This window comes from Amblyomma mixtum, chromosome 1 (assembly GCF_055824585.1).
Source record: "Amblyomma mixtum isolate Tamu chromosome 1, ASM5582458v1, whole genome shotgun sequence".
Lineage (NCBI taxonomy): Eukaryota > Metazoa > Arthropoda > Arachnida > Ixodida > Ixodidae > Amblyomma > Amblyomma mixtum.
This window is the reverse complement of record NC_143012.1, coordinates 7,203,100-7,259,418: the sequence shown is the minus strand read 5'-3', so window position 1 is coordinate 7,259,418 and position 56,319 is coordinate 7,203,100. Positions and strand designations below refer to the sequence as shown.

The window sequence follows — 56,319 nt, the reverse complement described above, 5'->3', positions numbered from 1 at the left end:
GCGTTCCCCATATTTAGTGATTGAAATCTATCCCGGACCTTGGCTTGAACACCCCGCCCTTGAAAGGAGCGCGCTAGAAGACTCCTTGCTCCCTTTTTTCTCCCTTACAAGGCAATTCATGTTTACAGCGTACACCGTTAAGTCCCAGGTTCAAATATGCAGGCGCGTCTACGCTGCGTGGGCCTAGAAGACCTTATTATTGTCTTGCAGTTCGTCGTGCTGTTGGTTGCACAAACGCTGTACGTGGAAAAGCATGTGGAAAATTGTGGAAGAATGTGGAAAAGCACATTCAGCGAATACGTCCACCTTTTTTTCCCGACATTCCAGGCAGAATAACTGTGTCAAGTCTACTTATTTATAGAAAACAGGATATGTTCATCAACTACTGTTGCCGTTTCCTGATGGCAACAAGCGTTGAATAGTTAAATTGTGAGCTTGAATTCGACATTGCGCTTAGCCCCATTGTGCACTGCTGATAAAGAAAGAAGGCCCAGCATAGTGCGTTAAGAATTATGCATTTAAACGTGTATCACATTACATAGATATCGGGATGTTGCGCTGTATATACTATGTAGGCGGTCCCTCGATTCGTTTTGCTCTGCAGTTTGAAGCCGCATTATTAAAAAGAAAGACGAATATATGTACATTTGGTATCTCTGCCGCGGAATACGCCATTTGACTGTGTATTTCTTGCATATTATTTTTCATTATTTGAAACGTGTACGGAATTACAGTGCGCGCGATTTACAGCCCATAACTTGTTCATGACTTTCATACGTTACTGCCCATAATCAAACGGAACGCTGATGCAAAATAAAGGCGAGTGGAGTTTGTTTGTAAGCAGTCATTCTTTAGTCCCGAACAGTCCCGAACAGCGCGAATACGACAAGGACAAATAGATGGAAACACAAGGCGCTGACTCGCAGCTAACATTTACTGAAAAGAACAACTAAAATGAGAAAACTTATGCAGATATGCGCGGCACGGGGTCTAAGTAACTGTTATCATTTGTACATCTATCACAAAACATAATAGCAAAACACCTTGAAAACTTGCGGGAACAAAAACGTATTTTCTCTAGTATGGGGGAAACGTGTGTCGATGACTTCAAATTCTTTTGTGCAGATTGACAGCAGCCTGGCTGACGCAATCTTTTTTATACTTCGCAATAAAGTACGCCTCTGACAGTTCTCTTGTTCCACTTGACAGTTCCAGTTGACAGTACCACGGCAACTGAAAAAAAAAAGAATTATATCCTGAGATCATGTGCTGTTAACAAGGGAACAGTCAGAGGCATACTTCGTTTTGAAGAATCCCAAAAAATACGTCAGCCGTGCTTTCGCCTATTTGCTAAATTAAGAATTTGAAGTCAATGGCAGAATAATTTTGGTATACCAGAGCACATGTTTTTGAGAGCGCGTTCCTAGCTGTTTTTGAAGGTTTTTTTGCTTTTTTAGATCGTGTGTAGATGTTGGAATGAAAACGCGCATTTGTTCTTCGAGCCACGCATGTCTGCATACGTGAAAGCTTTCTTATTTTAAGCGGTCTTTTCAATAGACGTTTGTTACGAGTGAACGCCTTATTTGTGCACCTCTGATTGCTTTTCCTCGTCATCAATGCGCTGTTTAAGTCTCAAAGAAGCATAGCTAATTTTGGTGGCATATTTTCTTCTCTACAATGATGCGGAAGACACTACGCATGAATCACCACGCGGTATTCACCTACGACCGCTAAATAATTTATAATCGTATTTTTTCTGTCATACTGCTTCAATTTCGGCTTGAACAGCCGAACGATGGCTTTGACGTCAAAGAGTGGTTTTGTGACACATGAGGCATGGAAAAACGTCGATATAATTGCTGTCTTATCGTTATAATTCACTATAGTGCTGAAGGCAGTTTTCCTCAGAGCCACAATGAGAATGAATGTGGAAGCAGTGATTATATTGCAGTTTTTCATGCCCAAGTGACATAAAAACCACTCTTTGACGTCACAGTCCACATTCAGCTATTGAAACCGAAGGCGAAACAACACGAGAAAGAATTTCGATTATAAATTATTTAGCGGGCGTACGAGGATACCAGGTGGTAATTCATGTATAATAATGGCTCACGCATCAGCAACAAAACACGCACCCAAACGTTAGGTTTTTTTCCTCCTTTAAGAATACCAGCGCAAAGCATTCGTACTCCAGGTTTAGGCGGTCGTATATGTTCCTTTCCTTTCCGTTGTCAATATACCATTGACATCGTCCCAGTTTATCCCATGGCCACTTTCCTTCGCATGCTCGGCGACTGCGATCGTTGTCAATTTTTCTTTTCTCACGTTGTTCTGGTGTTGTTTCAGGCGTTTCGCGAAATCTTTTGCTTCGGCTGTGTACAGTTATGCACAATCGTTGCCAGGGATTTCCTGAACGACGCCAGGAAACTTAGAACGAGAATATCGGTCCTTCACTTTAGCTCAGCCAGTAGCATACTCGTTGAAAGATGCGTAATATGGGCGCAGCCTTGCGAAAAATACTCGTCAGCGCGTCGATGACTCCTGGTACATACTGGACAGGGAGTCTTTTCGGTTTTGTTGCGCTACAACTTACACTTTCTTCAGAAGAAGGCAGCTTCGGCGGTGCCATTCGCATTTGAGTGTTTTGGTATGTTGAAACACTCATCATGATGGGCGATGGAGTTTCAGAACCATCGGAAAAATGGCAGAGAGGCCTTGCAGAATAAATATTCAGGTTTTCATTTTACTACGCGAGAAAAACAAAGAATATTTGGCAATGAATATAGAAGTGCTCTTTTCGGATAGGGATTGTAAAGCATTGTATTCCTCACATTAGCAGCCAGTGCCTTAACATTGTTGGTATAGTGTTACAAAGGGTGTTGCTTTCTTATTGACGCATTTGAACCTTAAACCCTCACGCTCTCTTTCTCTCTCTCTCCGGCAAAAATTGAGCCCGGCATAAAGGCTGCATTCTGGATGTAGCGATTAGTCCTGTCAAATTTTTTTTTTTTTTACTGGAAGAAAGAAATTGATTTCATGGCCTAATGCGTGGCTACTCAGGTGTCACGACAAAAGCCCAAAGAAGGAAAAGGCAAGCCTTGTTTGGAAGCTTGAGCCGTAAGTTTGGACGGTCATTGCACCCTGTCATGCAATGCTTGAGGCCTTTCGCTCACCTTCGTCAACATCCCTTTTTGTCGACGTTGACGTTGAAATAAATTGGATCGATTGAAAATATAGTTGCCCATTTCATTTTTCTTTTTGCTGGGGGAGACAGCAGCATCTTTAATCGGGAGCGTTCTAACAGAGAATTGGGTTCTTATTCGCACAAAACCAATGCAGGTGCAAAAAAAAAAGCTGGTTTATTTTATTTTACTGTAGCGGATGCATGCGAGGCCCAGAGCGACACCTGCCAAAACTGAGGGCAGATTCTTGAACCAAAGATTTTTCGCATGTTGCCCTCGCTCCCACAACTAATTTGCGTCCATTCGCTTGTTTTGCTTTGCTTTATGGGGTTTAACGTCCCAAAGTGACTCAGGCTATGAGAGACGCCGTAGTGAAGGGCTCCAGAAATTTCGACCACCTGAGGTTCTTTAACGTGCACTGACATCGCACAGTACACGGGCCTCTAGAATTTTGCCTCCATCGAAATTCGACCGCCGCGGCAGGGATCGAACCCGCGTCAGGGATCGAACCCGCGTCTTCCGGGTCAGTAGCCGAACACCATAACCACTGGTCCACCGCGGCGGACTGTCTATTCGTGACTTCGTTATTCCTCTTTGGGCGCCGATTAAAGGTGTTCAGCTGTTTTGAACACGTCAGTAACGCGTGGACGTAGTTGATCATCACTCGTGATCAACACATGCGAATGTGTACTCTTTGCTGTGAAAATCTTGCTAGAAAAAAAGGAGATAACGGTGTATCCTACTGGAGACTATCGAGGTCTGCGCTGAAAGAAATAATTTATTGAGAATCATCTTTTGTGCTTATTAATGCGATAGCATTAGAAGCCTCATGGGGCCATCCAATGCTATAATGCTTTAATGTGACGGCGCAATTTGGCCCCACGACGCAATTTGGCCCCACGGGGGCCAAATTGCGTCGTCGTTCATAAAATTTGCCCATTGCCTGGTTTAACTGACTTCACCAGACGAAAACATTCCCATTGGCTGGAGGCAAGTGACGTCATCACACAGGAGCATTCTAATTGGCTGTAGAAAACTGACGCTACCAGAACGGGAGCAATGTCACTTCCAGTAAAGGCCTCAACAGCTGCTAATGCTATTACAATGCCAGCACATAAGTCTTAGGTGCCCGTGTGAATTTTTTAGGTTGTCGTAATCGCGGTCTGCTTTGTACAGACACTCGGGCCTGTGAAGTTCGTTTTCTGCCATTGAAAGATGTTCACAGCGTATTTTTATTGTTCATTAGTTGTATTTATTTATATATTTTAACGGAGTCCACCAGCACTTATAGATGTTCCCCAGCACAACAACACCAGCACAGCACTATCCTGAGCCGTCAGCGTTCTTCAGGAGATGTGGCAGAGGGCACTTGCTTTATAATCCCCTTCCACGCGCCCGTTTCGCATTCGTTGTCGTTACAATATTAAATTAAACAGCTTTTTGCCGCAGGAACCTTTCATTATAATCTTGTAAAGTTTTTTTAAAAATATGTGAGTTTGTGCATTAATGTGTTTTGGCTGCTGACTCTTGTTCGGGTTTCTCCTCTTTAGTTGCTTTTAGCCATGCATGATTTCTTGAGGTTCCGTGCCTATCTGATTTTGTGAGCCAATATAGATGGGAGCTGTGGGAAACGGACGTTTACTTCGAAAAGCAGGTAACTAGGACGCCCCCTCCCCCCTGCCGGAAGTGCATCTCGTGCCCTGGAATGTGGGACATGGATAGTTTTTGCCACCTTTCGGTCGCTTCCCCGGGATGGCAGTGCATTTCAGTGGGCGGCCTTCATTGAAATTGCTTTCTCCAAGACAGGAAATTTCATTCGCTCAGTTCCAACGAAATGTGAGAAGGCATATCGCGTTCTCGTTTCAGGTGTCATATTGCATAAACACTGTGTTATCTTGGGAGTTAAGAGCAATTTTATCGCGTTCTGCTATGCGGTGAAGCACAGTGGTGCATTGAGAATAAGTGATTCAGATGTGCTCTCAAAAACTGCCTGATAGAGAGTCACAGCATTCCGATGGTAAATCGAATGAATTTCATCAAATTATTCTACTGGCTCCACTCGAGATATCACTCGAAAGTGTTGTAGCCTAGAGAAATACAAATGTGGGTTTATGGGAAGATACGCGGCAACAAGCGCCTTACGCGCCTTGAAAACATTACGAAAGGCATTTATACCTAAACAACAATAATTCCCGGCAGGATTCGATCCAAAAAGAGCGTATGAAACAACTTGGAGTATAAAACTTGGTTTTATACCAAGTATAAAACAACTTGGTATGATTTTCTACGGAACCTACCTGACCCAGGAAATTAGGCAAGAACGGGCGCTAGTTTGTTGTTCAATGTGCAGGGAACCGCTCTTTAATGGTTATTACAAGACGGAAACGTAAACGAAGGAATGATTAGACAGACTTAGCGTGTGCTCAGAACTGATTTCACCGCTCGGAACAGAATGCGTTTTTATACAGAAACGTAGACGTGATAGCGAGATATAAGGTCGCAACGCGAACCAAAAACCCTACAGGCAAAACATCAAAAGTGCTTCCTTCTTCTGATGTCAGCACGATATCTCTAGAAATGCCCAAAAGGATTCAGTGCTTAGACAATTTTATTTTCTCGGCAGTCCTAATCTCGAACGCTTTGGTAAGTCCCCTTTCAGTTATTGCCTTTTCATGAGCTGGGATGCTTGTGGCACCATTCTAGCTCAAGCAAAGACAAAAAAAATTCAGGGGGCACTTTGACTGTCTAAAGTGCGTAGAGGCGAAAGCGTTTTTCGGATCACTTTGACTGCTTCTGTGGCACTGGTGGCGTCACATGTAATTGAGTGCTAATTACTAAGTGATGACACATCACTAATCAATGGTTAATTACTGATTAATGCCTGAATACTAATTAAATGCTAATTAATTACGGTTATGCTTCGCCTTTAGGAGTGGAACGCCACAGCGTGTTGTAGCCCTGCCAGGGAGTCCACGGAACACCACCACCCGTTCCGCGCGATGAATGTAACGGTTTTTGAGGAAAGGAAATGGGGCAGTAATTCTCTGTCATCTCGGTGGACACCTGAACCCACCGTAGAGGAAGGGAGGAAGTGGGAGTGAAAGAAAGACAAAGATGGCCGGTAATGAAGAAAATGAAAATTGTATTTGAGGAAAGGAAATGAGGCAGTAACTGTCTCACATATCTCGGTGGACACCCGTCAAAATTCAGGGGGGGGGGGGGGGGGTGCACTTCTTTGACCTAAAGTGCGGTCACTGATGTGTGGTTAAGATGTTAAGCTTCGCCTCTAAGAGTGGAACGCGGCAGCGTCTTGCAACGCTGCCAGGGAGTCCATAGAACCCCATCGCCCATTTCGCTCGTCGGTAAATTGGTTTTTGAGGAAAGGAAATGTATCTGTCTCTCATATCTCGGTGGACACCTACACCTCGCCGGAAGGGAAGGGAGGAGGATGGCAGTGAGCGAAGACACCGTATTCACAAGACGCGCCTTTGTTCATTCCAAACCGTCGAGCTGGCATGGCGGAGTGCCAAAAGACGGAGGCAATACGGTTGGTTGGTTGGTTTATGGGGTTTAACGTCCCAAAGCGACTAAGGCTATGAGAGACGCCGTATTGGAGGGCTCCGGAAATTTCGACCACCTGGGGTTCTTTAACGTGCACTGACATCGCACAGTACACGGGCCTCGAATTTCTCCTCCAAAGAAATTCAGGCGCCGCGGCCGGGATCGAACCCGCGTCTTTCGGGCCAGCAGCCGAGCACCATAGCCACTGAGCCACCGCGGCGGCTACAATACGTTTATTTTATAGGCTTCATTGAAAATTGTACACAGCACTGGGGCAATTTCGTGCTTAAATTCTTTATAAAATGCCGCACTTAATCCATCTGGTCCTGGTGGTCCCATACAGTGCTCATACCTAAAACGGATGATATAGAGAAATTACAATTGGTTACAGCGTATCGACCCATAGCACTCACTAATGTGGACTACAAAATTTTTATGAAGGTATTGGCGTGTAGACTGCAGACACTGATATCGGATATTGTTGGACCCCACCAGACATGTGGAATCAAAGGGCGCTCAATTTTTTCCAACATTCACAAAGCGCGCAGTGTGCTTGAAAGCTGTGACGACATCAATGGGCGAGTAGCGATGCTTCAGATTGATCTCGAAAAGGCATTTGATTGTGTTTCCCATGAAATTTTGTTTACCGTTTTAGACCATGTGAACGTCGGTTCAGTTATCCGTAAGGGTGTAGCCCTGGCGTATCGAAACTGCACGACGAGACTAATTGTTAACAAGACTCTGGGGGCCCCCATTAGCGTGCAGCGTTTGGTGCGTCAGGGCTGCCCCCTCAGCCCTCTCTTGTTTTGTATTTACATCGAAACGCTGTGCATGAAAATCATAGAAAACAAGAGTATTAATGGCTTTGGGTTACAAGCAGCTGAAGTTAAGCTGCTGGCCTATGCAGATGACGTTGCAGTAATTACGGTTGATCAGGGGAGCATAAGTGAAGCTGTCAGGTGTGTACGCGCGTTCAGCGAAGTCACAGGTAGCGGGGTTAACTGGTCCAAGTGCCTTGGGCTCTGGCATGGATGGTGGCCATCCCACCCGGACCATTTCGCCAACGTACCGTGGGCGACGACCCCGGGCAAGTATTTGGGCGTTCCGCTCGATGGTTATCGCGATAGCGAGGAGTATTGGAAAGAGCAAACTAAAGACGCACGTGACCGAGCTGGGAAATGGAAAGGCACCAGCCTTTCAATTTTCGCCAGAGCTACAGTCTGCAATCTTTTTTTATTAGCAAACTCTGGTATGTGATGCAAGTTTTGCATTGCTCGCGTGTGAACGTTCAGAAGCTACACAGGATTTTTGCAGTTTTCATATGGGCGTCCGAATGGGAACGTTGTAGCAGAACGAACCTGTTCCGGCGAGTAAAAGACGGGGGGCTAGGGCTAGGGCACCTCTTTTTAAGGCAGCTGGTGAACCGTTTTTTGTTTTTTCGCGACGTCACAGACCCGTTCTTGCGCACCGTGTGCCAAGTGAAGCTGCGACGATTGCTGCCGGAGTTTGTGGTATCCACAGAAGAGCTCTCTGGTGGAACTTTTGGTTACTTCAAAGAGATTGTAGCAAGCGTTCGGTTTCTTTCGGCACGTTTTTCCACCGATTATTTGTGGAAAAGTAAAAGGAAAAAGTTGTACAATGATCTTTGTGATATTGTTTTCCCAGAGCCCATGTACAGGGCCTTGTACAGTGGAGGCCCGGGAGGGGATGTTTTAAAAAGGGTGAAGAAAATGCAGGTGCCACCAGGAGTAAAGACTTTCTTTTTTAAGTTACACACCGGGACGTTACCAGTGAAAAAGTTTCTAGAGGGAAAGGATTTCTTTTTACCGTGGGGATCGAACTGCTTAATTTGTAAACATCCTGCAACAATAGACCATGTTTTTTTGCATTGCTGGGAAGGGGTTTATTTTTGGGACGTGTTACAAAGGACCATAAAGAAAGAGATACCACTTGACGCGCACGGAATTCGCTATTTAAGCACTGATAATGAGGATGGGGCACCTTTTGATCTCATAATGCTCTTGGGCCTCCACTGTATATGGCGCTCCAGAATGGCAGGCTACCATTGTGACAAAGACGCACGACCGGCCCGAATTTATTTTCGGGAAAGCATGGACTGGTTTCTTGCAATCCAAAAAGCAGCTGCGGAGCCTCCCGAGTGGCTCTCAAGACTAGAGCCGTTGTGTATGTTGCGGGAATTTTAAGCTGACGAAGCCAGTCTCGTGCTGGCTGACCACGACAGTGCCGTATGTATATAACGTTATGTGTATTTTTGTTGTGCAATGTCATGAGCCAAAGGCAGGCAATAAAGAAAAAAAAAGCTGGCATGGCGGAGTGGATAGCATGCTCGTCTCGCACTCCGAAGACCGGGGTTCGATTCCCGAGCTCGACCAATTTCTTACTCGGTTTTATTTATATATATGGCCTGACTAGCAAAGTTAATTAGGTTAATTGGGTAATTAAGGAATTAACTAAGCTGAGTTTCACTTACTTGGAGCATCACTATATGATCCCTTCAATTGGTTGCATGGTTACTAGCCAAAGTACAATTGGCCCCGTTTGAAATTGGGGCACTGCGACGTCACGACCGTTTCGACCAACTGAAAAGCGTGACATTTCTGTCAACAACTGCTGCTTACAACGATGAGACATTAAAGGCTTTCGCCTTAAAATTGGAATGATTGTATTCTTTGTACTTCTTTGCATTGTACTTCCTTACGAGCGGACCGAACAAAGCAGCTTTGCTGGCCAATGCACTAGAGTGGTACGACATCGCCGCCGCTGAACACCCCGCATGCATGCTTTTGCATTCACAGCAGGTATGTAGTCTTATGTGCCCCGTAATTTTTTACACTTTTTTGTCGCTTAAAATCTATTTGCGCAAGGTACCTTGGCAAGGCTATGATTTAATCAGAAGTTAACGATAAGCTCTTAACTGTCTGATAAAATTTACGCTCAAGAATAAATTTTTTTAAATCAGTTGCTCATTTCATAGGAAATTTTTTAAACACCATACCGCCACTGGAAAACAAACCACCGGAATGGGCCGCGAGCAGCATTTTATCTTTTGCTTCAAAACTGTGCGAATGCGCGGAACCATTGAAACGTTTGCATCTGGATTACCCAGAACAAAATTCTCGGATTGTAATAATTGAAAGTGCAAGCACCTCTAGCGGCAAGTTTTGCTGACCCAGCATCTGGGGCCTTCAAAATATCTGGGCTGAAATAAAAAATCCGTGTCTTCTTGCTACTTTTTGGTTTCGGTTTTGTGCGGTTTAACGTCCCGAAGAAACTGAGGCTATTAGGGACGCCGTATTGGAGGGCTCCGGGTAATTAAGACAACCTGGGGTTCTCTAACATGCGCTGACATCTCACAGTGTGCGGATCTCTAGAATTTTGCCTCCATCGAAATGCAACGGCCGCTGCCGGGATTGAGGCAACTTCTTTAGCAGATGAGCACCGTAACCACTGATCCAAAGAGGTGGCACTGCATCTGAAAAATCTTACATAGTCTATAGCAAAACTGCATTCCCTATTTGCGGATTGTGCAAGCGTGCTCCTATAAAGCCGCATTCCACGACGCTAACGTAGCGCGTCTGTTCGTACGAGGACGCAAAGGCAATAACACGGCAATCAAGGCGAAAAGCTGGGCTATTTGGTGTGTCATTGTTACCTAAAAGACTAGCGCATAAAACTAGCGCTCGTCCTGTCTCCTTCTCTATCTTTGTCCTAGTTTTATGTGCTAGTCTTTTAATTAACAATAACACGGCACGTACCGACTTGGTACTGTCCCCCTTTAAAGGGGAGTGTGAAGGAGTGATTGCCATTCCTGTCATGTCGGGAGAAGTTAGGTGACAAGAGCGTACGCTTTCTCATTACAAGACTATACTTTTTCCCATTATCTCCCCCGAAGGTCCGTCGAGCAATGCATAAAACACGGCTTGTTCGACAGGTGCACCGGAACTTAACGGACTGAATCTTCCGTAAGCGAAATGTGGGGACGCTCCAGGGAGCCATAGCTTGGAGTGAGAGGTATACAGATGCCACTGAACTGGCGTCCAATTTTCGGGCTGCCGCCAGTTTTTGGAATAGACAGGCAGCTAAACAGACAAATGCAGGCTGGTAGATAAACCAAAAGATGCATGGATAGATGGACAGATGAAATTTCACAGTCTGTCTTGTGGTAGAGAGGGGATGGAAGCTTGAAATACCTTGCAAAAAAAGCATACCGCATTCTAGGACTACTCAGGTGATGGCAGTCGTGCTTGACTCTTGGAGCCTTCGTCATCAGCCACTTTCCTTAGTTTTTCACAGCGGGTGACAGTGGTGACAGCGCGGTCGGCTATCTTTGCCGCTTTTGGTATGTTGCAACCCTCATGACCAGCGCCAGCCCCCGAAAAACAGGAGGTGGATTCAGCATGCGCTACATATCGCGGTCGTGGTAGACTGCACTTCAGCTTACTTTAAAAAGTTTTCAACGCGCCAGCGTTAAGGGCCCCGTTGCCCAGAAAATCAGGTGTAGGCTTTGGCGTCGGCGTTGTGAGCGAAAAATCACCAACACGACTCTGGCAGGTGGTCCCCAGAGAGCAACCCAGGAGGGAGGTGGGCCTCCTAGGTCACGTGACCTTTCGGCGTCGTCACAACCTGCTCACCGGATAGTGAGAAAACTGCCCACGATGGCAGGTGGCAGTTAAATTAATTAGTGGTCGCTCGGGAAGAGCAACCTGGGCCGCACAAGGCCCACCGCAGGGAGCACATGCCATCGCAGGGCAGTGGCGCATCACTTAACCACTGCACCACAGCGCTGGGAGTGGTATGAGGACTCTCAGGGATCAATGAACGTATAGTAGGGAATGACATCCGGCACAAACGGGAATTAACCCATTACGCTATCGCGTTATACCCTTAAGGCGGAGCGAAAGTACCTCCTCCAATTTTGTCAGCCCAGCGCGAGAGGCTGCGGAGGTGGTCGATGGTCTAATGCAACGGGAAGCAAAGCTGATCTGTTAGCATGGCCGCCGGTTCGAATTCCGATCGGTACTGAAGAATATTTTCTGCTGGATGCCATTCGAACGGAAAGTTCCAGAATATATCGGATCAGTCCCCCCCCCCCCATGTTCGGCGTCAGGTTCGTCCTTATATACGGCTTCAGGGTTTGACTACGATTGCTTTAACTTGCTCAGAATTGGAGTTAACAACTGAGTAGATTTATGGGTGGGTAGATGAGTTGATATTTACGAACACATAAATGAACGAATAGAATGAGTGTTGTGTACATAAATAGCAGAGATAGATAAGCGATTGGTTAAACATTTTCGGGATAGGTTATTTGTCGCTCCCTTTCTGTCGTGTCGGGCTCAGCTGTAATATTGTTAATAAATATAACTCTTAATATGGCCTCTCTTCTATTCATTAAAGTCTCTTTCTCCCTCCTCTTCTTAATATGGCTTTTGGCGCAGAGCACTGAAATGTTTTTCTTCTCTGCCACTCTAATTTATTCTCGCTATTGCATCCAACGTTGTCTTACATCTCAGCCTTGCAAAATTACATATGCTATGCCGGTGAAATGATACCACACGCACTTGTGGTTGTCACAAAATTCGGCGCATTTTAGAAACAAACAAAGAAAAACCGCCGCGCGCACGGCGTCTCGCCGGCGCGATTCCAACGGGAGAGAGGGAAAGCCCCCGCCGAGCGCGTGCCTCTCTCCACCGCCACGGCGTGGAGAGAGCATGCGCATGCATGCTCTCTCATGCGCATGCAGAGCATGCGAGTCGTTTCGACTGTTAACCGGGGGAAGAGGGGGAGGCCTTGCGTGCGCTAAGACATGTCCCCCCTCCTCTGCACTCGGACGTCGGCGACGCCGCCACGACGGCGCCACGCTAGAACACGCTGGAACCTTCGCGAAACGACTCCTGACTTTAACCAATGAGGACGCGCGGCCGGCGAGAGAACGGAAGGGAGGCAGCACTGCCAATGCTGCGTGTATGTGCGCGCCTACTTCGGCGCGTACAACAAACAGACATGAGAGCGAGCCTATAAAAGAAGGACGTTGACCGCTGTCAAGTCCGTCCGGACCGCCGTTTAAGCTTCATCGAAGCGCGCCCGTTCGACTCCCGGGAAAACACCACTCGGCCAGCATCGGACCAACGAGGCAACGGTCGCCAGACTGCGGGACGGCGTCGTCGTGGAACTCTGGTCGTCGGACTGCCGCAGTGCCCGGTGAACAAATTGTGTTTTGTTTGTTTACCTCTCTCTCTTGAGTTAGTGCACTTTAGGTGCAATATTGCCTTTGTATTTTACTCTTTTCGAGTTTAACTTTGCACGAGTTGCATTGTTCTAATAATCACTTTGTATATGTTTGTACTAGTGATTGTGAAATCCTCTGTATCGTCTCTTTGCTATATAAACCTTGTTTTGTTTTGTAAACCTTTGGCTCCGACCCATTCTCTGGCTTGCGACCAGCGAAAGCTGGGCACCGAACGCCCAAAAACCTCTTGTCACTTGGAGGCTGGTCTCCGCTGAGTTTGCCACGCTGAGTCGAGGGCATCTCCTTCGAGTCCGAGACCGCTACCCCCACACGCTCTAAGGGTGTCTGGGAGCTTCCCACTAAAAGTGCGCGAAGTCTGGGTGACAGTGGTGCCCTTCTAGATTGGGAGCGGGAGGGTCTTATATTTCGTTAGAGCAAGTTATTTTACCCAAAACCTGTCTGCTCGACCCAAATGTTGTCATTTAAAACCACGGACTCCAACAGCTGCACAGCCCATCGGTAACTACTCCGCTTTTCCCGAGCACTTCTGCATTACCCAGAAACCAAAAACACAAATTACCTGTCGGTCGAAATCCTAGTCTTCCTCCAAAAGCTTGGTTGAAGTGAACGCCATCATGCTGACGCCCTTGCCCGAGCCCTACTACTCGCTGCTCCTTGTTTATATCGGCCGTTTTTTTTACAGGTCTAGCTTTCTTGGGCATTAGCAACTAGAGCCATGTGTCGCCCGCCACTAGTGACCTACACGCAACTCAAAGGCAATATTTTCATTTTTAATGAGTGGTGTAAGATGGTCAGCGAAGATGTTGATTTTGATGCTCTACTCTACCTACACGCTACAGAATCTGACTTAAAAAGTGCGTATAAAACGCTCATTTTATAAAAAAAGGTGAACATTACCTTGAGTACTCAATTTCATTTGGTTTAAGCCACAAAGCCTTGCATACTGTTAGACGGTCTTTGATGGCTTACTGATTTCTTCGTTTTCGATTTCCTTCTTTCATGAGCGTAAAATTCGCCTGTTCTGCATCTTGTCCCGTCATGCTCCATGTATATGTTTGCCTGTGAGTGTACACATGCTGTTGCTTTGCCTTTTCATTTGATTTTATTTTTAAGTTTTCCTACTGGGCCTCGCGCATCTCTCAAGCTACCCTCGTAGCTTTTAGTCGGAGGCCCATTTCCTGTATTTCTCTGGAAAGAAAAAACATTTACTTAAATTCCTGCTCCCGCATGGACCAGTTTTGAATACCTTAGGAAATCAATAAGGTGCTCCAAATATTCAAAATTCCCGTGGTAATTTTTTTGTCGGTGGCAGCTGCCATGTAGTGGCGGTTGTGTAAACTAGAAAAGTTGGTAGGGATTTCCCGGGTTTTTGATTTATTACCACGCGCGCATTATGCATCGCTACTGGCATCCGCGTTCTTGCAGGCCTCAATCTAAAGCACTAGCTACCCAAATAGAATCATGGGCAGGCGGACCCTGAGTCTGGCAATTCTTTTTACCTCTTTATTCTCCTCAGAATCTATCACCTTTTTCATAATTTTTGACGGGTCGTTAACAGAGATTCTTCACGCTTAAATCCGCGGCAGTTTTGACGTTAGAATAACAGAGCTGAAGATGGCAGAGAGAATGCAAGAATATGGGTTTTTTGATAACGTCTGTCGCAGCTCCATGCGCCTTTCAAGCTCACGTGTGCCATCTCGCCACCCTTCCCTTCTGTCGTATTTCTTTATCACAGCTTTGCAGGCCAACCGCGTAATCCTTTTCAGCAGCCATAATTGCGTGGAAAAGATTTTCAAGTTCATCCTCCCCATCCTAACGCCGTTCCTACGCCACACCCTCTTTCCCCTCACCTGGGCTTTCTCCTCGATGTGAAGGCCCTATTTAAGCCCAGTCAATGATGATCGCTTAGCCCAGACGATGATAAGCCCTACTGTGTAAACGTTGGCTAAGCTCTCTGAGGCTTCCCCCTCCCTTGTCCACGAATGCTGAAAAGGGCTATCAGAAACCGTAAATGGCGCACTTGAGAACAGTGAGCATTATACTAGGCTACAATTTTTTTCGTGTCTTTCTTGAAAGAAACGAGGGATGCCCTGCACAAGCTCGGGAAGGTGGCCGCTCACCCTCGTGCTGATATTGAGGTCCTTTACAGTAGCAATTAGGAAACTTAGAATCAAAGTACGTCCATGAACAGTGGCCAACTTCCAAAGGAAAACAGACAGAACACCAGTAATGTTGCTTTAGTTTCGGTTCCAAAGAGTGTCACAGCCTTTTTTTTTTGTCGCTGTCTCAGGTTACACCTGACAGTCATATCACCTCTACGGCTGCTTACTGTTGAGTTTCTCTCTTCTGATGGCATCAACAGGCTGTGTGCGCAACTTAGCCGTAGCCGTATTTACCCCTTATAAGATAAGAACATCATTGCATACATGTCTTTTGCAAGAACGTAAATGCATTATTCGAATAAGGCGAAATTCTAGAGGCCCGTGTGCTGTGCGATGTCAGTGCACGTTGAAGAACCCCAGGTGGTCGAAATTTCCGGAGCCCTTCACTACGGCGTCCCTCACAGTCTGAGTTGCTTTGGGAGGTTAAACCCCAATAAACCAACCAACCGACCAGCATTATTAATTTATTCGCCGGAAAATCGTTTGTCTTACACTTGCATTGTTCGCAGCTAAAAGAAACGGTCCTTACGCTCACGACGCAATATTCACAGTGGCAAGATCTTGACCCACATCTCTATGTTTTTGTTTCGTAGCGTTCATAAACCTTGCAGCACATACTGTGGTCCAGTACTAGGTCTGGCTAGCACCCTCAGCAATAGCATCCCGAGTGCATCCTGTGCTGCTTCGCTGTGTCGAGTTGATAGCACGTAACCACGCATCTATCATCACGGGCAACCACACCTCTGGCACATAGGCTCACAAGTTAAGAAACTGTAGTCCTTGGAATGGATGAAGAAATCAGCTTGAACCCGGTCAAACTCGCTGCCTCCATTATGGCGTTGTTGTCGCTTTTATGTGGTCGCAGCGCTTGAAGTTCGACGGTCGTCAGTTTCTGGCCCCGTGGATCAGGTGCGACGTGTTCGATCGGCTGCAAAATATTGAATGAATATTCAGGTGTATACCAGATGCACCGAGTGCAGCTGCTGTAAAAATGCATTCCCTTCCGATTTCCTATAGGAGCCTCCCTATTCTATCAAGGCTATCTTGGTCTTCTTCGCCAGCTATCTCTTGTAAACTCACTTGGATAGCACGAATGGCCTAGCATCTTACCTCCGAGACTACGTATGTTCTGCACAGTAGACTTAACCTTCAAATCAAATCAAAAATTTGTTTTCAACATTGATACAATGTTGATGGCTTCCGTGACAAAAAGCTGTGAGGACAGCTTGACTAGGTCAGGGAACCATTTTGGCAGCAGCGACTTCATATACACTTCAATAATTCAAATACAAATGAAATGTGCAACAGAATACATACATTGTCCTACTTACTGAGTACAATAGTTAAAATGCAAGTGAATATTGTAATGGAATACACGGACTTCATTCATCAACTTAACTACGCCACAAAAGAACAATATGCCCTGCAATAAAACTACGCAACAAACGAATAAAAATTAGTACCATAAAGCGTTTTACACGTGAGATCCCGATGAGAAGGCAAACACACACACTCACTCTGTATGCCCAATTTCACAATTACCACTCAAAATCATAAAACAGTCTTAGAAAATTGTCCAGAAACAAACATGCTGCGCAATGCGGTGCGCGTTAGGGCAATGGAACCAGAAAATTGTGTTTTAATCTTGTTTAATAGAAATGGTACGTTGTACGTTAATGTTTGCAGAAGATAATTAGTGCGTTCCTCAGACGCTCAAACCTCAAACCTCAGACGTTCCTCAAACCATTCCTCAGACGCTCTGGTTCGATATGTGCGAGTTTGCAAAGTGTGATTACAACACATTGTTGTAATCACAGAGACTTGGTTGCACGAAGGAATTGATGATGAAGATGTTTTCCCTCCCCTTTACCGGGTGTTCCGTCGGGACAGATCTACCAGAGGAGGTGGTGTTGCCGTACTCGTAAAACATGGCATCGACACTTCTTTCCTAACTCAAATTGAAAACCATGAAAGCCTCGCGTTAAAACTTTCTTGTTGGGGACGGTCCTTTCTAGTAATTGCAGTTTACAGAGCTCCCGATTCCCCCCCCCCCCCCCCCGCAGTTTCTACGTGAACTGTCTGATTTCATGAATGATTTTCATCATGACAGAATCTTATTAATTGGTGATTTAAACCTTCCATCAATTAACTGGGACAAGCCCTTTCTTAATCCCGATCATGCTGCTCATGAAGAGCACATATTTAATATTATGTTGAGACATGACTTGCAGCAAGTAGTGAGGCAGCCAACACGTGTACATGGTTGTACTTCTTCTGTACTTGACCTGATCTTTGTAAGCCGATCTATTAGTGACTACCATGTTTCAATTGAGCAGGGAATTTCCGATCATGATTTGGTCCATTGTTCTTTCCCAGTCCATATTGTTTGCAAAAAGCCTGTGGCCAGTCTGCTATGTAAAGGACTTCTCGCGTGCGAAAGATGAGAGCGTGTTGGATTATTTAGATTTTTGCCTCAGCAGTTTCCGAGGCAGTAATGCTGATGAGCTATGGAATAAATTTAAAACACTATGCACTCACTGCCTTGAAAACTTTGTCCCTAATAAAATAATAAAATCACGCAAAGCCTCTCCCTGGATCACACGTGAAGTCCTGCAATTGAAAAGAAAAGTGAAACGTTTGAAACGTGGAGGCGCCAGTCGTTCCATTATTCAGTCTTTTCAACTATCCCTTAATGCAGCTGTGAGGACCGCTAAACGCCATTACTTTGAATACAGACTGCCTAATTTCATTCGAACTTCACCTGAAAAATTTTGGAATCACTTATGTCAAAAGAAAAAAACCTATTGACCGAATAATGCACGACGGCAAGCCTCTCACAGATAAAAACGATATTGCTGCGCAATTTAACCGCTACTTCCACAGTGTCTTTGCTAGTGCAAGTGGTGAACACGGTCCTTTTGAAACGCCCTGTACTATGCCTTTTGTTACGATATCAAGACCTGGCATTGTTGAATTGCTCCTAAACCTGAAAACTAAAGCGTCGCCAGGCCCTGATAAAATTCCGAACGCTTTCTTGCGCCGGTATGCCGAAAAGCTTTCCGAGTTTCTTGTTGTTATTTTTCGCGCATCTTTGTCATCAGCTGTGATTCCTTCAGAGTGGAAAACTGCACGTGTTGTTCCTGTTCTAAAGAAAGGGGACGCATCACTGATATCAAATTATCGTCCCATCTCTCTCACTTCAACCTGTTGCAAATTACTAGAACACATAATAGCCAAGTTCATCATCGGTTTTCTTGACGATAACAATATCCTTTCTAACGTCCAACACGGGTTTAGGAAGGGATATTCTACTGTAACTCAACTAACATCGGTTGTTCATAGTTTCGCATCTGTACTTGATAAAACCGGCCAGGCTGATATTATTTTCATGGATTTTAGTAAAGCATTTGACCTCGTCTCCCATTCTAAATTAATTGACAAGCTTAAACAAGTTGGTCTTCCTAACTTTATAGTTAACTGGGTTTCAGCTTACTTATCTAACCGACAGCAGTTTGTTAGTATTGACGACCATTATTCACACAGCCTGCCTGTCTCTTCTGGTGTTCCCCAAGGAAGTGTCCTCGGTCCCCTGTTATTTTTAATATATGTGAATGACATTGTAAAAGTAGTTACTCATCCCGTTCAAATCCGGCTGTTTGCAGATGACTGTGTTTTGTTTAATGTAATTACATGTCGTGAAGACCAACTATTACTCAATTTAAACCTAAACAATATTCTGGATTGGTGCAACCAGTGGGACATGAAACTTAACGCTCAGAAAATCGTATTTATGAGATTAACCAAGAAAAAAAACAGCCTTTTATACCCTTACGCTCTTCCATAATTTCCACTTTCGGAGGTAACTGAATATAAATATCTTGGCGTGACGATAACTAATAATCTAAGCTGGAACAAACACATAAGTAACGTATGTGCATCAGGGTTTCGTAAACTTTGTGTCCTCAAGCACAAACTGAAGAATGCTCCTGCGGACTTGAAATTTTTAGCCTATTCATCATTAATCAGACCCAAGTTAGAATACGCTTGCATTGTCTGGGACCCATTTACTAAAACTAACATTCAAGCGCTTGAAATGATCCAGCGCAAGGCCATTCGATTCATCTTTTCAAAATACCGTTCAACCGACTCACCTACTGTCATAATGCGAGCAAACCGAATTCAAACATTGCAGGTAAGACGTAAAATTCTCAGATTAAAATTTCTTTTCCTTCTCAAACATAACAAGTTGTCAATGTGCCCGTATCCCTACGTCAAGCCATTTTCCGCTCCACGACCAACAAGACATCGCCACTCTGATTCACTAACTCCATTCACCGCCAGAACTAACCTATTTAACTCTTTCGCTACCGCAGAAAAATGGACGATTTGGAGAGTACGGAAAGAAAAATTTTTTTTCACAAGAACTAATACACCCAGTACATATTGCAATGCATGAAATTGTAGCTTATTAGTTACACTTCTGAATGAAACAAACAGAAGAGTTGTGTGTGCGAAAGTAAATGAACATTTATTTGTGAAATTTGCTAAAAACACAAAAAAAGTATATAGCAAAAACAAAAATTACCGACTGCACTAAGCCAGAACTTGATTAGAGGAAAACTGGAATATACAAACTGTTGCACATGTTTATAGCTGTCATTATTCACAGGTTCAGCTATGAGAAAAATTTACTGCACTTTCCATGGCCTGTCAAGTCAAGGGTCATGACTGTGGTGCCACTGTGAAGAGCAATCAGGGGTGAAGATGTGAAGCAGAGGTAGACTGACAGGTGCTTCACATAAGGTTTTATCTTTGTTCCTCCCTTGTTCTCTGATAGCCGAGCTTGCAGTTTCTTCTTTTTTTAACTTTTTTCGGTTGGTGTTGGATGGATTCTATGGGAGGATTGGGGGCGTGGACTTCATTTCCCTCATCATACCCCAAGATTTCTTGAATTAGCTGCTCCCTGAAAGCCAGCTGATAAAATTTGGCATTTTAGGCAAGCTCTAAAACATCAGAATCAATGAAATAAGTTTTAGCGATGTTGTTCGAAAGCCAGGACACTTTCCAAGTCTTGCCAATAGATGCTGCCGCCACTGAATCATCCAGGTCCGTTACGTGCAAAAAACAAACAAACAAAAAAGCGAAAAGCCAACTTTGAGAAACGATTTTTGATGGCAGATGGCCAGAATAGATTATTCTGGTATTTCAGGAGAAATAAAGTCGTGGCAGGTGAACAATTCCAATGTATATGATGATTTCAATGAACATCAGCATCTCCAACAGATTCACGCCTTCCCATGAGCCGTCACGCCGAACTTGCTGAAAATCTTCGTCCACGCATACTTATTAGTGTTTCCGCACACGGTCTTCATCATTTCCGCCGTGAAGAGCATCAAAAAAAAAAGTCGAGAAGTCGAGCTAATCTCCGAGCGCCGCTCCGCAGCGATGTGCCGATATGGACACCTAGCTGTCGTCTTGGTTGAAAAACGCGGCGCAACCTTGAGCATTTGGCAAACTGCCTTCGCCATACGTTGTCAAGACCCTGAAGCACACAAATAAACCACTCTCATCAATTACAAACCGTATGAACCGCAGAAAACCCACAGCGAACGAAAACAGAACTTACATGCAAGTACGCGCTGCCGTTCCAGGCTCCCGAGGCGAAGTCTCGCTGTCGAAACCGAAATCAAACGTTTGTACATTGTTGCCCGACTAATAACCGTTGCTTTCGTCGCAAAAAACGAAACCGAAACCGGCCGACGTACTCGGTGTCAGCTTTCGTTTTCGAGGAGCGCGCGGCGACGCGGACGCCATTTTCTCCGGCTGACGCCGCTGCGGCCGTTCAAAGTTTTATTTTTCACGGCGCCCCCTCATGTCAAAACACTAAAACCAAGGCTGCAATCGAAAGAGCAGTTGTTGAGCTCGCTAGCTAGATGGCGGAGCACGTACACGGCTCTCCAAAATGAGCTTTTTTGCGCGGGCGACTTGAATCGATCATATGCGATCGATAGCCTATGGCGCGGTAGCGAAAGAGTTAAATACTCATTCTTCCCCCGCACCGTAACTGAATGGAATGCTTTACCTTTAACAGCACTATGTGACATTGACTCCATTGAAGAAATAGAAGATTGACGCCATCTAACTTATTTGCTTTGTGTTTCGAATTTTCTTTCAGTGTTTTATTTTGTATATTCATTTTGCACTGTATTGCCCCTCCTGCTAGGGCCCAGAAGGGCCTGCAATATTCTGTAAATAAATAAAATAAATAAAAGAGTACACAGCTCCTTCAGGAACTGCTGGTAAGATACACTTGAGAAGTACAGCAGGTATAGTAGACGGTAATCGTAAATCTGTTGTATACTGACCAACTTGAACTGAGTAAAGAGGTCATGAGTGTGGTGAAAGTATGAAACATTAGCAATGCGACGAACAGCTTTCTTTTCGAGCCTATGTAGTATAGTTATGTTTTTTTTAGTAGTCGTGGCCCAAATTAACGTGCAGTAGTTAATGTGGGACCGAAAGACGGAGTGAAAAACTTGAAGTTTAATGTTAGTTGGAAAAATATCTCGAGATCGACGTATTAAGCCAACAGCGGAAGAGAGTTTCTTCGCCAGTTGCTTTATATGCGCATCCCAAGTCATACGGTGCGATTGTACCACTCCTAAAACCTTGTGCTCTTTGACTATATCGATTGTAGAGCTGCCCAAGCGGAGCCCGCCAATCAAACTTACTGGTTTGTTTTTTGAAGCAAACAGAATGGCTTTTGATTTTTTAGAATTTATTCTTAAACAGTTTTTGCTCGACCAATCAAGCAATTTGCAGAGAGTTTCATTAGCGGTATGCAGTAGGTGAAAACTATTATCTGATGTGAAAAACAAGCTGGTATCATCAGCGTACAAAACAAACTTGACATGCTTATCAATACGAACCACATCGTTCACATAGATATTAAACAAAAACGGTCCCAAAACGCTGCCTTGAGGGACGCCGCATGGTATTTCTTTAAAGGACGACAGACTGCCATCGATAACTACAGACTGCATGCGTGTTGCAAGGTATGACTTTAAGAGTGAGTGGGGTACGCCCCGAATGCCATAGTGATACAGTTTATTAAGGAGAACAGTATGGTTGAGGCAGTCGAAAGCTTTGCTATAATCTACAAACACCCCAAGCGTTAGTTTATTTGCATCCATGTTTTTGAGTATCAATTCCTTTTGAATCAAAAGGGCAGACTCGGTAGAGCACCCTTTTCTGAACCCATGCTGACATTCAGAAAGAAGTTTATGCTTGGTAAAAAAGGGGTCGAGACGAGACAGAATAACTTTTTCAAGACCTTTTGAAAACACTGGGAGAACTGACACTGGTCGGTAGTTGGCAGCATCATTTTTGTCGCCGCCTTTATATATAACTGAAACTTTTGCGCGTTTCATGTTTAGTGGAAAAAAACCCGTCTCCAAAGCAAGGTTATAAATGTTTACGAGGGCTGGACAAATGACGTCGAGGACGTATTTGACCGGTCGGACCTGGATATTATCTATGTCAAGGCTCTTACTGTTCTTTAGTGACGTAAATATGTTGTAAACCTCAGCTGTATTAGTTGGCACCATAAAAACAGTGTTCAAGAGGTTGTCGTCAAGGGCGCAAGACGTTACAGAAGGAGCAGCATTGTTAGTCATGGCAGTTATGTAGTGGGTGTTGAAATGCTCTGCTAGAGCACCTTAAGTAAGCAGTTGACCCTCGACAGTCATCTGAAACTGATTAGGCGCAGCTGTACGCAGGCCGAGTGCGTCGTTCACAATCTTCCAGATCCGATCAGGACGAGATGTCGAGGCATCCTGAATCAGCTGCTGAAAGTACTGCACTTTGGCTTTCCTTAGTTCTGATGTGATTCGATTGCGTAGTTTCTTAAACTCTGCAAATATGGAAGGCTCACGCGTTTTTAAGAACAGAGCGAAAAGCTTATTTTTATCTTCAATCATTTTTACCTGCTCGATGCCGATCCAAGGTTTTCTTATCGATCGACGCTGCCTAACAGATTTCAGTTTGAAGCATGCCTTGTAATGGGCAGAAAAAATAGTCATAAAAGTGTCGTATGCTTTATCTGCAGTACTTTCTGCAAAAACCTCAGACCAGTCAGTGCTAATAATTTTGTTCCTAAAATCATCGAGACTGGTGTCATTTATAGATTGAAAAATGAACTTTGAACGAGAAGGTTTGCGACGCACAGCGACGTCTGAATAAGCCATAAAAACAGGACAATGATCACTCAGGCTGCAATTGACGGTTCCGGCTGCGGTTACTGGTGTGTTGCTGTTCGTAATCAATAGGTCCAAAACCGATGAAGTTGTTGATGTGACACGCGTTGGTGTTTTAATGACGTTTTGAAACCCACAGGCTGCAAGTTTGTTGTTCAGTTCAGTAGAAGAGGTATTACCTGCAGTAACATTAATATTAAAATCTCCACCAAGAACTAGCCGCAATCGTTCGAAGGATGCATATTCGAGTAGGTTATCCACAAAGTCCATGAATCTTTTAACATCGCCTGAAGGAGGTCGGTATACGACAGCGAAAAGAGTGCTCTCTTGTTGCAAAAAAAGTGCTTCATAATGTTTGGTGATATCGGTAAACTGGGACACCTTCTCACTTGATAAACTGTCAGAAATGTACATGCCAACGCCGCCACCACGCTTGTCGGTTCGATTGATAAAAAAATTATTATAACCAGGTAACAAAGGCGCACAGTTGCTCGTTGTGCAGCAAGTTTCAGTTAGCATGATAACATTAAATCGGAAAGAAAACTGATCAATGAAAAGAGCAAATTCATCGTGTTTTTTTGCCAGAGAACGGATGTTAAGGTGAATAAAGGATACTGTGCTTTTTGCAGATGAGCACAGTTTAGCTGTTCTAGGTTCAACAAACTGCTGATATAAGACATCAGAAAGACTGAACATTTTATGGTAGCTGCAATTCGCACCGCTTCATTAACAAAACCATTCAGGAGATCTTAGTAAGGTCGTCCACAGACTCAATGTGAACAACATCGCTACCCTCAGCTTTCCGTGCCAATATTTTGCCATTGCGTGTCCACACTAACCGCCATTCACATGCTTTCTTACGTGCAATGGCCGATGACAGCAGCTTTTTTAGGCTTGGACACAAGTGTTCGTTGACGAACACTGGAGGGCTGCTTGCAGAGCTATCTGTACCGTCAGCACGGCTGTCAAACAATCCTAGACTTTCGTTCTGGTTAACATCCCTGCCTTACCTCTTCCTCTTTATCTCCCTCTGTAGCAGACGTAACGAAATACGATTTCAGGGTTTGCGTCTTTCAGAATTTAGGGAGTCAAATTTGAGCGATATGTGTTAGATCAAAATCGGGTACGGTCATCCAAGAAAATTTTCAAAAATCAGGTTTCTTCGGGTAATTTCTTTTGTAGCGAAATATAATTTGTACAACAGGAGCTTTTTTTTCTTTATACAGAACAATAGGGCTACCCTGTTTGCTCAATATCTCACAACCAATAAGGAAATGAAAGGCTGTACTGAAAAGCTGGTTACCAAATCAGATATCTCTTCTTCACTCATTTATTACAATTAATTAGTCGCGTATGTTACCACCTGCTTGTCAGCATTTCCGCATCGATGCAAGGCCAGCCTGTCTTTTTACAGAACAAAAACATTCATTCGACGTCACGGCGACTATTTTAAACCCAGAAGAGCCTCGGAGAACTTCGTGGTTAGCGTGGGTTGCGTTTGATACATGATGCCAATAAGTCGTCTTCTCAGTGCCCGTGTTTTCACGCCTCGCTTCTAAAATACACACTTTGGACTAAAACGCATTATGAATAGCAAGCGAGGTTTAAGTTAAGTTATGAATACCTAAAACGGCTTACGCAATCAGTTGGTTGAGAACAGCTCTTTAGGAATACGCGTGAGATCTCCGCTATTATTCATGAGGTATCTTCAGTTTTGTGCGCTGGAAAACTAATTTCTTTGGAAGGTGCATTCTCGAGCAAAAATCGGGTTTAATTCAAGTTCTAAGAAATCGTTTCGGATGCAAGATCCGGAATAAGCCAGGTTTTACCCGAAAACGAAGGGCCACGTATAGTCTACACGTGGCTATTTCTAGACTGCATACAGTGTACACTTTTAAACGGCATGGTGGTGTTCACAGTTATGCTGATGAACTCTGGAGGGGAGGCACGAAATGTGTGCGAAAATCTGGCGTGCTTGTACTAGAATGCATTACGGCCATGCACAGCTTTCCTGGATGGATGAATGGAAGAGCATCCTCCTTTTAAACGGGGTGGTGCCAGTTGACACCATGCTGAACTTATTTTTCTTTTACAGCTAAAAAGCGATTTAACGAAGTGAAGAACCGCCTATAATTATTTCGTTAAATCGGAAGGTTCATAAAATCGAAAAAGGCATCTTTGGCCCTTAAAATCTGAAGTCGTAATGAAACAGCACCCAAAATCTACCGCAGAGGCATATTTGTCGCTCGCCGTCGCCTGTGCGTAAGAAAAGTCCGGAAAGGAGGTCCGAATCACTTGGCGTGAAAGCGCCATCCGGTATAACGGATTCGAAGCGAAGGTGGGAAGCACCTCAGAGTGCAGAGTCCGTTGTTCAGTGCAGCGGCACAGCCTGCAGTCCCGTCGAAACAGAGCTACGACCGCCACTAGGCGTCTAGACGTTGTGACTGCTGGCACGCTACCAACATGCTGCAAGACATGGTGGGCACAGTGATTCAGAAACATTCTCTGTTATTCGTTTCTTCCCGAAAAAACTTAGTAAGGTAGTGTTTGGTGGTCAAGATTGTTTCGTTATTCCGGGTTCACGAGAACATTAAACCCCACGGGCACTGACCGGGGAATCAAAATTTGTTCGTTAGATCGAAAACTTCGTAAAATCGGGTTTCGTTAGATGGATTTGAACTGTATTTGTTTAACGGTGTTATAAATCGGTACGCTGCCGCGGTGGCGCATTGGTTATAGCGTTCGGCTGCTGACCCGAAAAACGTGGGTTCGACCTCGGCCGCACCGGTAGAATTTCGATGGAGGCGAAATGCTGGAGGCCCGTGTACTGTGCGATGGAAGTGCACGTTAAAGAACCCCAGGTGGTCGAAATTTTCGGAGCCCTTCACTACGGCGTCCCTCATACCCTGAGTCACTTTGGGACGCTACACCCCCATAAACCATAAATCATAAATCGGTCTATAAATTCGCCATCTGCTTTAAATGTATCTTTGATCCTACACTTCTAACCTTATGTCACCTCTCTGCTTTTCAGCCACCAATCTTCCAATTGGTTTTCGCTAACTTCCAGCGCAAATTCATTCACATGACCATTGCTATCTTTAAACACTCGATATGCCTAAACCCCTAAGCCCTGGAGATTCAACGAAAAGCGCCATCTGTTGGCCTCAGTAGCGGACACTGAGTAACCCAATAGGGATATTATAAATTAATATTTTTCGGAACACTGGAGAGTCCCGAGAAATTGTGCGCGAACATAATGGCTGTCATGTCCGACTCTTCCTCGTCGCTGCAATATCTGGCCTATAAAATGCTAAAATATACGATGTGAGCAGTGCAAGAAACGAAATTGCACTCGTGGTTTATAGAGCAGACCGGTTTCTTCCTCTCGTTGACGGCTTTGCACATGCGCATCAGCTTTTCGGGGGCAGTGATCATGACGTCCACACCGTACTTCCCTCCAACTTTCCTCAGCCGGTGCGATAACTGGTGCACGTAAGGTATGGCCATACGCCTGAGCCTTTTGCAGCTTTCTCCGGCTGCCACGTCAGGGCGACCACCTGCCCTTATTTCTTCCGCCATAGCCGTGACTGTATCTTTAGGGAAACCGGCCTTCTGCAACCGGTGCACTTTGCAAAATTGCGTTTGCAAACTCACCTCAATTTTATGCTGGCATGACCTCTCGAGAGCACCAAGCAGGCAACTTTTTGCAATGCCCCGTTTGATCAATTTTGAATGGGCCGAATTATACGCTAAAATTTCCTTTTTTTGTGCGTGGCTGGTACGACCAACAGGTGTGCCCAGTGGCAAAGAACAAACATAGCTCGAGGAACTGGAGGCGCCCGTTCATCGGAACTTCATGCGTGAACCTCAACTTGCCAGAACAATCACCAAAAATCTCTAAAACGCTTTATACAACTTGTGATTTGTCGGTCTCGTTATCAACATTCACAAACAATAAAGTCATCCACGTACTTAAAACACTTCACAAGTTCTTCCATAAACCAAGGAAAGAATATCTCATTGGTCAACGGGTAAATTCCAGGAGATTTAAGTGTGCTATACCTTTTAGGGTAAGATGCACCGATTTCAAAAAGGACCACGTGCTGTGTGCTGTTAGTGGACGTTAAAAGACAAGAAATGATCGAAATTAATAAGCAACCCTATACTACGACTTCTCGGATCGCTCTTGTGTCGCTTTAGGACGTCCAACCTCATACCCGATTTACCGCCAGCGCCATTTACCTTACCTGACATTAGCCTCACGGAGAACGTTACGCAAAGTAAGCGCTTGTGTTTTCTCTTCCCTCTTCTACTGAATTTGTGTTTCGCGCTTCTTCGAAGATGAATGCCTTACCTTCGCTGTATGGCGTAGAAGACCGATTCGCCGCCAAAACTTGAAAACCGAAGGGCTGGACAGGCGAAGAGCAGCTTCAACGTTGCCTTTTGATGAGCCTGGAGGACAAATTATATTTACGCATGCAGAGTTTATAGGGTGAGGGCAGCTAGTGAGGGCAATCAGCGATGGCCTTGTGGTAGAGCATCCACCTCGCATTCGGGAGGTGCTGGGTTCGATCCCTGCAGTGCAGCCGGGTATCCACAGGCTTTCTATAGTGGGAACAAGATTTCTCCTGGCCTTGTAATCGGCTTTTCTGTGGTGAAATGCTTGGAAAAAGGGTGTTGGAGGAAACCCTTGCGTTGACAAGTCACTCGTTCTGCCGTCAAACAACTTAAATCCGCGTCGTGCGGTAGAGCAGTCACTTTTGCTACAGCGGTGTATCGATTTTAGCGAGGGTCTATCCATTTTTGTTACCAGCACCCTAGCGAAGTTTTCTGAATGTGATTTCACAATTCCACAAATGCGAAACTCCTGGTTCTTTAAGCCGAGAGTTGTTGCGCTAGTCCTCAATTTCTTTTAAACGAGCTGCTTGGGCTCCTATCAAGTAATGAACCGTACGTTCTGTTTCAATTAACGTTGCGATTGCTAAGCAACTGAGCAGCGATTATAGGCGTCGATTGAATCAATACTGATAATAAGATAAAGTGTGGTGAAAGCCTTTCTAGTCGAGACAGACCGTGACACAAGTGAAGCCGCATGCACTGACCTCTGAAAAACTATTTAAACGAAGACGATGTTGCTGTTCTTCTACGGGAGGCTTCTTTACAGCCAGTGTACACGTTATTTCAAATGTTTCTCACTTCGAAAGCCTCTCTTGTCCTGAATTAAGAACATTGTTTCGAAATAATTTGAATTTCTTGGCTGCGGCCGGCATCTTTAATATTATATTCGTAAATACTAGCTCCGGGTTGCTATATGGAGTGTATTGTGTGCTGCACACAGCTATTTGCTTTCAATTCGTACTCGAACGTTCGGAATGACCTATAAAAAAGAATTGAAAAGGAATATAGTCCAATGCGGAGTTCAAAGGCGCTGTCTATGAGGCCAGCCAAAAAAAAAAAAAAAACAGCAAGGTTCTAACTGCGACTACCATACACCTGCTTAGAAATGTAAACACTATATGTTTGCATCTCGATGAATTGAGCGACGTGTGACCATAATAAATTGTATAGCTTTGTATGTTTGTACATGCATCTGTTCTATACCAATGCTAGGTTCTGAGGATGCAGCACTTAAAGATGCGTACAATTGGGGGGGGGGGGGGGGGGGGTCATCACAAATAACTGACAAAAAGTAAAGTAAACGCTGAATAGCGAGGGAGGATTCAGAGTGAACATAGAGTTGGCAGACTTGGTGGAATTGGATCGCCGCAGTTTGCGCAAGGCTGCAGCAATTTGAGGTCAGGGGAGGAGGCCTGCGTTTTACAGTGCTCCAAAACTTAGCGATCGTTGGCGATGAAAGTATTTAACCTGGCCTTCATGTACGGCTAAGACTGCGCCAGCATTTTTTAGGGCGCCGGTACAACGGCTCCTTCTATCATGAAAGCGAAGATGTTGGAACACGTACCGAAAGACACACTGAATGCGAGGCCCAACAGCACAGTTAGGCAGGCTGAGAAGAGACTGCACCAATAGGGTGAGATCCAGTACAGGAGGAGCCCCTGGGACCTGCGCAATCGAGCAGTGATGCGGAGCAGTCTGTCGGGAGCCGCATAAAGCTGCTTTGTCAATCAATCAATCAATCAATCAATCAATCAATCAATCAATCAATCAATCAATCAATCAATCAATCAATCAATCAATCAATCAATCAATCAATCAATCAATCAATCAATCAATCAATCAATCAATCAATCAATCAATCAATCAATCAATCAATCAATCAATCAGTCAGTCAATCAATCAATCAATCAATCAATCGATCGATCGATCGATCGATCGATCGATCGACCGACCGACCGACCGACCGACCGACCGACCGACCGACCGATCAGTAAGAGAGACCGACAGACCTGGTGGTCGATCTTTTGATTGGACAGTACTGTAACCGTTCGATCTATCCGTCTGCATCAGCCTTAATCAGTGCAGTGCATGAAGGTGAGACCTTTTTATGATCAGCAAAACAGCTAAACGGGCGAGTTGGTGGTACATATTGAAAGGCAAACAGCGAAAAGACGAAGATCGCAGCAGAAGAAACAGAAGACGAGAGCTGTTTTATGACTTGCTGTGATTTCCCCATGTAACGAACTCCATGCAATGAACTGTAATTCCTCTCCTGTTAACATAATTCCTTATCTCCCCTTCTCCACATGATTGTAGTGAATCAGGCATATGTTATGTAGTGATTCAGGCATATAGATTCATCCGCTCCTATTTCCAATGTTGTAAATCCTGAGATAAGGTAATTTAAATGAAGGCAATACGAATTTAAAGCCTTATTAAATACTGTCGATAAAGGGGTGCCGACAGTTGCCTCAGCGCGAAAAGTAGCCTCACTTTTCAAAATTTCCCTGCAGTTCCTCAGGCGTGAGTGTTATGTTTGCAGGACACCTATCCAGACCGTAAGTCATTCTTGCTGGTCCAATGCGTGAGAAGAATCTGCCCGTTGTCTGCCATATCTGGAGAAGAAATACCCCAAGGGCTGCCACGGCAGTACCCTGAAAAAACAAAATAATATAGCGGTTGTAACCAGTTGCAGTGAGACAATTTCTTTTCATGATAATGGGCTGAAGGCGTTCTTGGGTCTCTGAGAGCACTGTTGTGAAGAGCTTAAGAGAAGCTGTACGATTTAACTTCCTCAGTAATACTGAGACCACATCGAATCTTCTAAACAGACAAACGTTTGGAGAAAAAAAGTTTTTCACTTCATTGTGCGAAAATGACGTAGCATGCGAAAGATGCACCCAGGCACAGGAATGGCTCATGAAGACGGTCCGAAAATGTTGAGAATGTGAAGCAGTTTGAGTAAAAGCTATCTTTTAGCACTATTAGACATCATAATATTTCAGGGCTGAAGAAATTACAACTACAGCAGTTCTAATTTGTCACTTGTAGAACGACATTTGATTTTTTTTATAGACAGGAGAGGTTAAAAGAGCAGCGTTGGTCAAATGTTTAGTGGAATCGCCCACGGCGGAGTAGGTTTTAAAGCAGAAATTTGGGCTTGTTGGAAATCATTCACAATCATATTTGCTATCACTTGTTTTGACACGGGGACAGAGTAACATACTCGCAGGACAGATGCTAGTCTAGAACTGCCGTTTATTGAACAAAGACATGGCTTATCAATCTTCTCAGGGTGTAAAAAATCACACGCGCAGTTGTAGACTAACGTCTGTTCTGTGCGTATTCGTTACTCTGTCCTCGTGTCGAAACAAGCGCTAGTAAATATGATTGTGGATAATTGTAATAAGAGATTTGTAATAAGGGAGTAATAAGGGCGCTTTCCTTCGTAGCCGTATGGCTGCGCTTGTGTGGATGCCAATGAGTAACTACTCCCTTATTACAAATCTACTCCACCCTGGGGGATTCCCCTAAAAATCTGACCAACACTGTTCCCACTTCGAGTTATTGATCAATTCGCTCTCGCCCTACCATTAGCTTGCCGTCCAGGTTAGCTCAGTTGGTAGAGCGACTACTCCATGAAGCGGTGGTCCCGGGTTCAAACCCCGGACCACGACGAATTTTTCTTTTAAATGCGAAGTTTGTGAGAAAGTTGTATAGATTTCCTTTGTAAACCTATGGCTGCGCTTGGGTGGATGCCAATGAGTAATTACTCCCTGATTACAAGAATAGCGTCTGTACTGAGCGCTCAAACATAGCGACTGTCAAGTTCACTGCCTGAAATGGTTTAGTCGTTGTAAGATATTGGAGCATTGTTTTTTAGTGGTTGAGTCCTGACGATCTCTTCGTTGGGGGAAGCAAATATTTATCTGTCTGTAAATCTGCTTTTTGATCGTAGATTAAATATAGGAATTTTAACTTTGCTATACCTCGTCGTGCTTGGAATGGCTCCAGTCCAAGCCGCTACAGCGTGTTAGAAACCGATGACGCAGCCCTGTAATTACACAAGGTAAATCCGGCAGCAGGTCGCTGTATCCGCTACAGCCTGGCAACAACTTTAGCATAGCACGAATCCAAGGCGATTGCCGCGTACTCAAGGACCGGGCGAACGAAGGTGTGGTAAGCCCCAATCCTAAAGCTAGAAGGGAACCCGTTATAACTACAGCGCGACACAAGACAACACAACACAACAGCGCTGTGCGGGAGAACCTTTGAGTCTTCTGAGCCGGAAGCATAACCTTTTGTAAGCCTTCATGCCCGGGCTCTTAATGTACAGTTCCCAATTAATTTAACTGCGTATCTTCAAGCCCGAATGTTTCAGTGGCATAGATCTGCTGTTTGTGTGAGCGACGTCAGTGCAGGCTAAAAAACCCTAGGTGGTCGAAATTTCTGGAGCTCTTCAGTGCGGCGTCCCTCATAGCCTGAGTCGTTTAGGGATGTTAAACCCCCATAAACCATATTTATGTGAACGTTAATATTGTCACGTAGCAGTTGGCTTATCTTGGTATCTTAATTAAAATTAAGATCATTATTTTTGGTTGTTATGGCCATGAATAGAGTTTTAGTAAAATTAATTTCCATTCCTTTACGCTCGGACCAGTCAACAAGTTTACAACGGCTTTCAGGTACATTCTCGCGACTCGAGGCAAGAAAAGCATAGTGCCGATGACCAGTGTCCGTCAGCATTGTTTTTGGTCATTTATAACAGCATAAAGAAAGCTCGACTGCCAAAAAGCTGAGTGGCGCTTCCGTAATCCCGGGTTCGCTGAAAGAATCGTTCGCAACATCACCAGTAAATCCAGTTTATCAAACATACACCTGTGTTTACACACCTTCTCTGTGTGCCAGATTGGTCCAGGAACACGGAATAAAGATTTGGTCCTCAGATCGCACGTCGATAGCTTTTCAACGTACACTAAACGTACACTAAAATACTTCATGATATACACGCATGCCTAGATCGTAACATTCCCACGGATTCAATATTTCTGGATTTCGAAAAAGCATTTGATAAAGTCCCACACACGCGCCTAATTCTTAAACTGTCACGCCTAAACCTTCATCCCCTAGTTCTGGATTGGATTCGAGCCTTCCTTACTGATCGTTATCAATTCGTTCATGCTAACTCACACTCGTCATCCCTCTCCCCTGTCTTGTCTGGCGTCCCTCAGGGGACCGTTTTAGGCCCTCTTCTGTTCCTTATCTACATAAATGATTTACCCTCTAACATCAGATCTAATGTCCGACTCTTTGCGGATGATTGCGTCATCTACCGCCCAATACATAATTCCTCCGACGCCACCATTCTTCAAGAAGATCTCGCACGCGTCGAAGAATGGTGTAGTACTTGGCTCATGTCCCTAAATAGCAGTAAAACGTCACTTATTTCTTTCCATCGCCGGCGCAACCACCGTGAAAATACTTATACAATTCTCAACAACCCTATTTCGTCCGTTGACTCATACAAGTATCTTGGTATCCATTTAAGTAAAGATTTAACCTGGTCGCATCATATTCACCACATCACCAATTCAGCTAATCAAGTTCTAGGGTATTTGCGCCGTAACCTATCATTAGCTCCCCCTCCCATTAAGCTTCTTGCTTACATAACTTTCATACGTCCTAAACTTGATTACGCATGTGCTGCATATGATCCCCACTATATTAACCTAATCACCACGCTCGAAGCAGTCCAAAACCGCGCCGCCAGATTCATTTGCTCAGACTACTCTCATTATACTAGCGTTACAGCACTAAAATCTCAGCTTAATCTCCCAACACTGGCCTGTCGGCGTAAAATCACCCGTCTTTCGCTGTATCATAAATTTTATCACACTTCCGATCATGAAACTGCCCCGATAACACGCGCTCATCGCTTTTCTCGTCATAGTCACCCTAACGCCGTCTACCCTGAACGGGCCCGCACCGAAACATATAAAATGTCATTTTTTCTTCGAACAGCCAATGACTGGAATGACCTTCCATCCGAAGTGGCGACCATCATCAATCGTGTTCTATTCAAAACCGCCATTGAAGACCATCTGTGTTCGTATTAACTTTTTTGTTTGCCCACCCCTCATGTAATGTCCCCTGTGGACCCTTGAGGAAACAATAAATCATAAATCATTTCGACAACTGTCATCGTCATCGCTCGGATACAAAATCATAACGAGCGGTTGGCACCATTTACCTTCGCGTTTGCCCATGGAAAGAAGAACGCGAGTATGATGATTCCGGCGAAGGGACCAGCTGCTCCGGAGTTGAGGGCAATAAAAAACTGAAAAGAGGAGAACAAAAGGGGAGGGGGTAAAATAGGCATGAAACAGATACAAATACACGTTTGCTGTACGAGGAATGAATGCGATGATTTTGTAGTGATTATAATGCAAGAGAAAACGGGCCTTTTTTGCATGGGCCTTAAGAGTCCATTAAAGTATAATTCTAACAAGTCTAGCTTTCTTCGACATAACTTTTAATCATGAGAAAACTGTAGAAAATTTTAAGGTACACTATGAAAATACTGATGGGGATGGTCTAGGAAGATCTTGCTTTTGAAGTTTGTCCTGTGCTGGCAGTTAATAGTTAAGACTGGCATAGAAAACCAGTGGGGTGCGTTTCTGACAATAAATAGCAGAAAACTACAAGCGTCCCCAAGAAGGATCTGCAGATATAGTTATTGTTATGGTGCAGTCTCACGATACGCGAAAAAATTGCCTTCATAAACTACTTACAGTTAGAAGAATGAGCTTGTTGAACATTTCTGGGTACGATAAACTAAGTGTTGAAGATGAAAACTGCTGGACAACCCACTTCATCTCAGCCATTTCTTCTAAGCCCGTTGGACTACTACTGCTAACTTTCGAAATTTTGGTTTATTCACAGTACCAGGCTTTCGACGCTGCAGCTATCAAAACATTTGCTAAAAATGTATTAGTTTGAGTGTAATTAACATTAAAGTCCAACTTATCGCAGCGATACGGCCACAAAAGAAAGGCTATAGACTATTCTCAGAAAGTTGGCAGTTGGACAATTCGTTCTAATCCGGGGCCAGGCATTTTTGTCAAAATTTACAGTGTAAATGTATATTGCTTAGTCTTTAATAGTGATGCAGGATCCATTATTATGCAGTTAAATCTACTTGCAGAAACATACAACTCGAGAATAAAGCGGCAACTGCCCCTCGAAGGAAGCCCTCCAGCCGATGGCGTCGACTGACTGTCGTAACGTCACTGTTAATCGCCTTGTACCTGGCAGCCACCTGTGAAGCCACACTAGCAGGCAAGGGGATTAACCTTTAGGTCACAGCAATGGGTCGGCGCATTTGGCTGGGGGGCCTCCTTGAGGGGCATTTACCCCTTCTATTAATTGTACTATATTATTTCCTCCAAAGTATGATCGAAACATTAGCATTGCGCTACTATAAAGATAGCACAAATAAATCCTGCATGAAAGTTCTTTAAGCTCATAAATATATGATTGTTACTTGCGGGCGTTAGTCCAGAGTATTATTATTTTTCAGTTTTGGAACCCTGGCGTTGTACCTACAGTGTTTCTCACCGCCATATGCCCAAAAGCGTGTGTGACACACACAGCAATACGCGCACTGGTTCAGGGTGTATGCGTTTCCGCCCAGAGATATGTATATCCATCTAACTAGATGTGGCGGTGGCGGCTAGCGCTGATTTGATTTTCATGATCGAAAGGGCTTTAAAAAAAAATTGGCGGCGGCTTAGCTTTCGTTAAGCCTGGTAGGTTGCGAAAGCAGATGTTTTACACTGCATATGCAGCGCCTCAAGTGGGAAGAGCGCGGCGCGCCGAGCCCAGCGGCCGCCGTTACCTGACGAGCCGAGTTGGTAGCCTGTCTATCACTCCTGGTATGACGTCACGTTATAACGTCACTAGCGCCTCTAGCGGGAGGAGCGCTGCGCGCCGTGGCAAGCGGCCGCCGTTACCCGACGAACCGAGTTGGTAGCCCGTCTCTCGCTCCTATAATGACGACACGCTGTGACGTCACTAGGCACGGTATGACGTCAGCGGTCATTCTAAAGGCGAAACGTGGCAAGTGGCCGCCGCTGCGCGAAAAACCATTCTTGGGAGTAGTATTGCTTTCGCAATAATATAGTCTGAAGAACGGGAACCAGTGTCTGCCGATGCTGTGGCAAACACACTAATGAATGTTCTCGAATAGTAATGATAAAGGTGCAAACATGCAAAATCTATGAGATTATTGGGAATGGTAAAAACTCAGTGCGAAACTGGTGAGTGGTTATAAACGAATAGATTCGCAATTTACGGTGCTCATTTGTGTGCCGAAGAGGTGAAATTTCCTTCTTCAGCCTGAACCTTGAGGTCTAGTCTCAGGAGCATCTCTCGTCGCCACACAAGCGTCTCGTCTCTCCTAGGTGTCTCCGCTCTAACTGAAAGCTCGAAAGCAAGGCATCAGAGTCTGACGTCATAAAACATCGTTTACTAAAACTAACACATTGAGATATATGTTTTCACCCTTGCAGCAGATCCGATGTATGGAACCAAGAGGCCAAGTAGCACCGTGACAATGCCACTGGCAGTTGCTGCGAAAGAAAGAGGAAATCGATAGCATAATTTGCTAATATGAAACGAAGCAAGACCAAACAATTATTGCAGTGGCAGGTGTCCTAAAGGTAGTTTCTTAGTGGGTCCCCAAAATCTTACCGTTGTTCTCGAAATCCGTTGCTCGGGATGAATAACGCTGAAAATTGCATTTGATTAAAAAATAATATGAGACGCTTCTGTCGTCTTAACTACCCAGCTTCGCACGTCTTTTCTGCATTTACTACACCAGTCCTCCAGCTGTGTTTTACTGAGTCTCAAGCTGATTGTGGTGTCGCGAGTTACGCTTCCCGTCTTGGGTTTTACGTTAGAAAGAAACTGCTCTGGTCAATACAAGGTCTAAGCAGGAGCGCAATACACGTACAAAACACCACGTTTGCATAGTTCCAGAATGTCAATGATTAAAACCTCTAGTCTGCCCATATTTATGGTCTCTTGGGTTTACTCATCACTTCGGGCTGCAGTGAAGAACGAGGGACATGGGGACGAGGGATGGCCATCTCGCCAGAAGGTGCACCAGACTTCGGGGCGGTTGAGCAATTCAGAAGCGGGTCACAAAGAAGCTTTAGTTAAGTACAGCTAAGGAATAAAGATAAGCTCAGCTACAAGACAAGGCAAAATGTCAGGCCAAATGATAACTGTTACAAGACAGTAATCTGTTCGAAAGAATCCCAGGTGTTTGAAATTATCTTAGGCCCTCCAATACGGCGTCCCTCATAGCCTGAGTGGGTTTGGAACGTTAATCCTCGTAAAACCGTAGCGCACCTGGTCGCAAGGTGCCAGAACTGCTGGAACTTTTTTTAGAGTACCTCCATCCTTCTGGTGTTACCACTCGGAATGGAAGGAAAATACGTGGTTTCCGTAGATTACTTCACAACTAAAGAGTACTTTTCTGATATCTCTACATCTCTTCCCTGTGCGCTCGGAACACCTTTATTTGAATTATTAGGCTTGTAGGCTGTCTCAGATGACAGAGTCAGTTTTCGTGATATCCCAAATTAGAAACACGGACAAAAAAAGAATTGCAATATAGTTGAAATGTTATATTGTGCAACTACGCGCGGTCGGGACGACCGAAAAATGCTTTTGGAAGGATTCCGCTAACGTGAAATTCATACAGAAGTTTGTGCTCGCTGTGCTGGTGACGCTGAGTGGGGATAGCCGTACTGTGCCCAAGCCCGGGGGTGGTTGGAAAAGGGGTGCGTAACCTTGAAATTTATGAAATGAACAGGAAAAACCTCGCAAGGCTTCCAGGTTGCGTGAGGTACCAAGCAGGCAATCGTTCGACAAAGTAACTGAGTTGTAGCGCAAGGGGTCAACCAGAGCAACGTCCCGGCGAAAAATCGTGCACAACTTGCATTGTAAGTCGTTGAATTTGCTCAGAAAGGCATGCCAATTCATAACGCCAACAAAGCGTTCGTTTGGCGAGAATCGCGAATAAGGTATTACGAGGCAATTTCTAGTGCCCTATCCCCATGCCATAAAAAAGCATGCCGAAAGCTTACCAAGAGCCACCATCACAGGGCCAGATTTCTCCTCGGAAATATGAATGTACGGTGACACGATGTCCACATACAAAACTGCAGCGTGTGAGTTCACAATAGAGGACACTGTGCTGGAATACGAACATTGTAAAGATTTCAGGGCTCACGCTAATTTCATTCAACTGTCGCACAAAGAATTTAACAGTCACTTAATGCAATCCAGTGCCACACTTCAACAACATAAGCGGGGTCTAAAATGTGAGCCTTGAAAAAACAGAATGCGCTAAGGGCTATGAGGAAAAACAATTATTCCACATGCATCGCTGGTATATTTGAGCTAGCTGTCTAAAATAGGAGTTAGCCATGCATTGAAATGAGGTGCAATTTAGAAAAAAAACTACCAAGTGACCTTCTTGTTGAGAGTAGTTTTATCCAAACGCTCTCGAGCACGCTGTACATAGGTACAGTCAGGATGGTTCCAGCTTATCGATGTCCTGTAGTGACCATTGTAACCATTATGCATATATGGGGTAAAATCAACCATTGAAGCAGAGCGCTGTAATCTGCTCCTTGCCGGCGGCCCTATCGAAGAATTGTTCCACGAGCATGCGGAATTCAATTTTCTTCATGTGATCGTAACTAGCCTTCGTACCAGTAATATTTACGCAGCTACACAGCAATGCGAACCAGGATGAGTATGAAAGCTCCGTAGAGGTACATGAAGGGGAAATGGGCACTGCGTGCTCGTGAAAGTGGGTATCAAGGCCAATATAATCGCCGTGATGGCAGCTACCTGTCGCTTTTAGCGAAGACACATGGTGATCTTGTGAACAACTTTTACTCAATTTTGGCTTTATGGCTATGAATTATTGCTTGCTGTTGTTTTATGTGCTAGTTTGTACTCAAATGAACAGCTGAGCTAAAAATCTTGCGCTGTGTGCGAGCGCTCTAGAAAAACGAAGAGTTGCCAGGAGCGCTTAGTTACAAGCACGGTTTGCTTTTCAACCCACAACAATAGATTCTTTAAGCTTGCATCTGATATTACCTTTATCAGGCTACTTGCGTTAACACTATTTCTCAGTAGTTAGGTGAGCAACTGTAATCAACTTTACTTTTCACGGGGCCACCCTTATAAAAAGAGCTGAATATTTTTTATTTTTTCGGGTTCTGCTAGACATTTCGTGCTTTCGCTTTTACATACGTTCCACTAGCAGCTTTAGGTTTTGTTGAGACATCTTGGAATTACATAAAGAGTTCTGTCAAAATGAGTCAAAGGCCGGCGCTTACCTTATTGACGCACTGACGAGTCCAGCCAAGAATAATCCTCGGAATCCGTGGGCGGCACTGGCGCTTTTGTTGATGTAGTAGGGTACAATCTACGAAATGAATGGCAAGACATTCAGTCAGTGCTTAAATGTGAAGTGAAGCTTAGAATACCATTATGGTCAACGGAAGGTATTCATGCAAGCGACGTTTGCACGGTGGCTCTCAGACTTCTTGCCTGTATGATGGGAGGAGTGAAGTTGATAGGCATACGCAACCAGAGCAATGTTCATGTTTCGTTTGCCCTGCGCCAACATCTCCTTTAGAAGACTTGCTTATCGACGTGGTTGGAATATATTTGTGCCCTAATGTTGTCATTAGTGTATCGAAAACTGTTCGACACAACGCACATCCGGATTTATTCAAGTGACTTGCGAGCTAATCCTCGAGAATACTGCGCGTTGCATATTCAGGAATATGCAGTGCAATGCGCAATTCAATACGCAATGCAATAAAAAACTCAGCAATTTTGTAAGTGTTTTTTTTTCAATAGCACGGGGATAACTTCGAATTATTTGATGAAAGGTTGTGTCCAAATGCCTGCTGGAAAAACAATTTATCCGGCACTGCTTCAGACGTTAAAGGCTAAGGCACCTTAAAAATTATTTTTGATTCTTTTCGGCACAGGTTCTCGATTGTGCCTTTTTTTTTTCAAATCTTTCAGCGTCCCACGAAAATACAACAGTTCGTGTCCTCACCAGCCTGCGTATCGTCTCGCTGCGACTAAATTCATAAAGCACCCGTCCTGAGAAGCCACCCTATTTGATTTTCTGCGCCTTTACTTCCGAAAATATCACACGCTTGGAACTCCAATTCTGAAACATCAGCAAGTGTTGTAACCACAGGTGATTTTGTTCCTTTGTATTTGATGAAATTGACTTCGCTGTAGTTGTATAAGCCATTAATTACCTGGTACATTTGTGAACTGCTTTAAGAGTTGTACCCGCGCTCCTATATAGCTTTTTCCTTCAAGGTATGCTTAATTAAAGAAATAGCTTTAGCACGCAATAATATATGCTGTTTTACATTGAAGGCTGAAGGTATCCGAAGGGTAAATAACTACAAATAAAGTAGGACATTTAGCGACAAAATTGCGCAACTGAAAAAGTTTGATACCTGATCGTAGCGAGTTATAGAGCCTGAAAGAACAGGATCACAATCCCTGAACCAGTAGATCATAGAGAACGCTGCCAGACCATGGAGAAGGTAGCAGAACACCAAGAGACTTATTCCACCAAACCCAACGCTGTAAACAAACAAAAAACAAAAACAAAGACCATTAATAACAGTACAGTCAACTTATTTTGTCTCACGGACGCACCACATGGGCCTCAGAGAAGGATTCATAAGTGAGCTTGGAAAACGAATTGAGCATTGGCACCCAATTTAGTCAGTGAATTTGAGAGGTCGGCTTCCTCTTCAGTCTTTGAGCGTTGCAATCTCACAATTCAGCGTTAGTGTATTGCAGCCCTATAGAGCAGAAACGTAGAGGCTAACGAAAAGGGTTCAGCTTAAGTTAAGGACACCGCAGCGAGCTATGGAAAGAAAAATGATAAAAGTAGCGTTAAGAGACAGGTAGAAGGCACAGTGGGCCAGGGATCAAAAACGAGTTAATGACATCCTAGTCGAAATCAAGAATAAGAAATGGGCTTGGGCAGGGCATGTAATGCGAAGGCAAGATAACCGCTGGTCCACACATAGCGAGCGGCACAAATTTCTTATATCGACTTACAGTCTAGCCTGTGTGAGTGATCTTGCTGCCAGGAATCTCTGCGTGATCACTTGATCCAATCCGAGTCGCATAAGCTGAACTGGAAAGGCTCCGATAGAGCCAGCCCAGACGGTCTCGTCAGTCGTGAGGTCGAATTCCGTTCTACGAAAAAATAAAAAAGAACACAAATCTTGAGTATCTGGTCGTCTTCCTCGCTTGCAATTAGGATCGGGCAAGGCATTCGAATCGCGTAAATGCACCTTAAGTCGGTTCTGCCAGTTTTTTCGCGTCTTCTAACATCGGCCATCTCCCTTAGTATTCATAACGCCACAGCATTCCAAAGCATTCAGCAGCACTAACTGTGAAATCTATGGCGTGCAAACACAAGAACAACTGGATTGAACTGAGGCTGTCTTTTGTAAGTGTTCATTTGCCTATTCATTCATTTGCGCTTTTGTCATTTGCAGCTGCCGTATGTGACGTCACCGCTGATAAAGAGCGATAAACACCTGTCGCAGGCTTCAGTATCAAAAGCAAGGCCCACCAGTGGTAAGCAGGTGAAAGAACGGAACAGGAAAGGGATGCTTGCAAAATATAGCCTGTGTTTTTTTGCGCGAGAGAGGAGCGCGTATCGACGAACGTGTCACCTAAAAAAACAAAAGAGAAAAAATTTTGCTCTTTGACTTGTAAAACTACATATATCTACAATATAATGTGGTGCGTGGGCTTGTTACTCCAGTTTTTTTATTCCTTGCTGCATACCTTCGCTCCCAAGCTGTTGTAGGCGGCACCGTATTAAATGGCGAAATCGCACGCAGACTCAGGTTTGCGGCGGCGAAGTTAGCCCTGTTACTTTATCAGTAAAACCGGAGACATTGAAACACACAGCAGTTAGGTCGATCTTATCCCACGCTATCTGCTCGCTCGTCGCTCCCAGTCGAGCTCTGCGAAATGAGCACGTGACACCTCTACCACTGTGCGACTTGTAGGCGTGGCTTGCGCGTTCTGGTTTCGCGGTTTCGGCTTCGCCGCCGAGCGGCCCAAATATAACCGTCAACAGTTCATGTATGGCCATGGATACCCCTCTTCCTTGAACCTTGTTACTTCTGGTGCGCCACAGATACAGTGCTCGGCCCTCCGTTTTTCCGAATTTACATCAATGACCTACCTACTGGTGTCAATTCTAATATGCGAATTATAAGCTGACGACTGCGTAATTCATCGACATGTCACTAACAGCGACGATGCCTCACTACTGCAAGCTGACCTGACCTACATTGAATCTTGGTGCAGCAAATGTCTCATGTCCCTAAACACGCATACGACGTCACTAATTACATTTCAGCATAGACTGTTCTTTCTTTCACCTAAATACTTTATCTATGGCTACGAAATTTCCGCAGTTGACTTTTATAAATGCCGTGGCGTCGCCATTTTCTATTTCCTTAATTGTTCTTCTCCCGTCTCTAACATAACCAGATACGCCAACCGCCTGCCTTGTTTTTACGCCGTAACTTGCGACTAGCACCTTCTTCAGTAAAGCTGCTGACATACTTAAAGCTCGCTCGTTCCAAACTGCAATACGCTTGCAGAGTTTGGGACTCTCAATTAGTCAACTCTTTCGCGCTCCTTCCATCCAGAATCGTGCAGTAGGGTTCATTCATTCCGACTACTCCTTTCATTCTAGGGTCACTAATCTGAAGTCTAAATCTTATCTTCTATCCCTCGTTTCACGTCGTGAAAAGGCCATACATTTTACCACTCACCACTTGGAAACTGCCTCACCATGCCTGCTCAACGCGTTTCTCATTGTTTTACTCACAGTAAAGCAGACTATTCGCCATAAGTACAGCCTTTGTCAAAAGTTTTCACCTTCTTCCCATATGCACAGTTTATCTTTACAAACATTAGAACATAGGCGCACACGTGAACGCATCATTATGCTGCACAAGATCGTTCACACATCATCTGGCATTCAGGCACCCTTCACATTTGTGTCATCAAGCGCACGTGCAACCCGACGGAACCACCCATTAAACATTGTTCCCTTCAAACCACATATAGATTGTTTTAAATTTTCTTTTTTCCCTCTAACCGTTGAAATTTGGAATGGATTGGACGGCTCACTTCGTTCATTGCCAATTGAAGAGTTTGTTGTTCAGTTGCCTGACAATTTGACCCGTTGATCTGTTTTTAATATTTCTGTGTTATCTATTTCTATGCCACCCATGTTATTTGTTTTTACTCATGTATTCACCCACTCCTGCTATGTCTCTCCTCAGAGACAGCAGTATTTATAAATAAATAAATAAAGTTTAGAGCCCAGGGGGTTTGCTTCTGGGGCACACAGCTTTGCTCGTAATGCGTCCTCAGCGCCCCATATCTCCTGAAGGTACGAAGATTTTTCGTTCTGCTCCCTCCGATGCGTAGGACTTATATTAGTGCTACAGGAGCGCCACAATAGTGCTTAGAAGCAAACCCCCTGGGCTCTACACTTTTGACAAAGGCTGTACATACCACTGTGCATCTAAACGCTTTCTTCGCCTAGCCAGCAAACGAGTGAGTGGACAGCAGAGCAGTTCATCACGCACACTTCAAGGCATTATTTGAAAAACTCATGAAAGAACAACTGTAATAGCCCACACAACGGCAGAATTTGAGGAATAAATAAATAAATAAATAAATAAATAAATAAATAAATAAATAAATAAATAAATAAATAAATATAGCGCCAGACGCTCTAGCAGCGGACTTTAGCTACCGTGGGCAGAACAACACGCCAGGCGGCGAAGTGCACCGCCGTGCGGCCTAACTGTTTGGTGCGATGACGTGGTTAAGGACGATTCGCCCTGCTGGCATTCTCTTGATTGCCAGGAGAAACTGTCGGCCTCTGTAAGTGGACTCTTTCGGTTTCTTTTTAGGGCTCTAAAGGCGGAAAACTTTGACAACTGTTTTTAGAAGCACAGGAAACCACAGGCACCAGACCTCAAATGCATGTTTGCATTAAAAAGGCAAACTTACCGCAAAATGTAGGCCGAAAAGTTCAAATCGTCCAGGGGCCGGGGAGGAACCGCGCTATGTGCGGAATCGTAAATGACTTTTCCGATGATCGCGAACGGTGAAGCAACCATGATGAGGGCTTGCACGCAGTCAGCCCAGACAACGCTTCTTAGGCCTCCCTGAAAATATTGAAGCAAAGCTAAGCAGTTTTTGGAAAGCGAGAAAATAGGATCGAGTGCGGTGTGACAGCAGTGCAGCGTCCAACTTTGTATCTTAATGCGAAAGCATTAGAGTTTATGTCACTAGCGAAATGCGCCGTCCGGTGTGACGACATCCACTGATTGGTCGAGAGAGTACACGTGACCTTGTGACGTCGTCTCAACCTGCCCAATGTGGCCGTTGGCAACGTGGCCGTCGGTTTGTGAGCAACCTAGCCACCGTGGCAGGTGGCAGTTAAATTAATGATTAGCCAAGAGAGGTCGCATGACCTTGTGACGTCATAACAACCTGTCCAACCAGGTTGGGAGAAAGCTGATTTAGAAACTGACATAAGATATATGCAAATGACGGGACTTGCACAGCGCAGCGGATACCTGCTGCTGCAGCTAGCAGACGGAATATAGCGGTTGACGGGCCGACAGCGGCAGAGAGACTGACGCGAACACATTCAGAAGTTGCGACATAAGCTGCTACAGACGTGAAAGCCAGTGATATAGCATTCTATTTTCGAAATGACTTGAGCGCCTGCATAGTTCTTTGTCAGCAATTTGTTCTTCATGAGGTCGCGTACTCGCTCGCACTCTGAGCGCCATGCCAGCTGCGACGCTTCCTGCAAGCCAGTCTTTTTCTTCTCGGTTTCATTAAGTTTGCAGCACATTTACCAGTGATTGAGTGTTACAAGTGCACTTACCAGTGCAGTGTACGTGGTACCCGCGACACCGAGTACAATTATGGAGATCGGCAAGGACATTCCAAAAACTGCGAAAGAAAAGGTCAAGGCGATAATCATGGCGTATTCAAGACACAGCGAAGCTATGCACAGAGAAAGTGATCTGGTCACATTCTGTTCGTTAAAACTATATTTTAGCCCTTTTATGTTGGACCCACTGCTTTCGAAATATTAGTGGTTAATATTTTTTTGCCTTTGCCTACAGTTAACCCCCATTTCCGAACTCAGGTACGTAACTGTTTGGAGGGAACGTTCGGCTATTACTGCGGCAGTTAGTTACGGCTCAAAGTTGTTTTGAATTGTTTTGAACGAATGCAAAGTTTGCGAAAAAGGGTGTAGCTTGGCCTATTTATAGAGGAATACCAGTCTGCCTGAACGGCTTTTATGACGCTCGAAAGGTCTTTTTCAATGAAGAGCTGAGATAATTAGTAGTCAAAATTGCAAAAAAATTATTGTTCGCCACCTATGCGTGGTCCGTTTTTTTACGTTGTGAACCATTACCAGCGACAACTCGCCCCGTGTGGCAAATATGAAGTAAGTGTGCGTGCCTGCGGCGATAAACAAAGATTACTAGAAAAATGAACACGACAGAGGAGCGATATTTACGTGGTTGCGATAGGAATGTGTATTGTTGAGGTTTTACCGTCTTACAATCTTTAATTACGGGGTCTTCATTAATCTCGAAAATTGTTTTGTTTTACTAAATTTGTTACGCAACGCTTCTAGCATTCTTTAAAGCCTGATATCCCAGATATCTAACCGACCTCTGCATATGCGTACTCACTTGTGGACATGGCAACTGCTGCACTGTAGAGTCCTGCTGCGCCTATTGTCTGCTGTGGACGCGCAATCAATCAATCAATCAATCAATCAATCAATCAATCAATCAATCAATCAATCAATCAATCAATCAATCAATCAATCAATCAATCAATCAATCAATCAATCAATCAATCAATCAATCAATCAACCGAAGACTTTGCAGTTGTATACTTACGCTTAGCACGAAGTAGATAAGAGACGACGCTATCCCAACTCCGTTTCCGTATCGCATGCGAAGGTACTGCGTCGGAGAACAAAGCTATTAGGCTCGTGTGGTTAAGAGTACACTGAATTAGAACTATTAGGCTTGTGCGGACCGGTACACTGAAAAATCGACGATGATAACATTGCGTAGGCAGCGTATCACTTGATCGAATGTAACTTTGCAAAACATTTTAAAAAGCTTGCGGTGGTAAGTTCCTTGATCGATGCCTCACGACTCTCAAAGGACAACAAAGTGTTCGACTGGGAGAGGATCAGGGGTACTCTAAGAGTGTTTAGGGAGTTTCGGGCAGATGGTCGTGAATTAAGTGCTATGCAGCAACTAGTACGCTATTCATGTCCAACATTCTTCGGCAAAAATTTTGGAGTTTGGAAAACTTTAAGGTACTGTTATGGAAATATTGAAGGTAATGGTTCATTTTCAGATGTGCTACAAAATCTTTTTTTAAGTTTTCCCGTCGCTCGCATTGAGCAGTTAAAACTTCCATAGAATACCAATGGGGAACGCTTTTGATGACAGCAAAAATGTTAATAGCGAAAAAAAGCAAGCCTGCCGAGGGGAGCTGTGTGGATATACTGAATGTTATAGTGAAATCTTGCAATGTATGAAAAAAAAATTGCGTTCATAATTCTTTCCCATTCTGAAATTTTTCACGGCGAAGCAGCGGTGAAGAAATGATTGCATGCTGCCCAATGATTTTTTCATAATTCTTGGATCTAATTTGTCAACTCTAGTCCACTTTTGGCTGCTAGTAAAAGAAAAAAACAACGAACAAAGAACTAAGAAAAAGAACTGCGCAGTCTCTGCCGAAATGAACTGAAATAAAAAAAATTGACGAGGTGAATGTTGGCAACTGTGCACAATACAAGAGTGTTCACTGCGTGAACAACACATGCCGCGAAAGCGTCTATGAAGCTGATCTACGCAGGCGGTGTTTATTACGCATAACGCATGAAAAACATCTCGATGTAATTACTGAAGCAGTGTTTCCGCTTCGTACCAGCGTTTAAGATTTATCGTGTCCCGCCCGTGTGCCACATTATCGCCAACATGCAGCACTCATGTGACCGCAGCATCCTGTACAGTATGTAGCTGCGATATGACAGCAGAAAGATGATGTATATGTGCTCTGATTCGGAAACAAAATTTCAGTGGTATGGAAGCGAGAAACACCGAAAAAATGGCTGTGGCTTAGCTTGGTTAAGCCCGGTAATTGCGAAAGTAATATCCGTAGCTACGCCATGGTTCAGCTGGTAGTGTAGCTGGTGGTGGTGCTTGTGGTTAGACTTGTGGTGATGCATCGGTTATACAATACAATCCAATCCAATCCAATCCAATCCAATCCAATCTAATCTATTCTAATCTTATCTAATCCAATCCAATCCAATCCAATGCAATCCAATCCGCGCCGCGCGCGGCGGGCGCAGGAGGTAGGCAGCAGCCACCACGCCCGGCCTCGCCTCGCGACGGCACAAGTTGGGGCCCTGCTCTTGCAGCTGTGACGTCACACCGCTAGGCGCGCCGCTCAAGGTCAATAGTAGCTACCGCGGCCTCGCCACGCGAGGAGCTGAAAGTTAAAGTAGTATTGCTTCGCAATAAAACTCAATTTTTCTGAAACTCGGTAAAAATGTGTCAGTCGAAGTTTCCGAAAGACGATACTGCTCGTTTATCACGTTTCCAACGCACAGCTTCGGAGTACGGTATGCTGAAACGCCAAAATATTAATACCGCAGGAAGGCATTACAATCGTCTATATTGGAGGCCCTCCTCACAAGCTGCACAGCCGGTACAAGGCATATGATGCAGTATCGGTATTCTAGCTTTATGTCGTGAACACTGCAGCCCTGAGCCGTGTATTTCTGTACTACCAGCACTAATAGCAAAACATCACTGCGGTGATTAGTTAACTCAAGAGTGGCAAGACATCTTCCCCGTCATTAGTTAAAGCGTGTTAGTGCCAGTTGCAGCACTATCAATTTTACCCTCACATGGTAATCGGATTTCCTTATTGATGGTAAACATCTTTAATTGTGTCAAACAATTTTTATGCGTTTGGTAACGTCTTAGGCGTTTTATTCGTTTGCTTGCGGCAGTTTTGGTGTCGTTTACTGTCTGGTGCTTCAATGCAGAGGGAGAATTGATTTTGTTCTTATTGCCTCTCGCACATAGGTCTGTTGTGTCTCGCACGTAGATATTACAAAACAGTAATAACGACTGTGCTTAAGTTTTATCTTGCTAACGGTAGCTATCAAGTATATTGAGGGTCGTTTTTGGGATGAGTAGCTTTCCCCTCTTCCTGCCAAGTACTACTCGCTCCTGAGCATCTCGGTTTTGAAGCTGCCCTTTTATGCGCCTTACCGCATTTCCCTCAGGCGAATCTGACCTTTATTTTCCACTTCCACTGACTTCACAGTGACAAAGCACTGGTATTCCCCAACTGAAAATCTTCACTCGCAAAAAATTTACTACGCTTACGTCTCCCGCACGAACCGGTTTTTCTAGCACGGAACGACAGGTTTCTTGTCCACCGGAACAATCGTTTCCTGGGCCATTTCGTCCGTTACGCAGCGGAGAATGGCTAATGAAAAGCGACAGCGCTGACGACGTAAGAAGAGTGGACTGCAGCCGCCGGCTGCAGTCCACTCGCGCTTGTGTACAACGGTGGAGCGTGAGATCGCCTTGTTTGTCACATGACGAGCGCAACGGGTAAACTCAGTTTGTCTGAACGTCACTCGGCTGGACAGCGGGACGGCGGCGCCGCTGCGGGAAGTTTTCCACTGGTGTGAGCGGGGCGAGCAAGCGTAAATGCTGTCTTTTTTTAAAAATAAAATCTCTACCCACTCACCCCTTCCTTCGCAGAACAGTCCAGAGTCCACCCTTAACTCTACACAGGCGCGTACAGAGTGTAGGAGAGGTTTCTCAAGGTGTTTGGACGTGTCTTATGACCTTGTGACTCACCCGATGAAAATGGAAGCTGCACACAACGCAAGCCACGAGCTGCGTCTGCGGGATAATCACGTGACCACGGAGGAAAAGAACATGGTAAGTGGGGGAAAGTGTCCCACAAACAATTCCCGCTGTGATTAAGTGCTGCCGCTATCATAATTATAATCATCATCATCAGCAGCAGCAGTAGCAGTTTACAGTATGTCCACTGTAGTATGTCCAATTAACTCTGTATTGTGCGGGAACAGCGTGCCTCCGCATTCCCGGAAACCTAATACATCCGCCAGCCTAACTTTCTGCGGCCGGCTGCTACGCTTGCCTCCTTTAGGAATTAGGAGTACGTTCTGTTATCCCACATGCCCTCCCCATGCACATTTCTTCTTCTTGGTTTCAACTAGGATATTCGGACTAGGATTTCAACTGTCTCTATACCTTCCAGCAAAATGAGCACTTCACCTCAAATATGGAAGTGACCTTCAGCTCGTACAGGACCGGCAGTATGAAGTAGTAGACGAGGATCCCGCCCGGCAGGAACGCTGGTATGCACCACAGTGTGTGGAGGCCGTGGAGGTAGTAGTAGGCCACGAATCCTATCATGCCCACCGCAGTGACGCTTGATGCCACCAAGGACAGCGCCAGGGCAACCCCGTGTATCTTCCGGCTTCCCAGGAACGTCTCATCTCTATTCCTGAAACGGCCTCGTCTTCGAAAGGAAACGTACAGACCGATTCCTGAAAAAAAAAGGCTGATTAGAGAACATGCTAGTTAGAGAATTTCACCCGCAATGTAAGGTCTGAGACTTCAAAAGTCGGCATCCAGTGGCTGGATGAATTGAGTGTTGCAAAAGGCTCACTACCTTTGTGAGCTTTTAGGTGTGAACTTCCCAATTAGAGCAGAACTGACGTAAAACGTTCGAATTGATCGACAGACAACAGAACGAAAGAAAACCTCAGTGACACTGTCATGTTCTCTGGAAGGCCACTTGAAAGTTCGGGCTTCTGTCTTGGACCTCAAGCTTCGCTTTTTGTAATATGATATCATTAACGTTCACGTCAGGAGCAAATACGCGTCCGATTTCACGAAATTCCCTCGTTAGTCTTGATAGGCCACGCGACCTAATGTCGTCATCACATCCTGCCTTTATTCACTGTTATTGGCCGAGAGAAGTCACGTGACCGTGTGACGTCATCGTAACTTGACCAGCGTGGCAGTGGCAATCTTGCGACCGGTTTGTGAGCAACTTGGTAACTGTGGCAGATTACAATTGGTTGAGAGAGATCACGTGACCTTGTTACTTCATCACAACCTGCCCACCGGGCTGTGAGGAACCTGGTTTCTAGTAAGCCACCTAGATAGCTTTAGACCACGTCTGGAGCAATCCGGGGTGGTCAGGTGTCACGACATTCGTTGATTAGTCGAGAGAGGTATTACCTCTAACGAGTCAATTTTAAAGAAACTGACGCAGCACAAGCACACCAGTTGCAAGATAATCTGCGACAAATGTGAAATATAATGCGTCCCCTTTAGCGTCCCCGTAGGTTTTTGCTTCCTTGCTGGATTTTTGTGCAGCCAAAAATAAGCCTCGGTTCTGAGATGCACCGTAGAGTGAAGAGATCTGTACTAGTTTCCACCACCTGGGCTCGTTTGTTGTCGTCCTGTATAATTCACTTACATGCGCTTGCACCCATTTGCAGATTCAGCTCTCGCTTTAGACTCTGCTGCTCACTCATACGTTTGTGTCTTTTGGAACCGATTCCGACTTCCCAAAGGACAACCGATTGCCTCTTCTCTGCGTGCCCTACCCAGGTTTCCTTCCCCTTGATTTCGGCTCATGTATTGTTAATACCTTTCGTTCTCTAACTCATTCTGCTCTTTTTTTTTAACGTAGCCTCTATCACTTTCCTTTCCATAGCTCGTTGCGGAGCGCTGAAATTTGATTACGGTGAAAGCTGTTGGTGGGAAAGCTTCGGTCACTGATGATGCTTTGCGACGCAACGACGTACATGGTCTGTTCTGAAAGTAGTAGGAGTCATTTTTTTAAACAAAATTTATTCAAGATAATAAAACAAACGATTACAATTGTTCAAGGTAGCACCCTTCCGCACCTACACGCTTCTGCCAATGAGTTTTACAGTTTTCGTACGCCTCCAGGAACGCCTGGATCGGAATGCGGTTTAGCTCCCTCGTCACGGCCTGTTGAACCGCCTCTACCGATCCGTGATGCTTCCCCTCCAGCGTCGATTTTATTCTCTGGAATAGAAAAAAGTCTGGCGGGGCCAAGTCGAGGCTGTAGGGGGGCTGAGGCAGCGTTGCCGCCTTGTGCTGGGCAAAAAATCGGGGTCCTCATTCACAGGATGAAGGAGATCCTACCGGTTGGCCTTTTCCTCCTCTGACAACACTCCCGGCACCAACTTCGCGCACGCTTTCCTCATGGATAAGTTTTCTGTCACGATCTCAAAAACCTGGGTTTGAGGAATGCTCAAGTCATCAGCAATCATTCTGACACTCATTCTACGATCACTGTTAAGTAAATGTTTCACTCGCTACACAGAGCCGAGCGCCGGCGCGCTCGTCTCTGCTAGCAGGAAGCTAGGAGAGGAAAGCTATGGCATGTGCACTCCTTACAAAAATGGTCTATATACTTTTTATAAACTTCTTATAGACTCTTTTGCATTTCTACGTATATTTCGTTTTGCTTATTCATAGCCTATTAACTATCTTCAGACTTCTTATAGGGCCTTTTGCCTTCACTTAAATATTTTCCTTTGTTTAATCATAGTCTAGAAACTACTCATTGACAAAGGTCTATTAAAATTGCGTCGACCTAAATTTATACTTTGTCCATAGACTCTATATAGGTTTGTACGGTCATAAACTAGTCTACAGGATTTTCGATGGAGGCGAAATTCTAGAGGCCCATGTACTGTGCGATGTCAGTGCACATTAAAGTACCCCAGGTGGTCGAAATTTTCGGAGCCCTTCACTACGGCGTCCCTCATAGCCTGAACCGCTTTGGAACGTTATACCCCCATAAACCATAAAAATTATATGATTTGCCTGTAGCAAGACTACAAACTTTATTGACAAAAGTATATGGGTGGCCTATAGACGGTCTAAGGAAATTTTTGTGAGGGTGAGTGGTATCGATTCTACCAGAGATGGCGCTCGCTGATACCGAAGACTGAAAAGCGCGCACTCGCAGCACAGCTCTCGCCGAGTTTAGTGCATGACGCGACATATCGTAAACTTTGTCAATTTATTTATCTGGCTCCAAATATTTCCTGTATAGGTCACTACTGGGAAGATGTAACTACTATATACTTTTCTTCACGTGTGCAGACAAGCTGCTATTCATTACTGCCATGTGCCTACCAAGTATACTCCAACCTATTCTTATTCTCCTAGCTATTCCAACCTCATGTTAGAGGTCTGAGGTCTCTACTTGCTCCGGATGAATGTATTCGCTTACTTCTTCCAACAACCCGCTGCATATCATGAAGTGGCGTTCCTTCCCAGACTATTGAAAACTATTATAACTGCCCGTTCATATTTAGTACCGACGGTATGGTTTCAATGTTTTAGCCCTCAATCATGCACGACAGCTTGTTCTTTGAGCCGCCTAAGAAGGCAATATCACTGCGAAATATAATTGGTGCAAAGTCAGTAGAATTTGTATTTAAAAAGGAAGAATTTTCAATCAGTAACGGTAAGCTATGAACATTGATTTCAAGGGTACGCTACTAACATATACATTGACAGATGTACGAAGAAGTACGCAATCCATAGGACCGCCTTCACTAGCCAGTTCACTAGCCGAATGACATGACCGCCAGGGTACAACGGGAGATGATCAAGTACCTCACAACGTACCTGACAGCGGCATGTATACCTAACACCTATCCCCATTCGTGTAACTACAGTGGCCACCTGACATACCACTCCCGTGTATGTCACCACGTACGCATGCTCTAATGACTGCTGAAACACTGTTACAACACTTTCTTGGCCTTGACACTTATTTCCGCTGCATGGTGCATGAACTCCAGCACACGTGTTTTTCACAAGTTACACCCGCTGAAGCATCCCCGATAGTGTGCATTGTATCTAACTGTAGCACTGTGATTGGAGTTTTGTTTTCTGTCCTTCCCTCGTCCAATACTTTCAATAGTCTTCTGTACTTCGTCAGTTACGGCGCTTTTCATCTACACGGCATCCTACGAAGTACGGTTTTCAATTCAATTCAGTTTCCTTTCAACTACGACTTTGCCGCCCTTCTCACATAAGCTGCGAGGAACAATAGCCATGCTGGGCTTAAGACACACTTGACAGCAATGAAAGCAGCATTGGCAGCCTCGGTCCACGTGAGAGCGGATGCCTTTGGATTAGCCAACCGAAGTAAACTTTCGAGTGGTTGCAGAAGGGCAGCAGATTCACTAATGAAAGGCCTGTAGTAGTTGACGAGGCCAAGGAAACGCCAGATCTGACGTAGTGAGCCCGGGCTGGGAAAGTCCGCGACTGCCTTGACCTTGTCTGGGAGTGGTTGGATACCGTGGGCGTCGGCGAGATGTCCGAGGAGTGCCAAGAATGAGATGCCAAACACACATTTGTCGGAGCATTTCATTAGCGAGGCGATGAGCTGTGGCATGCGTTGGTTGACCACTGGTAGTAGTGCAGTGCACGACGCCGTGCTTAAAAGGTTTTGGCCAGTCGGGAGCGGCTGTCAAGCAGCAGGTCCCCGTAAGGCCAACTGACAGGATGGCGGGCCGTAAAGGCGAAGGGGTAGAAAAGGAAGAGCCGGCCAGTCACAGAGAGTCCGGTAGTCGATTCTCAGAGTTTCTTGCGTGCCATGTCAACCAGGAGGAAGAAATGACAGAGAAAGTCCGCCCCAAGGATGTCGTGGCTGACCTCGGCAACTGATAATATTCAATGAAATAACCGGCGTAAACCAAGGTTGACGAGGAGTGATCGTTTGCTGTAAACTGATATCCGCGAGCTGTTGACGGCTTGGAGATCACACAGCGGCGGAGCAGCCCGGTCCACAGCATTGGTAGGGAGTAGACTGACCTCGGCACCTGTGTAAACCAGAAACCGGAGTCCGCTGGTAGAGTCGGTAATGTAGAAGAGGCGACCTTGATTTTCCGGTGAACCGCTCGTCGCCTTTAGTGATTCCCTGGAGCGCTTCCCTGCCATTCGCACGGTCCTGTGCAACGCTTCACAGCACCGCCAAAGCGTCGGTGATACCAGCACTGCGGCACGCTGTGACGCTCCTCAGTGTGACGTAAGAGGGGTGGTCAGGAGGAACGGGAGCTGCTGCTGAGTTAATAGCTCGGATAACGCCGCTGAGGACGGGAGCGGGGACTAGAAAAGCTCTGCATGGAAGACTGAAGGACGCCAGCAACGGGGTCTTGGAAATGATGCATGTCGTCGTGCAGCTCGGTAAGTTCTTGAGGAAACGCCGCGTATGGTGTTGAAATTGACGGCGGCGGATTGTCCACAACGGGGGAGCGAGCGCATGCCGCAGATTGTGGTTCCTGATGGAGCGTGGCGATGTCCATGGTCTTGTCCGCGTGGTCGGCTAAAGTCGCAAGTGGGGTGTCGGCGGCCGTCGCCACTGACATCTGCATCGGAGACGGAAGTCATTGGAGGAAGAGTTCCCGAAGGAGCTCGGTGTCAAAAATGGCTGCGCGGTCGCCAAGCAGGTCCTGCATGCGCCGAAGAAGTTGCGATGGACGCCGGCCAACGAGCTCTAACGCGCAAAGGAGCTGCTGCAGTCACTTGCAGTCGGATGGAAAAGTGCGTTGTAGAATGGTTACCTCCAGTTGGTCACACCGCTGCTGGGGGACTTGCCAGGATGTCGCGGACCTCGGGCGCGTCCTCGGCGGGCAGCGAGGCTTGAAGGTGACCGAACCGGGATTGCAGGGAGGTAATGTTCGCCAGGCGAAAACGGGCTTCGGCTTGTAAGAACCATACATCAGGGTGTTGTGCCCACAATGGCAGAAGACGGATGGCATAGGCGTCAGCGGAGGAGACGTGGGACGTCGGCGCCTTGGAAACGTCATAGGGCTCAGCGTTGCGCCGTGTTCCACGTCAACAGCGTAGGAGAACATGCTGCTTCCACAAGAGCCGCAGGCAAACTGGTTTATTCCAGCTGCTCCAGCAAGCCTGTACCATTCAGCTAGTCTGGACTAGGAGCCGGGGCTAGCGGAACACTGGACTAGGAGCCCCGACTACCCGGCTCGTGCGAATTAATCTATGCTAATTAAAAGTTTCCTCTTTCTCCCCAGCTGCTGCGCCTCTATTCCTTCACTTCACCTGATAACGCGCGGCGCTAATGCGCCACCACAGCATCAATCAATACGCTGAAATAAAAAAAGGTCACCCGCCCTATAGTGTCTGAAGCACAAGATAAGGTTAGACATCCTGATGCTGTTTAAAGTGTAATTGCATCGCACAGTACGCTGATGCATTTTGCAGCGGTGTTTAAGTGGAGCTGAAATGCAAAGAGTCCCTGAGTGCTCTGCGATGTCAGTGCACGTTAAAGAACCCTGGGTGGTCTGAATTAATTTGGAGCCCTGCACTACGGCGTCCCTCATAGTCCATGTGTGAGTTCTGCAAGTTAAACCCGACAATGCACAATGCCCGGGATCAGGTTCATCGAATTAAAAGGACTGCCAGGTATACGTACCCAAGCTAAGCGCCGTCAGAGAAACGAAAATCCCGTAGTCGTATACACCTACTGTCGGCGAATCCGACATCGCAGTCCGACGGCTGTGACTGCAGCACGTCTCGCAAAGAGTGATCGCACGCTTCACTTCTCGACTCAGGCCTATTATATCCGACTATGGCCGGGAGCGAAGCTCAAACTAGCTACGCAGTTTGCCATGACATTTACACATTTACGTTCTTCGTTCTTGGATGTATTTTTTTCTGCTGTGAACCAGAGCACGAAGTTAACAAGCGCTACATGTGTCGGGCGGTGAACGCGTATGTTGTTTCATTTCCTGTCGGTATTTTCTCGCAACGAGCGTTCGTAGTGGTGCAAGCAGCAGCTGGCACCGGGTCGTGTAGGCGGTGATTCCATGGAAACGACTGCTGCTGCCGCTGTAAACTTCTCATGTATTTTGGGTTATTGTGGATGCTTAAAGCGATCAAATGTGAAGAAGGTTCATCGCTCGGTGGTATGCCTTTTTAGTAATGATGGCAGTAGCTATTCGCAAAGTCCAGTTATTAGGCCTACTCGGATATTCGGGATTTTCAAATGCTGAATCCTCGAAAAATTCGATTCGCTTAACGAATCGAATACTGCAAGTTCAAAATTATTGGTAAAGAATCGGAAATAATCTCTAGATATTTTTTAGTAGTTTTCCGGTAAATTGCACC

At 45.1% G+C, this 56,319-nt stretch overlaps 1 protein-coding gene across 1 annotated transcript; it reads right to left on the bottom strand.

The window, feature by feature from the left end:
• Nucleotides 1–15,939: 15,939 nt before the first annotated feature.
• LOC149365376 (sodium-coupled monocarboxylate transporter 2-like) lies at nt 15,940–55,751 on the bottom strand. The gene is made up of 16 exons (XM_089583251.1): nt 55,625–55,751; nt 49,396–49,670; nt 45,946–46,011; nt 45,733–45,784; nt 44,910–44,977; nt 44,021–44,178; nt 41,021–41,161; nt 40,405–40,534; nt 39,253–39,341; nt 37,987–38,096; nt 36,395–36,462; nt 34,083–34,169; nt 30,326–30,486; nt 29,397–29,497; nt 27,789–27,886; nt 15,940–16,104 (listed from the first exon to the last, which is right to left on the bottom strand). Exons 1-16 carry the CDS (start codon nt 55,692–55,694, stop codon nt 15,940–15,942), a joined length of 1,839 nt encoding a protein of 612 aa, XP_089439377.1. The 5' UTR covers nt 55,695–55,751.
• Nucleotides 55,752–56,319: the final 568 nt, after the last annotated feature.

Coding starts and splice junctions, on each gene's coding strand:
- LOC149365376 (XM_089583251.1), bottom strand. CDS start 55,694: ATGTCGGATTCGCCGACAGTAGGTGTATACGACTACGGGATTTTCGTT. Junction 41,162..44,020: donor TTTTCGGCCTACATTTTGCG/GTAAGTTTGCCT, acceptor ATTTTTTCGTAG/AACGGAATTCGACCTCACGA. Junction 29,498..30,325: donor CTGCAGGGAAATTTTGAAAA/GTGAGGCTACTT, acceptor TCGATTGCGCAG/GTCCCAGGGGCTCCTCCTGT.